Genomic DNA, 72,089 nt, shown 5'->3' with positions numbered 1-72,089 from the left:
TGATGTGGAAGGCTGAGATTTTTCTGTCATCTGATGTTGCACTACCTCCTCTTCCTCATCAAAGATCATCTTCGTCACTGCTCTTTCGTCTTCTTCAGAAATTTCCAAAGTAGGTACGTTAAACGACTTAAAAAGTTTAACATAGTCAAACAGCTCAGCAGGTCCATTGCTTGGTTTTGGCGGTTGGTAACTAGTAATGTCGGTGTTACAAACCACCTCCACCTTGCAAGTTGTCGTATTGAAGACCCGTCTGTTGGGAGTCCCAACAACATAACCGACTAGGATTCCCTCATCGGCTACTTCACCAAATTTCGAGTTAGTCTTCAAAATCGAACAAGGAGACCCAAAAGGTTCAAGACCGCACAAGTTGGGCTTCCTTCCGTGCATAAGCTCGTAACAAGTTTTTCCAAGTCTCTTAACGGTTAACACCCGATTCAGAACATAGCAGGCTGTAGCAACTGCTTCAGCCCAGAACATCACAGGAAGCTTTGAGTCTGCCAGCATAGTTCTGGCTCCTTCAATCAACGTTCGGTTCTTCCTTTCAGCTACTCCGTTCTGTTGTGGAGTATACGGAGCGCTGTATTGATGCTCAATACCCTTCTGAAGACAAAAGATTTCCATCTCAAAGTTCTTGAACTCTGTCCCATTGTCGCTTCTGATGAATTTGACTGATTTACTCATGACGTTCTCGACTTTTGTAATTAGATTCTTCACCATCTGAGTCGTCTCGTCTTTCGTTTTCAGAAAATATACCCACGAGTATCGTGAGTAGTCATCAGTTATCACCAAGCAGTAAGAAGTACCACCTAGACTTTGTACATTCACCGGACCAAAGAGATCCATATGAAGTAGTTCTAGAGTACCAGCAATTGAGTTGATCGTCTTGGTGAGATGGCTTTTCTTGTGTTGTTTTCCCTTCTTGCATTCTATGCATTTATCTTCAAAGTTAAAACTCTTTAAGGGAACGCCCATCACAAGCCCATTTTTGACAATGAAGTTCATCTTACGAAGATGAATATGTCCCATTCTCCTGTGCCATAATTCTGATTCTGATTCGCTTGCCTTTGTCATTAAACAGGATTCTCCGGTGGCCATTTCAGTAGACCTCATATCCATCACGTATGTATTCGTTTCACGTGGAGCTTTCATTACTATCCATTCTTCTGGTATATGAAAACCAGGCTTCAATACAATCGCTTCATTCTTAGTGAAATGGACAGTGTATTCTTTATCACAGATCTGCGACACACTCAGCAGATTGTGCTTTAATTCCTCCACAAAATTTACGTTTTCAAGTGTCATTCTCCCATTCGACACAGTTCCTCTACCGGTAATCCTTCCTCCGCTTTCACCAGCAAAACTAACTCTAGCTCCCTGAACAGGTTTTAAGTCTTGCAACAAGTGTTTGTTGCCTGTCATGTGCCTGGAACAGCCGCTATCTACAATCCAAAGATTGTTTGCAGCCCTGTTCAACTGTTCCTGCACAATAAAACAAAGAGTTAGAATCTTGGGACCCAAGACCAATTGGTCTTGGATCGATACGTCCCGTACCCTGGCTTTCTTAAGTTAGCATCAGGATAATTTCTGTAAGTCCTGTTAGGGAATCTCCCTGCAGATTGTGTGTAATGCCTTCCAAACCTTTGAGAATTGAAGGTGCTATATCTTGAGGTTTGGTTGTAAAACTGAGGTTGGTTTTTGTGAAAACTTGAATTCGTTACATTTTGGCATTTTTTAAAGTTTTCATTTTTAGCAGTAACAAAATGACGCTTATACTCAGTTTTATTTGGCTTCATACCTCTTAATCTCGGCTCCAGAGGGCAATCTGCAACTAAATGCCTTAATTTGTTACATCTAAAGCAACACCGACTCTCCAATTTCTGGTCAAATGTTGGTTTGGATGTAGAGGTAGTGTTACCAGCCGTTCGTCTCACATACGGTGGGACGTACGGATTGAGTGGAGAACTCTTTTTAGAAACTTTATTTTTATCTCCATCGGTGGGTAACCCTACCTTCTCTTTTGTCTGATCAGATTCGGACAACTTATCCGAATCCGATGAGACTGGACTCAAAACAGAAATATTCACATTAGAAACTTTCGAACTTGTTTCTCCACAGCTAACACTTGGTTTTACACTAGTAATCTTGATTGGAGTTGTCTGAGGAACTTCGAAATCGACAGATTTCTGAACACTCGGATTATAAGTATAGTTGTGGTTAAAGGGTGGTGGAACTTCATTATATCCGATTCCTCCCCTCTTTGCAGAGGTACCTGGATCACTCACGAGGTGATCAAGGATGGCCGAGGAATTCCTGAACTGCTCAAGTTTGCGGTTCAGTTCCACCACCTTTACCTGGTGGTCAGCAATCTGTTTATCTCGATCAGCAATCACTTTAGTTTTTTCCTCCAAAACTTCATAACTAAGATCAATTATTTCAATTTTCTCAGCAAGTTTAATTTTTAAGCTTTGAACGTCTTTTTCACATGCTTTTATTTTAATTTTATAACTCGTTTCTCTTGCTTTCGTAAAATGGTGATCTTCTTTAATAGTTTTAAAGTCAGCATCTAAATGGACATACTGATCAGTTATTGTTTTAAGTTGCTCAGACAAATTCTCACAACTAGTACAAATAGTTTTAGGACTTACCTCGGAGCGATTATCTTTGTCATTTGCCATGAAAGCGGTTTCTTCTTCATTTGCTTTCTCAATTTCTTCAACCTTCTTACATTCTTCAGCTTCAGACTCAGCCATGTTTGCTTGCTCACCAGAACCACTTGAGCGTTGATTCCAGTTGTACTCTCCTGCCTCTCTGGTCAACATGGCATTTATCTCTCTGTTAACTCCTGAGTGTTGTGTAGGTCGACCTTGTCCTCGTTCAACCCTCTCATTTCTGCATTCCTTGGCAAAGTGCCCGTACTGTTGACAATTATAGCACCTTACTTTGGACTTGTCGAACCCGGGCCGACCACCAACAAACTTTCTCCCCGTCTTATTCATGAAACGCTTGACTCTCCTCACTATCATGGCCATTTGCCATTGCAAATCCATCTCCTCCAGATCATCAGCATCGATCTGGTCATAATCCTCATCCAGAACAGCAGGGTCCACAATCTTCCCCTGGATGTAGTTTTCATAGGAAGCAATAAATGATGCATAGACTGCAAACTGCTCTTCAGCAGATTTTACACTCATAGGCATCTTGGAATAACTATTGCTAGATGCATTTGCAGAAAAACTACTTGTGGATGCTTGAGGCTTTGAAGTACTAGATCCTCCAGCAACGAAACATACATCACCATTCGTGTTTACAGAAACTTTTCCTTCATGAGACGAGTCAGAGCCTGACTCCCCTTTAGAGTAATAAGCAGCAGATTCAGGCCTTGAACTTGAGCCTGAGTTGACCTTTGCACCATACATACCAGGGTCTTGTATCTGATCTGTAGGTGTTTCCTTTCGAACCATATTAAGCTCATAAGTTCTGAGCTTGTTTACTGCTGTTTCTAGATCATAGGTTGGAAAGTCTCTGTCTTCCCTCATAAGAACGGTGTACATTTCCCACTTCGGTGGAAGAGCATCGAGAAGTTTTTCAACGATCTCTTCTTCTCGGTAAGCAATCGAATAATTGCTAAGCTCTGTCATTAGATGATAGTATCTGGTGATAATATCATCCAGCGATTCGTTCTTCAAAAATTTGAAGACGGAGAACTGGGTCTTCAAAAGTTTTACCTTCGATGCACGGATACCCACATTCCCCTCGAATCTATTTTCAAGAGCATCCCAAAGCTCTCTTGCAGAAGTGTACTTTCGGAATGTATGGAGAACCTCTTGAGGAAGTGCCATTGTTATCGCAGCATGGGCCTTGCTTTCGGCCTCGTACATTTTCTTTTCTTCCTCCTCCATTTTGCTGTACTTCTTAACCACATCGCGACCTTCGTATTGCGCAGTTGGAGGGATATATCCATCCTGGATGCATACCCACATTTTGGCATCCTGGTATTTGATGTATTGGATGAATCTGTCCTTCCATGCCACGAAGTCAGTTCCCTTCATCAGCCTCGGGGCCTTAGTGGCAGACCCCGCTTCTACTTCCATCTTGACCAAGTCGGAGATATTGATCGACGACATCCTTGCAAAAACCTGAAAAACCTGGAAAAACAAAAAAAATATTAAAACAGCTCAGTTGGCGAAGTTAAGAATAACTTCGCTTGAAGGTTAACTTCGCTGAAAGAGAACTTCGCTGAGATCTTAAATTCGCTTGATTTGGGCGAAGTTAAGAATAACTTCGCTTAGCTCTGGCGAACTTATGAGTTGAGCGAACTTGGGTTTGAAGCGAAGTTGCGGATAACTTCGCTAAGGCGAACTTATGAAGTGAGCGAAGTTGTAGTTAACTTCGCTAATCCTTATATCTTCGCCAAAAACCCTAATTCCAGCGACGGCAACTTCGCCTGAAGAATGGTAACTTCGCCCGATGAACGGTAACTTCGCCCGATGAACAGGGAAGTTTGTTCAGATCTGTTTTCGTCAATCCAGCAGCTCCCGATCAATGCAAAGGCTTGAAAATGACTGTCAAGCACTAGCAAAACTCAATCCCAACAAAAACACGTCCCGCGAATAGGTCAAACGAGACGTTTTCTACACCCGCGTGAAATCCCGAACCTCACAATCGAGCCGATTGGCTCTGATACCAATTGTAGGTTCCTGGACGGATCGTACACGGGATGTCTCTAACAACGCAGGTGCGGAATCCCTGCGTAGGTAGATACGAGTGTAGAGTATGTAGAGATCGAACACACAAGCAATAAACCAACCACGTTATATTGATAACAAAACACGTGACCCGAGGTCACCGTTACAGACTATGACACGTAACTCGGTTACTGAAAACTGAAACGAAAACCCTAAACGAACAACCTCAAACTGTTTCGTCTGAAACAGTATATAAACACGACAACTTCGCCACAGGCGAAGTTGTCAATAACTTCGCTGATTCAACAAGTTCGCCATAGCGAACTTGTTGACAACTTCGCGCATTACAAAACAAACATAAACAAAACATAATTACATTACAGACTCGATTACAAATGCTAGACTATGAACTACTGACATACATGTACCAACACGTATACGACATCATATAGCTAATATATGTGAAGATAAAGTATCGTGTGCATACTCTGACATGCATGCTTCGTGAATCATGAGCATTTCCTGATACACTTGCTTTTTATCAAAAGTAGATCCGAAAAGTGTTTCTATGGCACTTCAAGATTCTTCATGGGTAGATACAATGCATGAAGAATTACAACAGTTTGTACGACTAGGTGTGTGGGATCTCATTGATAAACCAGATCGGGTTAAAAAAGCCTATCCCGACAAAATGGGTTTTTAATTATAAAATGATGATCGTGGGGTTATTTTTCAAAATAAGGCACGGTTGATTATGCAAGGATTCAATCAGCAAGAAGGCATGGATTACACAGAGTATATGCTACTGTTGCGAGACTTGAGGCTATACGTATTTTTCTAGCCTACGCAGCCTTTAAGAATTTCAAAGTATTCCAAATGGACGTTAAGAGTGCGTTTCTTAATAGGGGAAGTTCATGAGGAGGTGTATGTGAAGCAGCCTCCTGGTTTTAAAAATCCTGACTATCCAAAGTGTTTTTATCATTTAAACAAGACTTCATATGGTCTTCACCAAGCCCCGAGGGCTTGGTAAATCACACTTCCTAAAAATCGGACACTTCGGATTAACATGGATCATCCTTAGGACAACATCATTGGTGACCTTGATGTAGGCGTTCGTACGAGACATCAAGTTGCTAATGCATGTGATGATAATGTATTATGTGTGTATACTGATATGCATTCTTCAGGAGTCATTAGTATCGCTTGGTATATTTGCTTCTTATCTCAAGTTGAACTGACAACTGTTTGTATGGCACTTGAAGACTCTTCGTGGGTTGAGGCAATGCAAGAGGAATTGCAACAATTTGTACGAATGGGTGTTTCGGATCTCATCGATAAGTTTGAACGGGTTCGGAAACCTATCCCGACGAAGTGGGTATTTAAATGTAAGAATGGTAAATGTGGGTTCATTGTGAGAAACAAAGTGCGTTTAGTCGTGCAAGGGTTTCGATAGCAAGGAGGCATAAATTACACCAAAGTGTATGCTCATGTTGCAAGACTGGAGGATACACGTATATTTCTTGCCTTTGTCGCCTTCAAGAATCTTAAAGTATATCAGATGGGCGTTAAGAGTGTGTTTCTTAATGGGGAACTTCATGAAGAGGTGTTCGTGAAGCAGCCTCCTAGTTTTGAAGATCTAGACTATCCAGATCATGTTTATTGATTAAAAAAAGGCTCTTTATGGTCTACACCAAGCCCTGAGAGCTTGGTACAACACGGTTGCTGACCATCTTATGGATAGTGGCTTCAAACGAGGAACTGTGGATTGTACCCTTTTTCACAAGACTATCGGAGAAGATCTGCTCATTGTCCATATTTATGTCGATGACATTATATTTGGCTCAACAAATGACAAGTTATGTAAGGACTTCGAGAAGTCGATGCAGACCAAGTTCGAGATGAACTCAATGGGTGAATTGAGTTTCTTTCCGCGGTTGCAGGTTCAATAGTCTGAAGACGGAATTTTCATTCATCAGACGAAATATGTGAACGATGTCTTGAGCCGATTCAAGATAATTCCTAGAAAAGTCCCTTCTACTCCTCTTTCCATGGGTCACAATTTGTAACCGAACAAATTAGAAGACACCATTGATCAGACCCTTTACCGAGCTATGATTGGTTCTTTAATGTACTTAACAGCATCGCGCCCTGATATTATATTTGATGTTTTTCTGTGTGCCAGGTATCAAGCGAGTCCCTGAGTGACTCATCTGGCGGTTGTGAAGCGTATTTTTCATTATTCTAGAGGGGTAATCCTGACATCGGGTTTTGGTATCCCAAGGATGATAGTTTCGATCTTACCGCTTTCTCATATTCTGACTATGGAGGATGCACGATCAACTTCAAGTCAACGACGGCTGGTTATCAGTTTATAGGAAATCGGTTTGTTTCCTCGCAATGTAAGAAGCAGACAATGGTCTCTACTTCAACCGTTGAAGATGAATAAGTGGCAACCTTGAGTTGCTGTTCACAGGTTTTATGGATCCAACAACACGTGCAGAATCACAGTTTGAAGTTTCTTACCACTCTAACTTTTATTGATAACTCTTCTGCTGTATGTATCACCAAGAACCCCGTGCACCACTCTAAAACTAAACACATTGAAATTTGTTATCATTTTATCCGTGATTTCTATGAAAAGAAATTAATTGATATTGAAAAAGTTCACACAGATCATCAAAAGGCAGACTGTTTTACCAAAGCTTTTGATAAAATGAGATTCAAATGTTTCCTTCGTTTAAATGGTTTAAAATTATTTGCTGATATCCTAAAGCTCGGGTAATCAAGTTTTATGTTTTTGTACAATTTTTTTTGTCAAGTTTTTCTTTCTTTAATATTTTGGTGTTTAGGGGGAGAAAAATGGGAAAACACAAAAATATTGTGATTTTTTTGTTTGTATAGATAAAATCCAGAAACATTCAGAAATTTTCAAATTTCAAAAACATAAAAAAATGTGCTCCTCAAAAATGAGTTTTGAAACAAAAAAAGAAAATGATAGTACATTGATCATTTATATTCTATTCTTCAGTATAAAATAGGCATAAAAGGCTGTGTGCTTAATTGTATTGGTGCATTGGTAGGTCTTAAACAAACGAGTAAGGTAGAGTATGTGATAAAAACATAATGTTGCCTATTTGAAAGATGTTTTAGTCTCTTACAAAGTCTTAGTAATGAAAGGGGAAATGTAATGTCTGTCATACTCAAGCCTTATGTTTCAGTTAAATCACCAGAATCAAAATCTTGAAATGTTTTAAGCTTCTTGTTGTAATTGGATCATCAACGGTGTATGGTCTTATGGGCTTAAATCCTGTACTGATGATATGCTTCAAATTTATGGACACCAAGAATTTTTATGTGGTTTAGCATCTGGGTATTCACAAATATGAATATTAAATTGTTATGTGAGCAAACAAATTATAAGTCATTAAACTTGATCACTGCTGACCTTTGTACAAATTCATTACTGACTTGATCAACCACGCTGTTAGTCATACATTGTTTCTCCCTTGCGCGCTTCTTAATACCAATAAGAAATGGACCCCAGGGATACAATGTCTGCAACCCATATATATGGAATCATGCATACTCATTCATGGTAAAGGAAATTTGAGGTATTGCTTGATAGCGAGGATTTATCTTGTTGTGAAGGTCGGTGTTAGTAAAAGGTAATAAAATTAAAAACGCGTTGATCTACTGGTTCTCAGGTTTAAGTCAAGTTGAGGTGACATGGTAAAAATCAAATTGAGCCCGAGATTAGAGTCTGATAGTTTCTAATATCTTGTGCCCTAATTGAACTTGGAACATATTACAAAAATTCCTGAAACATTTGTTATAAGATTTAAGTGGATAAAAATACCAATGACTAACTTAACACATGTCATAATAAAGCCGAAAGATATATCTGTTATGGACGAATTTCTTGATTAATAAGATTTCCTGCTTAACTACAAAAATATGAACTACTTTCATAGTTATTCATTTTATTTTTGCTTTAGTTTTTGTTTTTTTTTTTTAATTTGAAAATATTCAAAATTCAAAAAGATTTTATTTCTGGTTTATTTTCGATTACCGAGCTTAGAGGATAAATGATTTGAAAAGAAAACTTTGTTAACATAAGCGTTTTAACGTAATTTTTACCTTTTGGGTAAATATTTAATCTAGTTTAAGGTAAATTTATAAAAATGTTAGTTTTGACAATTAATTTATTGGTTTTGAAATGGAAAAAAATCCATTTTTAAGGTAATTTCACCATTTGTTACATTGTTGTAATAAATGAGTACTCATTCGTTAATGTAAACAACTAATGATTCACCATTCGTTAAACTATGACAACAAATCAAATAATTTATTACATTCGTTACATAAGCACATTTGCTTCCGCTATTTGATAACGAATGGGTATTGATTCGTTAAAACAAGTTAATGAATAAGAAGTATTCGTTATGGTTTAAAGGATGTATTTATTCGTTGACTATGTTAACGAATAAGCATACAAATGAACTGGCATTCGTGCATTTAAACATAACGAATGCGTCTATTCGTTGCCTAGGAATCTGTACCAAGTGTACGTCATATATAAACCCAAGGGTAAAAGAATGGATGTCTATTCATTCATACTATTTACCTAGAAAAATGAGAAAACATAGAGAGACTCTTGCCAAAATTTTCAAAATCAAACCTTGTTAAATCGATCTTTGAGTGATTTCTTTGTGTTCTGTAGGCAATGACGATAATGATGTGATGATTATCAGTTTTTGTCGTAAGGGTTTAATTAGATGAAATTTTGAACAGATATAAAATTGACTAATTAACCATTGAATCATCTCAATTTAACCAAATCATGCGTTAGGGTTTATTATCGATATCGTTCCAAATATAACGATACAAATTTTAATGTATAAATTTTATGTTTGAACTGAATTGTAAATTTAAATTGCATTTTTAACTATCTGTGGTCTTTTTAACTTTTCCGTTGACCAATAATAGTCAAACTGATAATTCGTTTACTCACATTCGTTGTTTTTGACGAATGGGATGTTCATTCGTGATATTAATAATAAATGCGAATTCATTTGGTATGTAATGTAATGAATGAATATCATTCCTTAAATTTTTTTAACGATTGAGAGTGATTCTTAATGAATGTAGTCATTCGTTTAACCTGAAATAACGAATGCGACCATTCGCTATTTTTCGTTAACAAATGAGTAACGAATAAGGGAATGATAGATTTTGATCAGAATGTAAATTTATCAATTATTGGTAAAATTTTTAAGCGTTTTTGAAGTATAAAATGAATATTAATTGTTCGGTTTTACGGAAATGGCCGAGGAATTGAATATTGATGCTCCTCCTGCTCAGGAAGAACTTCAGCCTGTTGATCAACAAGTTGAAGAAGAGGTTTAGATAGTTGAGCTACCTTATGTAAAGAAGCACAATATCTGCGCGTTCTTGGTTGAAGATTTCTTTGGGAGGCCGATGTTTGGGAGCATGATCCAGTTTCCCAAATGATCGAGAATATTCTACGCCATCTCTGCTAACACTCCGATATACTTTAGGATTATCCGTCCTTTTTGGAATACTGCTAAGTATAATGCAGAAGAGAGCAGATTGAGGCAGAGATTCGGGCAAGAAGATTATTATCTATGTTGATGTGAAACGCAAGGTCCTACAATTACCTGATATTGTGGACGGCTGTTGTGAATTTGATAAGGGGATTATCAAAGGGTTATTTGGGCGTTTAAAGTAAAAGGTTTATCTTGAGAAGTCTACGTACAATAAGTCTTATTTATGCGAGCATTATAACTACCTACTACACGTACTTATACATTTTCTTCACAAACATGAAGGAGGTTTTGACGAATGTCATATCATGCTATAATCAGTATTCGTGGCCTTTGTACTAAACAAGCCTTTTAACTTCTCTGAATTTGTCTTTTATCATCTCAAGGAGAATTGCACCACACGCCATGTGAAGAACAAGTTCCTCATGTATCCGGGGTTCTTGCAACTATTTATTAACCACTTGGAACCTAACTTGATGAAGGATCCAAAGCTGATGGATGATATGATGAGACGATTGAGCAGTTATCGTAGTCAGACTGCTAATAATTGGCCTAAATTCAAGAGGCTTTTTTTCATGTTGCTCGATAAGATTATATATGTCCACCCGTTGATCGTTGTATCCATGACGAATCAGATTTTGAACGTGAAGATGGAGAAAGTGGGAACGATGGTGATGATGGTGGGAATGATAGGAATGATGAACAAGGTTGTGATGTAGCTCATGAAGCTGCCGAGCGTAAACGTAATGGCAAGGCTATTGCAACGGATAAGCCTGCTAACCGTCAAACCCGTAGAGGTTCTCACGTGGAGATGGTGATTTCATACCACGAAAGATTGTTAATGTATCGTCTCAACAAACACCGTTGGTTACTACTCCTACAAGTTCCCCGGTTGTTCATTATCAATGACAGTCTCGTATGATCCTTGGTTCGCATCAATTCCTCAAAGTGTTTTATCTGCAATGCCGACTCCTCAAAAAATAGTTTCTCGTACTAGTCTTACTCAACTACCCATGTAGTGACCGGACTTCTCATTTATGTCATTGAATCGTCTGGCAGGTCCTATGTAGCTAAGTCCTCCTTTTTTTACAACATGCCAGTTCAACAACAAATGTTCAAGTTGTTGTACTTGATACACTTGGAAGAAAAACAGATGGTTGTTGATTGTCTGATTCAAGAGAAGATACGTGCTGATCAAAGAAAGATGGTGAGTCGTATCTCGTATGTTCAACGTGAAAATTGAGAGTTACGTACGTTGGTTACTGCTCAGGGGGAGAAGTTAAAGAAACAAGATGAGATTATTTTTCTGTTAATGTGAAAGGACGATATGTTAATGTAGTTGAAGGGAAATGATGATGACAAAGACCCTGAGGGAGGTGCAAGTGGTGGCGAGCAACAACCAAATTTTGGTACATTTGGGGGTAGTGTTTGTGGTGAAGGGTCGGATAAGCAATTAGTAATGTATACAGATACTACTAATGTGTAGCCGATAGAATCTGTTAAGGAAAACATGATCCAAATCATGGATTATGAGAAGGGGATAATGATGAGCATGGTGAATGCGGATGAAATCAAAGAAGGTGAGTTTGTTGATTGTCATTATCGAAAGAACTAATCACCTTGCTTTTGGGTTTAAACGAGGAAAAAGTAGATGTGTTGGAAAAAGAGAACGATGTGGAGGTCGCGGATGACAAGGATGTACGGTTTGATATGAGTATTCCAACTGGGAATACGTCGTTTGATTATGAAAAGGTGGAGGTAGAAGACGCCTGATCTGTACACTCGTACAATTACAGATTAAGGGATTTAATTCTTTACCACCAAACATTTTCTAGCTGCCGAAGAACGTTTGGTGAAGAAAAAAAAGAAGACTACATACATTCATACATACATACATACATACATACATACATACATACATACATACATACATACTCATAAACGCTCGGCCACTTGGGGAGAGCTCTTCTCCGGGTGAAAAATCTCAATGAAAAGAAATAAAATGAAACACATGATCTAATCATATATTTTTAGTGGGCTTGTGCCTTGGTCTTCACTCCATCCGCCTCTTGGATAAGATCAAGAAAATAATATAAAACTCATTTAATCCACTTGAAACTCTCTTCAACTACTCGATAAAACTCTTGGCTTGTTCAAATAATCCTAAGTGAAGACTGAAGTGATTTGAGCAAGAAATTTCTTGTTCGTAGAAGCACACCCGAGAAATGTTTGATGAGCTTGTGAAGATGAACCTTGATTGATAGGAATATTTTCACATTCAAAATATTCTAAAAGTGTTGGTCTGCTCGAAGTAAAATCCCGAGCACACTCGAAGATTAAAAGGTCAAAGGATCCATGCTCTTCATGAAGAAGTCTGCTCAAAGACCTTTTACACCTGTATTTTTTTTCTGATTTAGCTAATCATTAGCGTTTCTAAAAGGAATATCAAATAGCCTAAATTAAAATGCCATGTCACTTTTATGACACACCATTGACCTAACCTTGACCTCTGTGCACTTTATTATATTCAGAGCCGACATTCCTTCAAACCCAAACATTTCCTTATATATCATTAACTATCAATTAATTCAGTGGATATTTTGTGTTTATTGATCTTCTGTCATTTACTACTTTTGTATCTTACTAACTATAGTTGATTCCGCCAGCTATAGTTAGTAACTTCATAATTACTATTTTGTGTGTTTGTTCTTGTTTGATAGTGTCTCGGATCACTAATGACCAATTGGTATCAGAGCTGGTTCAGATCACTAAAGACTAATTGATTTATCGAAAGAGTGTTCCAGCACTAGATATGTACAATTCATGCTGAAATTGCCAGAGATTGAAGATGATGACATCAGCTGACCACTGTACCATTGGTTGGTGACGTCATACACGCTTTTTTGCTTATTTTGTTTCAGATTTGCAATTGTTGAAGGTTGAAAAATATTATAATCGTAGATCTTCTTTATTTTAATTATCATCTTATCTAGATCTTGTTGTGACTCCATTTTATAGCTCTATTTGGCTCAGATCTGACTGATTTTTGTCAGATTTACAGATTTTTAAATTTTTCTTTGTTTATTTGAATTTCCACCCATTTTAGAATTTAGTTTCTGTTTTAAAACAAAAAATTAAAAACTACAAAAATATTGTTAAGTTTTTCTTAAGAGTTTTGAAAACTTAATCAAAATGGATTTGGATCAAGAAGTGTCTACTAACATGATCTCAAGGTTGTTAGGACAAGCTAATTACATCAAATAGAAGGTGATGTTCCATGCTGTCATGAGCTTTAATGATCTAGATGTTTGGCAATCTATTAAAGAAGGTCCATATATACCTGACAACAATCCAACAACAAATCAAGCAACAAAAAGACAAATGAGAAAAAGGGAGGAAAAGGCCATGTCCATGTTAAAATTGGGGATGTCATGTGAAATTCTTATTAGTTTTTAACATTATACTTCATCTAACAGAATGTAAGATGCTGTGATTGATGTGTTTGAAGGAATGTGGAATTGAAGGAAATCTAGAAGGACAGCCTGAAATAACAAATTGACAGGTTCAATTTTAAAATGGTGAAATATTTAGCTTTATGCTTCAGAGGTTTGTGGAAATGAGATAAGGACCACAGATTTGCAAATCACTAACAATTATCTCAAAAAGAAGCTGCTTACATCTATGTCTAGTAAATGGTATACAACTGCAAAGTTTATCAAGGAGAAAGAAAATATTCCTACAATGAAGTTAGATGCTATCAAAGCTTTTATCAAGCTGTAGAGATTGAAATGACTGGCAACAACATTATCAACGAACACTAATCTAGTTTTCTTGTGGCAAATGCTCTAATTTCTCCTATAGGAAGTGCGGACATTAGATCTCAATAGCGAATTCCCATTATTGAAGAGCCACCTGATTTTGTTGAATCACCCAAAATTTATGTTTTTGTGTCTACAACTTATCCAAGTTCAAGTCAACCAAGGTTTAACGTGAACATGATAGAAGATGTAGAAGCTGCCTCTATGGAAAGTGGTCAAGCACCATCATGCTCAAGCCCTGCACCACAAAGCAATGAGTATCAAGCCGTGTTCTCTATGTTTACTTAGTCGTATAATGCCTTTGTATCCAAGAACTTAACTCACACTAGTGTTATTCAAGAGGATCTTGAGCAAATTAATTCTGATGATCTATATGATATGGATATAAAGTGGCAGGCTGCAATATTGGCTTTGAGAACTAAGAGATTTTAAAACAGGACTAGAAGATCAACCTTTGCAGGTCTAAATGACAGGGTTGGATTTGACAAATCAAAACCAATTTGCTACAACTGTATTGATAATTTTGCAAGAGAGTTTAATCTTCTGTAAGTCCCATGGATTGATCTTTCAGTATGATATCAAGTGTAAACGTAGTTAGGAGGCAACTAACTACATGCTGATTCAGCAACAAAGACAAAATAAGAGTGATAAACACAATGACTTTAAAGCACATGTATATTACGCCGGGTACTTAAGTCCCAAGAGCCGAATACAATACATGATTGAAGAATATGAGATGTCTAACCCTAAGCAATAATAAACATATTTATATATTGGGTATACAAGCCATCCCAAGCCCAATCCTAAAAGCCTGGTTATCACAACAAAACCTTAAACCTAATAAATAAGCATAAACCAATTACTCCCTCCGTCACATTAAAGTGCCCATATTTCCATTTTTATTTGTCTCATTAAAAATTTCCACTTTCAGAGTTTATTGGCCAGTTTCCAAGTTTACCCTTAAACACACACAACTAGCATTAATAAACAATATTGTTGGACCCAATTTCTAAGGGCATTATTGTCATTTGGTAAGAAAAAACAGTAATCACTCAATCTACCTTAAACTTTGTTTCTTTCAAACCATGATACTACTAATGGGACGGAGGGAGTATATTCCAACAATCTCCCCTTGGTTTATTGCTTACTATTATCAAGGCTTGTCAACGAGATGTGCATCAGCTTCTCTCAATGCTCCTTCCCAAAGCTTAGAGCGTATCATTGAGGCAACCATTCCTGTAAATTATTTTGTAGCAGGCTTATATAACGGATCAACTTATGTTTGAAAGGTGGCAAGCTTCTTGATATCTTTCTCTCCAAATTTTAGTAAGTCTCTAGGACCCACGGTTTTGTATTGTCCCTTGTCGAGTCTGATCACAACCGAAGCCGTTTCACCATCATATGCCCAAAATTTCATGTCATCCAAAGCACCTTATGGAAACCTTTCATTAATGGGAATAGATTTCAATTTGTCAGTAGGCCACCTCATTAATTTTCTCATTGTTTTGTTTGTAAGTAGATCAATAACACCTTTAGCTTTCTTGACATATGATTCTACAGTAGGCACATCAGGAAATCACTTTGAAGCTTGTATATCCAAGAAGTTAAGAACTTCCAGGCCTTAGTTTCACCACATGGATTATAAAACTGAGATCTATATAACTCAGTCAGATCAACTTTAGTCCATGATCTAAAATCCCCTTGTTTCTCATAGTACTCCATGTTCCCGCTTTTCCTTTTTATCCACCACATCACCCTTTTCACCATCATACCCCAGGAAAAATCCTCGATCTATCGCCATACTTATCAACCCTAATACAAAATATTCTGGATGATCAGAAGATGTGACATCCTGTTTTGAATTCTTCATGATCAGTAACTTCTTTTGTAGGTCAATTTGTTGTTTAGCGGACTTTCATTCCCGGGCAAGATATTCTTGAAAACAAGGAGTTTCTTAACATCAACCGCATTACCTACTTGTGTAGCCCCAGATTCATGAACATTCTTGAAATAATCACCAAACCGTTTGTCAAGCTTCAGATTCATGTCATAATAGATAATTATCAGTCCCCCCAAATTGGGTTGTAATTCCATGATCTTGCCATCTTTCTATGCATTACTTTCTTTTAGCTGATTAACACGCACTTCTTTAACCACTAAATCTTTCTCCAACTCAAACACTCTTCGTTGTAAAGCTTGAATATCAACAGGTGTAGAACCAATATCAATTCCTTTATTCTTGTCCTAAAGAAACTGACCTAATTTTTCAGATGTGCCTACACCAACACCAAGTTGACCTAATTTTTCAGATGTGCCTACACCAACACCATGTTGAGAAGACGAACTTAAAGGCTCAACATGTGGTTTAGTAGCCATTTGAGGTAATTTCATCAACTCCTGGGGCTTTCAGTAGACTGGGCCACAATCACCGGCTCATCTGTGGCTTGAGTAACAATCGGTTCTCTAAGCATAACACCAGGTCTTGGAGCTCTCGTTCTTCTTTTATTTGGAATTAGACCAGTGTTAACTTCGTGATCACTCTCAGATGGATGTTCTTGTATAACATGAACTGTTTGAGGAGGCTTCAAAGCAGTTCATGTTGGGTTTTAGCAAGATTATCAAAGTCCAAATAAACCAATTTATAAGGAAAACGCAACGGAAATTTATAAGATGAACAAAAAATATATAGTTCGTGATTATGTTATTGATTGTGAAAGATGGGGACTAAGCACTTGGATTATAAAATGCAAGTTAACCACCCAATGATCAATTAATTTATCCGACCCCAAATCCGTCCCGATTAATCTCAACTGCCTATGACACCAAGAACTAATGGTTCAAAAAATGAAATCACCAAAAGTAACAATTTACCGATCAACACATAAACACCATAGCAATGAAATCATAAATATTAAACTACTACCTTCGAAATAACATAAACATTCATATAACATTCAAAACGAAACCTTACAATCCGTAGGAAAACATAAGAAAACTTAGCCACACATAACTTGGTTCGTCATCACTTCTATTTTAGTATTTATATGAATCAATAATCAATATCCAATGATTAAACAACCCAATATGTTGTTTTGGAACCTCAAAATCGCCCTCAAGCCGTCTCTAATTGAAAAGTATTGAAAAGACAGCCTAAATGTCGTCCAAAAACGACTTTTAAAGTTTAGTACGGCATATGCGTCTGGCCCACCGTAAGCTACAGTGGCCACTGTAGCTTATGGTGGCCTATAATTTGGCTACGCTGGGCAAAAACTGCCTTACGGTGAAGTTTGTTCTTCAGATGCCACCGTAGCATACGGTGGCTACAGTAAGCTACGGTGGAGTTCTTGTTGACTCATTTATTTCCTCTTTAAGCATGCATCTTCCGTCACTCTACCCCCCCCCCCCCTTTTGGCAAGCTTCATTCCAACGCAGAATTTCCACTTCGTTTAAGCCTCTTGTACTTGAAATAACAATTCACTGTAGTCATCTAACTCCACCAATAAACCGGTTAACTATATGATTTTTAATGTTGTTTTAGCATTTAAGGGATGCCTAATGGACCACCCGTCACATTCCCACACTTACCCATTGCTTGCCCTCAAGCAACACATTCATTCTTTTAAAAGCAATAACTTCATTCCATCAAAGCCTGTCTCGGTTAAGGTTCCAAATCATACCCTATTCGCATGTGTTTCATATTTGCACTAGTAACACATTCGTATTCATCAAACATAGAAATTCAACCAAACTTAACATGCTTCCTATTTTTCTTTCACGCAAAACACACCTCATGAAATCTCCACTCAATAACTTCTTCAAAGATAGCATGATGTGCTAGTCCACCCAAATGAAAGCACACAAATCCACTATAATAACCTTGTACAAATATCGAACTTCCACCTAATGAATGCTTAGACACTCGTGAAAATCAAGAGGATTTACCATGGGTTGTAACGAGGCCAAGTGTAGGGTACAGAATGGGAATATTTAAAGTGGCGCAAGCGATCCGATCTGGCTTATTACAAACAGAACTAAATAAACATACAAAACAAAATAAACAATTATATACACCACTAACTTTTCTCCTTTTTTCTTCTCTTTTTTTTATTCGTCGCTCCATACTTTTGACAATGGATCTCAGATTGTTGCTACTATATTTTTATTTTTTTTAGCATAATAAGAAATACTTCATAGCAATTTACCAAACCATAATACAAATACAAGAATAACCTACTAAGCCGATCTTCTTGCAAAGGAAACCAAATGTGAACAATCCACGGGGCATCGATCGATATACAATAAGTCCAATAATGGTTTCTAAGGGAACCAACCCCTGCCTCTCTCGTGAACCACCTCAGATGTATAATGCATGATGCCCAACCCCCAAACCCACAGTCATACTAATCCAGACGAGGCTGCATTTAAATGCCTCTATCATCTTTGCACTCATTTCGAGCTAAGGTCTCGGAACGCATTCATTGCACAAGTTCTAACAGGAAGAGTCATATTGCTGTACTTCAATAATGCCAACTATGATAAACAGTGGTATAAGTTCCAACTATTTATATAAGAAATTTGGTTGTTGGCATGGTACGTGAGATAAGTAACCAAGAATATGTTACCCTTGGCTAAAAATTCTAACACAATTATTTTTTTGTCAAAAAAACTAGTCAACACCCACAAAGGAAACATGGTCATGATAAGGGACCTTTATCTCGGTGCAATAGTAAAGCACATCTTTTAGCCCAAAAAACAAAAAAAAGTCAATAAATTTCAGCTCATCCCCACACTTGGGATACATTGTCCCAAATGTATGGTTTTGGAACATGCTTTTTATTTTTATTATTTATTTATTTATTAAAACTTTTTAAATTAAGGTTCACACTACCATCGGACCACAACCCCCTAAAACAATATAACACATAACTCCACCCAAACCATCAAACATGAAAAAAATATTAACAAATATACAAATAGAACACGGAATCACCTGATCAATAGTAGCACGGCTGAGGCAGGCCGAATATGGATGCCATAATATCCGAAAACTCACCAAACGGAAAAGCTCCTTGCTCACCACTATCTTCTACACCTCCTTTTTGTTGCACGACATCATGACGTTCACATTGATTGGGATCCACCCACATGGAATGATGCAATGGAGGCGTGGGGTAGGACACACTACCATCATAAGGTGGCAAGGTAGTTCCGCGTGCCAAGAATCATGCATCCTCTGATGTCGATCATTAATGAAACGGTTATTCATATCTTGATCAAAAGCATAATCACTAGTGTGATTCCATTGTTCCTGTTGTTCATAGCTCTGCTTCAATGCTCTCTCCATGCTAGCCCCCATATATGTTTGTCGATAATAAAATTGTTTGGGAAGATTCAGACCAATCAGCAAACGTAGGTGGTCGATTTTGTTCCACCATCTATTGCATCGTTTCATGATGGGCCCATTTTAATTCGTAAGGCCCTTGTGCATTATCGAATGCACTTCCCAAATAATCCGATTGAAGGTCCGCTCTTCTTTCATGTTACTTGAACCCGCTTGTCACGTATCCATGGCTGTCACATACGAGTTATCTTGATAATCCTCATCACCACTCTCACCCTCTTCTACATTCTCAGGTTCATCATCCTCACCCTCTTTAAACGGTCTAGCATCCACCTTTTATTATCACTTTTAAGTTTGTGATACCTTTTCGACGTTTTATATTCGCATCCAACCCTCAAAGGTGTCACATAAAACAGCTTGAATCTCTTGTACTAACCCTTATCACCTTCATTAATCACCCCGTACATCTGCAATAACGCGGTAATTAGTCTACAATGCAGTATTAATTTTCTATCCACACTATTCCTACTTATCCATATATTATGCATCACCAAAAACTGATATGGAATTAGTGGTGATCCATGTAACAATGCGTATAGGATGGATACATCAGGATATCTCACTTCAATCTTTTAACCCCGTCGCGGAATGAAATTATGCATACTTATCACTAACATCAACTTTGCCTCAATCTTCAAATTCTTCTGGTAAAGCTTCCCAATATGATCCCCGCAAGAACAAATAATCCAAAATAGTGTTCCACATCGAGTGCTTTTCGGGCTCAAGATACAAATCAGTCAAACTCGGGAACATATATTGGTTGGCGGGCTTGCTATCAAACTTCGTAATTCTTCGCAATGTAACAAAGGACTTTCCTACATCGATGCCATTTATCGTGCCAATTAGTTTCATCTTCGATGCAGTCTTACATGGAAGACGTCTTAGAGTAGCAACCCATTCTTGTATCTCCACATCAAACAAATTATTCACGTCCTGATCATCACATTTTAACACGGCATCCCAAACCAATGCTCTAAACTTGTCGGTAACCCTAAACAGACCAAAATCCGTATCCTAAACTTATTTTTCACATATAAACATCTTTCCGCTGGGCTAAAGCATTCATTTAATCTTGAAACAGATCCGCCTGCCATTTCCCCATTTTGTCTGCCAAAGACCCAGATGTCCAAACTTGTTTCTCACCTTTTATGCTCCCCTTGTTCTTCTTCTACATCCGGCTGTAACAATAATCCTCTCCTACAATGGTGTCCACTATAGGCTTATGCTTTGAATTTTTAATAAAATTTTTTAAACTTTTGAAAACACACTCAAAAATTACCCAATCCCCATGAAAGATACGAGTTGTCCCCAATACCGTAGAAATATTCAAAAAGAATTTCCCCACAGTTAAGTCTAACACACTCCAAGACGAGAATTGTAATTTATGAAAAAAACAATTTAAACTAAACAATCCTAAACTAAACTATACAACAAATCTAGGCCTCTTATTTTTTTCGGCATTCGGTGGGCTTAAGAAGTAGCTCACCCTATCAACATCAAGCATGTTGATGTCCTTTCCTTCCATGTACGGCTTGAGTCGATGACCATTCACCACTTTCTTAGTTTGGTCTTGAGCATCTTCTATCTCCACATCACCAAACCGAACCACTCATGTAATGACATATGGACCCATCCATTTACTTTTAAGCTTATACAGAAGTGACTTCAACCTTGAATTATACAACCACACCTTTCTACCCACTTCAAAAGTTCTTTTCCTCAACTTTGCATCGTGAACCTTTTTAAGTTTGTCTTTATATGCGGAAGCACATTCGTATGCTTCGTCCCGGATTTCTTTCATTCAATTGAAACTTCCTTAACATGCCCGCTTCTTTGTATTCCGCATTAATAGTCTTCATTTCCCATAGCGCCCAATGCGCCAACTCCATTAGTAGGTGACACCCCTTCCCATACACTAACTAGTAAGGAGTTGTACTAATGGGAGTTTTGTAGGCGGTTCGGTATGCCAACAACAGATCATATAATTTAAACGACCAATCCTTTCTACCGACCTGTACCATCTTCATAAAAAATTTCTTTGATTTGCTGGTTGGACACTTCGACTTGTCTACTTGTTTGCAGATGATATGGAGTAGTAATGCGGTGATTCACGTTTTAAGAGCTTCCCAAAGTTGAAAATTTTGAAATGTGAACCACCATCATTAATAATAACACGCGCAATACCAAAAACGAGAAAATATGTATGATTGGACGAATTTGCACACCACCGAATTATCGTTAGTCCTCGTGGCTATCGCTTGGACCCAATTTGACATTTAATCCACAACAAAAAAAAATATACAATAACCCATTTGAATTTGGAAACATGGCCATAAAGTCAATGCCTCACATAACAAAAATCTCTATCACAAAAATAGGTTGCAACGGCACATCCCTCTTCGAAATACTACCCATTGTTTGACAATTTCGACAATGACGGGCATAATCACACACTTCCTTGAAAATGGTGGGCTAATAAAACCCACATTGGAGAACCTGGTAACCCGATTTCTGACCACTAAAATGACCTCCACACACCGATGCATGTGCATGAGTTAAAACCTCCAAAACCTCGGGGTCGGGAATACATGTTCGAATCACTTGATCCAACCCAATATTAAAAAGATCCGGTTCATCCCAAATATACTGTTTCAATTGAGCCATAAATCGTTGCCTTCTTTTCTTTACCCAATGGCTTGGAATGGAACCCGTGGCTAAGTAATTAACAACATAAGCATACCATGATGCGGTAGATATGGCTAGCAATTGCTCATCGGGAAACCTTTCATTTATTTTTGTTGGGTCATAAATGCCCTCTAACGGAGTCCAGGATAAGTAATCTGCCTTTACATTTTCACACCCTTTTTTATCTCGAACTTCCAAATTGAATTCTTGCAAAAGCAACATCCACCGAATCAAACGCGTCTTCGCATTATAATTCTCCATTAACTACCAAACCACGCTATGATCCAAATATACAATCACTTTACTCCCACAAATATACGATTGAAATTTATCCAGAGCATACACCATCGCAAGTAATTCCTTTTCGGTGGTGGTGTAATTAAGTTGTGCTTTAGATAACATCTTGCTTGCATAGTAAATTACCACTAGCTTCTTATCAAACTGCTCCTATGGTGCTATCACTGGCATCTCACATAATTTGAAAGGCTTTTTCCAATCCGGTGGTTACAAAATGGGAGCTTTCAGCAACTGTTCTTTCAAAACATTAAAGGCTTGCAAACAAGCATTAGTAAAATCAAAAAGGGCATATTTTTACAACAACTTCCTCATTCGTACACCTATTCATTATGTTATTCATTTACCTATTCGTCATGCCATTCGTCTGCTTATTCGTTAAATTACGTGTAATTTGTTACGTGGTCATTCGTGTGAATATGAACCTATTCGCTACAAGAAACCCACCATTCGCTATAATCATTCGTTATAGTTTTGAATCCATTCATTACACCATTCGTTACCATAACCAGAACCCCATTCGTCAAAATTATTATCCATTTGTTACTGAAGTTACAAGTTTAACCCTTAATTTTATAATTTGGATATTTTCTACCCTAAATTTTTAAAAGATGATCATTTGAACCCATATTTCTGGAAATGGCTAACTACTATGCATTAGTGTCTCAAAATATGATGATGCAACATATGCTCCACCTGGACGCAGAAATAAGTTCACATTCAAAATGTCCTAGGCTTATAAAATTTTGCGATTTTGCTAAATGGGAACCAAGATTTAGTGCTCATCTAGGATTCGTGCATCCTAAATGCTTTAGAAGTCTTTATAATACTTATTCCCCTCCTATGCTTGATGATGCAAGTACAAATTATGAAGAAAAGCCTTATAATTCATATACTCAAGAAGAGAAAAAGGCTTTAGATATTGAAACCAAAGAATATTCAACTTTGACCATGGCCTTACCGGATAATATTTTTCAACTAGTTATGTGAAAAATATTAGAAACACATTAGAAAGTAAAAGGTCATGTTAAAGTTTCATTTAGAAAATTTTGCTTGTTGTAAGGAGAAACTGTTGAAGAAATGCTTACAAGATTTAATCATCTTATCGCTGAGATGACAAAGCAAAAAGATGGAACCATCTCACTTAGATCAAATTGATACCATCAAGAATTCACTGCCAAATTCATATTCTACTTTCCTATTCGTATTGAAAGAGAATTAATTTTTTTCAAAAATGAAGATTTATTGGCTTTGGAGTTCATGCAGAAAATAGAAGATAGGGAATATGATATGAGATTTCAAAACTCTTCAAAGGATAACCAAGATCCTACATTATATGGTGGATCGTTACCACTAAGTAGCAGCACAATTACGATCAATGTTTTCTTCTCTCAAACCTCTCAAGATGTAACACCCCGTAACCGCAGCGGAAACGTACACGGGATGCAACAGACACATCTGATATCAACAGCATTGCTTATAAAGAAAATACCACTACATTAATTGATAACATATTACATTGTTGCGAGTTTCATTACTGTCTAGGTGTTACACACATATTTTACCGATAAGACATTAATAAATTCATTACAAAACATAGAGCAGCAAGCTTCCAACAAGTAGCACAGATAGTTAAGCACACATCAATCAATCCAACTTGGGCATACGTAGAAAACATGTAAAGAAAACGGGTCAACTACGAATAGTTGGTGAGTTTCACTAATTTAAATAAACACTGACAAATCATTTTAATAATCACTTATTAGCAATATAATCATGCTGGGAACTATGTTACCCCAGAACATTTCCATTAACTTTCTGGGAACTATGTTACCCCAGAACAATAATAACCCCTGGGAACTATGTTACCCCAGAACAATAAATACCCCTGGGAACTATGTTACCCCAGAACAATAATAACCCCTGGGAACTATGTTACCCCAGAACAATAATAACCCCTGGGAACTATGTTACCCCAGGACAATAAATACCTCTGGGAACTATGTTACCCAGAACAATAAAAACCCCTGGGAACTATGTTACCCCAAAACAATAACTACCCCTGGGAACTATGTTACCCCAGAACAATAATAACCCCTGATAAACAATTTATATATTCTGTGCATCAAACCATATATATAAAAATATACAAGTATTTCCATACGATCGGTATGTACTTAAATACTTTAAATAAGACATGTTTTCCGCCCCGGGAAAATATAATTAAAACAATTCATTAAAAGGGGCTCGTGAAAACTCACCTTTTTGTGAGTCGGTGAGTAATATAAGGAACAGCTACGTGCCTGGATCTGTAATTTAATATCTAGTCGTTACTATATAATTCCCATAACTTAAATACGTATCAATCGGTACATCTGGGAACATTGTTAACCCAGTACTGTACTCGATTCGGGGACAATGTTAACCCCGTGACACTTCTAAGGACTCAGATTGTGACATTGCTTAGAGTTTGACAGTCAATTTAGTTAAAGTGATGAAATTATAGCTCGGTTTGACACCCCGTTTGGCCGTGGGGCCCGTTTCCGTCATTTCGGTGCCGGAAACGGTAAAATCGGGTAAAATTACCCAAATCATCCGAATTATTTTCGGATGATTTATTTTTACTTAATTTACTTAGATTTATGAAATAGTCCATTTTTAGAGTTTTCATGTACCAGTCAGCTCGCTTATGCGAACTTTGCCGGTTTACACGTTTTAAGCTTTAAAAACTCGTTTTTATGTTCTTTTTAGCACAAATAATTACCCGATTAGTCTCGGGTCTTGAAATTTTGCACAAAACTTAATTTGACAGTAAGGAATTTTGTAAAAATTTTCCAGATTTATTTTCTTATATTTACATTTATTTATCTATTTTTAAATCTTATTAAAACACTAAATATATCAAAAATACCAAAACACTTTAGAAAAATCCCAAATTTTTCTGGAATGATCCTAGTCTTCCTCATAACTTTCTGGAATTTTTCCAGATTTTAAAACTTATTTTTCAAGCCATTTTCACCCAAAACCGAGCTAGAAAGCCCTAGAACTCGTTTCACCGAAAAGCCTACTTAGACTTTTCCAACTGAGCTCAAATTTTGTGGGTGACTTTTATATGTTAAAAAAAGCTTATCCTAAATTTTCCGGAATTTTTCATCATGTTTTGCTATTTTTCACTATTTTTGGCCAAAACCGAGCATTAAATTCACCAAATATTCATCTTTTATCCAAAAATTATCAAAAATTCACAGATCTCTTATTTTCATGTGTAGATCATTTTTGTGAAATTTCGTGACCCAACTCTAAGCACACAACAATCTGTCCATAATTCATATACACACGAAAACCGAACTATTTTGTGTTTTCTAGCTTTAGATCGCAAGGATCTCGGTTTCTAGCCTTTGCTAGCCGCTAGATACAACACTTACAAGCACATCAACACCACACCAAGCAAGTTATACCCACAATCAAGCCATTTCTTTCCTAGTGTCGGTTAAAACATCAAAACAACGATTTTGACCGTAAAAATCCGTTCTCGACTCTTTTTACTCATTTCTTGGACCAAGATCCCTTGTATAACATGTATACATCTCTTGATCATGAAAGAGTCGGTTTCATCTCGGGTTTTCACCCGTCTTTCACATGAAAACTCATTTTCACAAGATTTTAACCGTAAAATTTCATTCTAAGCTCTTTTAACTAATTACTTGGATCAAAATCCTTTGTATAACTTGTATACATCCTTTGATCACATGAGAATCGGTTTCATCTCGGGTTTTCACCCATTTTTCACATGAAACCTCCTTTTCTCCATATTATAGAATCAAAACCAAGAATCAACCATTAGAATCAAGTTTTTACCTTAGGATTTTGCTTAAAAGCTTGGGTTTTGGATGGAGGATGAAGAGTTAGAGAGGATTTTGGGAGAATTTTTGATGGAAAAAGAAAAAAATGAAATGTGTGTGTGCATAAACAAGGCCGATCGGCCTACATTATGTGTGGGGTGGGGCCCACACATCCATTCTAGGCCACACATTCAGATTTTCGTAATCTGGATAATGTTTTGGATAATCTGGTTCAGTTCGTTTCTCGTTTAAACTCGTAATTCGGCTTGAAACGAAATTAAAATGGTCGTTTTTCGGGTTAAAGTAAAATTTACTTAAAACTGATTTAAAAACTTTAAAAACTTAACTCATGACATTAAAACATCATATTATTAATAATTACGCATCTTTTTCGGCTTGATTGATCGTCTCTTGCTTGGTTTGGTGTTAAAGGTTTCGTTTAGCGTACCGACGTACCATTAAATCGAAATCCTTTTTCTGTGCTATAATTTACTTATCCCGAAGCATTAATACTTCATAAATATCACTAAACATTATATACTTCGTCTATAATGTAATTCCCGATTCGTTCGGGTTTCAATAATCGTTCATTGTTTAATTGTAATTCCAATACGATTCACTATATAATCGAGTATGATTCGTACTATGAATCATATATACTCGTATATACGTACTATAACTCATATAATCAATATTTAAATGACACGTAAATAGTATATACCGGCTAGGGTATACCTGAATTTGCCGGAATCGTTACATTCTCCCCCCGTTATAAAAATTTCGTCCTCGAAATTTTATGCGTCAACTACTTCCTTTTGAGGAAATAGGTGGGGGTATTTCTTCCGAAATTCATCATTTCGTTCCCAAGTAAATTCTGGGCCTCGTTGCGAATTCCATCTAACTTTGACCAACGAGATCTTATTGTGTCTAAGTTGCTTGATCTTACCGTCCACTATTTCGATGGGCTCCTCTACGAAGTTGAGCCTATCACTTATTTGAACACCCTCTAAGGGTAACACCGATGTCTCATCCGCCAGACATCTTTTCAAATTCGACACATGAAACACGTTATGAACTGCACTTAGTTCCTCAGGCAGTTCTAGTCGGTAAGCTACCGGACCGATCTTTGCAGTAATAATGAATGGTCCAATATATCTAGGGGCCAACTTCCCCGCCTTTCCAAACCTGACCACTCCTTTCCAGGGTGATACTTTCAAGTATACCTTTTCACCCTTCTCAAATGACAACGGTTTTCGACGGGTATCGGCATAACTCTTCTGCCGGTCCCGCGCGGCTTTCAAGTTGTTCTTAATTTCAAGAATCTTGCTGGTCGTCTCCTGGACCAAATCCGATCTAATGACCTGCGAGTCACCCACTTCAGACCAGCAAAGTGGTGATCGGCACTTCCGCCCATACAATGCTTCATAAGGTGCTGCCTTTATACTGCTATGGTAACTGTTATTATAGGAAAATTCAACGAGTGGGAGATGTTGATCCCAATTTCCCTTAAAGTCCAGTACGCAGGCACGAAGCAAATCCTCCAAAGTTTGAATGGTCCTCTCAGACTGACCATCGGTCTGAGGGTGGTAAGCCGTGCTTAGGTCAATACGTGTTCCCAATGCTTCTTGAACAGCTTGCCAAAGTTTGGAGGTGAAATGGCTATCCCTATCGGAGATGATCGAGATGGGGATGCCATGACGAGACACTATTTCATTTATATAAATTTGCGCGAGTCTCTCGGTGTTATAAGTATTCCTAATCGGAATAAAATGTGCCGATTTGGTTAATCGATCCACGATTACCCAAATTGCATCATGACCTCGGGGCGTCTTGGGGAGATGCGTCACAAAATCCATTGTGATCTGTTCCCACTTCCACTCCGGAATTTCCGGTTGTTGTAACATTCCCGAAGGTTTCTGGTGCTCCGCCTTAACCCTCGCACACGTCATACACTTGCCGACGTATGTGGCTATATCCTTTTTCATACCCGGCCACCAGTAAAATTCTTTCACATCCTGGTACATTTTATCAGATCCCGGATGTATGGAATATTTCGACTTATGCGCTTCGTCCATGATTAATTCACGAAGGTCATGGAGGGTCGGGATCCAAATCCGATTTTTGAAATAGAGAATTTCGTCCACACGCTGTTCGAAATTCTTCTCATTCCCGTAAAGTCCTTCTTTATCCAATTGGCCCTCTTTCAACGCCTCGCGTTGAGCGACTCGAATCAAATCCGAAAGATTTGACTGGACTATCATCCCCAACGCCCGCACTCGCAATGGTTTAACCCGATCCTTCCTACTCAAGGCATCGGCTACGACGTTAGCCTTGCCGGGGTGATATCGAATGTCACAGTCATAGTCACTCAGCAACTCGACCCATCTTCGTTGCCTCATATTCAGTTCTTTCTGATCGAATATGTGTTGCAAACTTTTATGATCAGTGAATATGGTGCACTTTGTACCGTAGAGATAGTGTCTCCAGATTTTAAGTGCAAAGATGACTGCTCCCAGTTCCAAGTCATGAGTAGTGTAGTTTTTCTCATGAACTTTCAACTGTCGAGACGCATAGGCTATGACCTTTTTATTTTGCATCAACACGCATCCTAACCCTTTACGGGATGCGTCACAATATACAACAAATCCATCGTCTCCGTCGGGGAGACTTAAGATTGGCGCTTGGCACAATCTTTGTTTTAGCGTTTGAAACGCCGTTTCCTGCTCTTCACCCCATTCATATTTCCGATCCTTTTGAGTCAGGAGGGTTAAAGGTTGGGCGATGCTGGAAAAGTTCTCTATAAATCGACGATAGTATCCAGCTAAGCCTAAGAATTGGCGGATTTCCTTCGGAGATTTAGGCGCTTGCCAATCCTTAATTGCTTCAACTTTACTCGGATCAACGTGTATTCCTTGGTGGTTTATAACGTGACCGAGGAATTGCACCTCTTCTAACCAGAAGTTACACTTGGAGAATTTTGCATATAACTTCTCCTGATCCAGGAGCTCTAAAACTAACTTTAAGTGTTGCTCGTGCTCCTCTTTACTCTTCGAGTATATCAAAATATCGTCAATAAATACAATGACGAACTTGTCGAGATAGGGTTTACAGACTCGGTTCATGAGATCCATGAACACCGCTGGCGCATTTGTTAGCCCAAAAGGCATAACTAAAAATTCGTAGTGGCCGTAGCGAGTCCGAAACGCGGTTTTTGGGATATCCTCCTCTTGAATTCTAACTTGGTGGTATCCCGATCTAAGATCAATTTTTGAGAAATAGCTCGCACCTTGTAGTTGGTCGAACAAATCATCGATTCGGGGAAGAGGATATCTATTTTTGATGGTTAATTTGTTCAATTCCCTGTAGTCAATGCACATTCGAAGGCTTCCGTCCTTCTTTTTCACAAATAGTACAGGTGCACCCCACGGGGAATAACTGGGACGTATAAACCCCTTATCCAACAATTCCTGCAACTGGTTGGATAATTCTTGCATCTCGGACGGTGCAAGTCTGTAAGGGGCCTTAGCAACAGGGCCAGCTTGTGGTAACAGATCGATTCTGAATTCGACCTGTCGGGTTGGCGGTAATCCAGGAAGTTCCTCTGGAAAAACTTGTGGAAATTCGCGTACCACGGGAATATCGTCCACCCGTTTTTCCTCAGAATCAGCGGCCGTCAGGCTCGCTAGATACGCCACACATCCCTGACGTATATATTTCAACACCTTGAGATGGGATATAAATGGTATCATGGTGCCGGATTTTTCTCCCTGCACTAATACCTCCTCGTCATCCGACACCCGGATCTTGACGGTTTTCTTTTCACAGTTTATTTCTACCCTATTACGTGCCAACCAATCCATTCCCACTATCACGTCAAAACTACCCAATTCTACCGGTAACAAGTCAATCAGGAAGGATTGTTCGCTCAGAATAAAAGGGCAATTCCGAACAATCCGATTAACTATCATGGTTTTACCGTTAGCGACCTCTACGGTGTAGGGTTCTATGGTTTCACCAATAGGAAGGTTTGCTATCGAAAGGAATCTAACGGAGACAAAACTTCTATCGGCACCTGTATCAAATAATACAGAAGCGTAATGATCAGAGACGAGGAAGGTACCTGTCACTACGCTGGGGTCCTGGCGCGCCTCGTTCGCTCCCATCACAAATGCTCGGCCTCGCGCCGGATTGGACGACGATGGCTGACCCGCGAGTTGTCTCCCGTTTCCTCCCTGATTCAGTTTCGGGCAGTTCCTTTTGAAGTGATCCGTGCTGCCGCATTCGTAGCAAGCACGGCTAGTGGTCACCATCTGGTTTCCTTGCGGGTTCTACTGTCGGGCTGGTTGAGTTCTAAATGGTTGCGCCCGAATAGGTTGTGGTTGTCGGTTCAGGTTGTTCAGATTTGTCTTACAATTTGGTGCGTAGTGTCCAACCCTGCCACACCGGTGGCACACCACCTCCTTGCACACGCCACTATGGTGGTAACCACATTTCCCGCACCTAGGAAACGTTCCCTTCTGCGGTTCTTGCCTTCCACCCGAACTAGTCATGGCGTAGTTCTGGGCAGTGGGTCTAGCACGTTTACCTTGCTGTTTCTCTCGGACTCTATTGTCATACATACCTCGCTTTCCCCCAGCCGATTCTCCTGTCGCCTTTATCGATCCGCTCCTTAAGAAATCATACGTGACAATACCAGCCTGTATCACTGCACCCTCATACGTCTGGTGTCCTCCCGCGTTAACTATACTCCTCACTACTGGAGTAAGTCCCCAAATATAACGTTCCACCCTCTTTGACTCTGGGGTGACCAACCACGGCACTAATCGTGACAGTTCATTAAACCGGTTGGTATATCCCAAGTGGTCCGCCCCATGCATCTCTAGGTTCCACAACTCATGTTCCAGTTTCTGCAATTCATTCTTTGGACAGAAATGTTTCAAAACAAGATCCTTAAGCTCTGCCCAGGTCATGCGGTTTGTCGCCGCCTGACCTCGAGTCTGTACTATGGTGTTCCACCATGTCAAAGCATGGTCTGTGAACGTACAGGTGGCGTACTTAACGACACAATCCTCGGGACAGTTGCTGATATTCACCACTGATTCGATTTTCTCTATCCATTTCACTAACCCATTTGGTCCTTCCGACCCGTTAAACTCTAAAGGCTTGCATAACATAAAGTCTTTGATTGAACAACCCCTGGATGGTCCAGTGCGGTTGGTCTCTACGGTAGGTATAGGGCCATTACTGTCTGTAGCGACCACCGTAGGCGGTGCGTCATTACTCGGATGTAACGCCCTGGAATTTGACTGGTAGACAAAAATCAAGGAATCATCGGAAACTATACACTTTGGGGTTCTGGACGATAAGTTCGGAACCCATATCATTGGAGAAATCTGCTTTTATCATTTGAAATGTTTATTTTATAAAACGACATTTACGCCTGGAAAATATTAATTTTTATGCTTTTGAAAAATAAAATGTTCTTATTTAAAAAAAAAAAAAAAAAAAAAAAAAAAGATTTTAAATAATTATTCGGAAAATGGTTTATAAAAGTTTTGCTGAAAAAGTTTTAGTTTGTTTAAAAACTTATGAACTCGACTAGTCTTGACCCGTCGGTAGCCTAAACCCGAACCCGAGTCACCCGAGTATTTAAGCGGAAAATCAAGTATTCTTACACCATCTCTTTCATTTCCACCAACACTTCCCACCCAAACACTCCCACTTCTAGAGAGAGAGTAGTGAGAGAAAGTCATCCAATCTAAGATTCGAGTCCACCAATCTGTTTATCGTTGTTGTCGGTAAGATCTTCTTGAAAATCATACGTTTTTACAACCAAAACCCGCCCCGAATCGAGCAAAAACTCCGACTTTTGTGTCAAGTGTGTTCTTGGTCAAAAACCGTCATTTTTGGTGTCAAAATGCAAGCTTTTGTGTTTAAAAGTACTAGGAATCGATACCCCTTTCAATCCCGAGCATTTCCATGTCAAAAACTTCGATTTTGGGTCAAAAATCTGGAAAATCTGGAAAACCCGTGGGTATCTCCGTCGCCCAGCTTTCAGTCGATCGAATCAGTTCATTCGATCGAACCAGTCGATCGAATCAGTTCATTCGATCGAATGTGTCGATCGAACCAGTCCAGTCGACCGAATAGGAAAGCAACCGAATGGTCTCCAACTCATTCGACCGAATGAGCTTCGTATTCGATCGAACGTCTGTCTATTCGATCGAATGTGTTTCTATTCGATCGAATGTGTGTCTATTCGATCGAATGTGTTCCTATTCGATCGAATGTGTGTCTATTCGATCGAATGTGTTCCTATTCGATCGAATCAGGTCAGAACCAAGCTGTTTCGTCTTTAAAACCTAGTTTTTGCTCGAGATCGTGTAAGGCTTACACTCTTAGACTTAAACTGCGTTGTTAACTTATTATGTCCTTGTCTAGACTTAGAGGATCGACGTTTGACAGCACCCGACCGCCCTAGCAACCACACCTAGTCAACAAGGTGAGTTCATAGCCCCCATTTTTCTTTTAAAGCCTTTCAAATCATTGGGGGTGAAAACATGGTAAATGTACACGTTTTGACAAAACACATTTATTCAAACATTACTTATCATAAACACTTGACAAATCTTTTGCAAACAATGAACATTGGGAAAACAAGTAATCATGGCAGGTTACGCGTACCTTAACTTTCTCGGAAGTTGTGTATGCATAATCAAATATTCAGGAGTAAATATGGGAATCACTCAGCGTTTAGGGAACATTGGACGTTTGGAAATCAAAGTCATGTACCCGTTATACTTTATCATGAAAACACATTATTCATTGGTCAGTCTTGTGATCGTGTGAACAGTGGCAATATAGGTCACAATAGTGCATAGGTTTGATCTCCAAGTGGTCGATTGGTAGACAGGCCGTCACTAGATGTGGGATTCTAAAGTGATCGATTTAGAATACACGTGACCTATGGGGTTCTTAAGTGTTCGATTAAGAATCCGAAGGATCTCTTAAGTGTTCGATTAAGGATCCGAAGGATCTCCTAAGTGATCGATTAGGAATCCAAGAGATACTAAAGTACGCTTTAGAATTCTCTCATGGTACCCAAAGTGATCGATTTGGGTTACCATCAAGGAAATCAAGTAGCATAGTGTGGTCTTGTGTGGGGTCGATGTCAGGTCTTGTGTGATCATTATGCATCATTATCATTTTTCATCATGGCATGGTTACATATGATTCTTGGGTATCTTATACATATATCCTTGATACCGTTCCTCCTGCATGCATGGAAACAATAATTGGAATCTTTATACGAAACTCTTGCAGATTCAGTTGAGATGATAAGCATACCAAGCATAGTAGGATAAGTTGTAGGAGTGGTGGGTTAGCCGATGGTACACCCTATATATAAACCCCTACAACTTAGCCTAGTATGCTTGTGTAGGGCTTATCACTACAGTATTAGTTAACCTATGAATTCACTCATCTACTTTTTGTAGTTGACGTTTTATTACATGTTTTCAGGAAATGAAGCAGGAAGTAGCTAATAGCTGATAGAGGCCTTAGAGAGATGAAGGCTAGGCTAGGAGTTGTTTGGAAACTTGATATTTTGTATTAAAACAATTTGTTTCATGTTACCTGGATGATGTAATATTTGACAGTTTGGTTATGTTTATGCATTTAGACTTTTATACTATTGTGCTCAATCAATCACGACCTAGTCGCCACGCCTCGGTTTTCCGCCATTACGACCGGGGTGTGACAGATTGGTATCAGAGCCAATGGTTATAGGGAATTAGGAAACCGACCTAGACTATAACCTAGGACCCTTAACTCTAGATAATTCATGCATCACTATCACACGCCCACGCTTATGTGCTTGCTATGTGCTTATGTGCTGCATCTTTAATTGTGTCTATCGTAGCGATGTATTCTTTGGCTATTCCTTATCCTGTTATTCTTATTCCCGGTATCATTCTTGCGCGTTCTTTTTCTTTTTCTGAATGCCTCCTCGTCGCTCGTCCGTTAATGCTGACCCTGCTGACCTCGCTGCCATCATAGCGCAGCAAATTGCAGCAGTTCTTCCGGGTCTGGTTAACAACCTAAGGCAAGAAGGAACCTCGGGCGCGCCACAAGCCCCAGAACCGAATCCTACTCTTCAGGCCGACAGGCTCTATAAGGCTTTTACTAACACTGGGCCTACGAGCTTTAATGGATCCGAGGGAGCTGCTGGTCTTCTCCAGTGGTTCGAGAAAGTCGAAGCTTCATTCAACATGTGCTCTTGCCCGGATGAACTCAGGGTCAAATTCGCGGCGAGTATGTTCCACAAACGGGCTCTCACGTGGTGGAATATCGAGATTAGAACCAGGGGGCGAGACGCGGTCTTAGCCTTGCCCTGGGCCGAGTTTGTTGAGCTAGTCACGCAGGAGTTCGTTCCGAGAACCGAACTCCAGAAATTGGAGGCTGAGTTTAGGGCGCACACGATGAAGGGCGCCGATCACATGAAGTACACGGAGAGATTTCATGAACTCTCCCTATTGGTGCCCCACATGGTTACCCCAGCTTCTCGCGCTGTCGAGCAATACATCAGCGGTCTTCCGGACTCTATGAGGGGCATTGCGGTTGCAGTTGACCCCACTACACTTAAGGCAGTGATCGATCTCACTGCCCGTTTGACCAGGGAACAGCTCAGGTCCGGTGTTTTGCATCAGGATAAGGGCAAATCTTCCGATGGGAAAGCGAAAAAGGGGAACAATAGGAAGCGGAAAGCGACCTACTTAACTGCGATCACTGGTGCTACGCCTATCAACTCCATGGCCCCCGTTTCAGCCGCAACAGTCCAGGGAAGACCGAGAAAGGAATATACTGGGCCGCATCCCAAGTGCAACTTATGTTCTTATCATCACCCAACAAGTGAGTTGTGCCGCAAGTGCACAAATTGTGGACGATTCGGACACCTGGTGGAGCGCTGCAGGAGTCCTGGCAACCAATTGGCTGTGGGGAATGCTAACCCTCAGCCTAACCCTGCTCGAGGCTGCTTCGAGTGTGGCGCGATGGACCATTACAGAAATCGATGCCCTCGCGTCACCAACGTTCCTCCGGCTCGCGGGAGGGCCTTCACCATTGGAGCTGCCGAAGCACGCCAAAACCCCGATGTTATTACTGGTACGTTTACTCTTAACAACAATTGGGTGTCTGTCCTATTTGATACAGGAGCTGATAGGAGTTTTGTCTCTTGCGAATTGGTTCCTTTGCTGAAATTAAAAATTTCCGAGTTGGAACCTGCCTTGGTTGTTGAACTTGCTAGTGGAGAGTCCACACAAGTGAGGTCTGTCATTCGATATTGCACCCTTACTCTTGTCACCACATCGTTCAGTATTGACCTTATACCTTTTCGTCTTGGAAGCTTCGATCTAGTTGTGGGAATGGACTGGCTGTCTAGCAATCGCGCGGAAGTAATCTGCGCCGAGAAACTTATTCGTATCCCTCTGTCTTCTGGTGAAATTCTAACCATTCAAGGGGATAGGTCGGGTGGATGCCTAAGAATCGTTTCTTGCTTAAAAGCCAGTCGGTACCTTCAAAAGAAGTATCCCGCATTTCTAGCCCGTGTTACTCTCAAGGAATCCAAAGTCAGGAGACTGCAGGACTTCCCTGTCGTGCGTGAATTTTCTGATGTTTTTCCCGATGAGCTGCCTGGACTTCCTCCTAGCAGGCAGGTGGAATTTCGTATCGATCTTATTCCTGGTGCTCTCCCTGTTGCTAAGTCTCCTTATCGTCTAGCTCCGCTGGAACTTCAAGAATTATCGAATCAGCTTCAAGAACTTCTTGGCAAGGGATTCATTCGCCCTAGCTCGTCTCCATGGGGAGCCCCAGTACTCTTCGTCAAAAAGAAGGATGGGACTTTCCGTATGTGCATTGACTATCGGGAGCTTAATAAACTGACCATCAAAAACCGGTACCCGTTACCGAGAATTGATGATCTCTTTGATCAGCTTCAGGGTGCTACGTTTTTCTCTAAGATCGATCTGCGTTCTGGTTACCATCAATTGCGTGTTCTGGAAGAGGATATCCCGAAAACTGCGTTCCGAACTCGTTACGGTCATTACGAGTTCATGGTTATGCCTTTTGGAATGACCAATGCCCCCGCCATTTTCATGGATCTGATGAATCGCGTTTGCCGTCCATATCTCGACCAGTTTGTCATTGTTTTCATAGACGATATTCTCATTTATTCTCGTTCGAGGACCGATCATGAGCTTCATCTCAGGCTTATTTTGGAGCTTCTCAGGAAGGAACAACTATATGCCAAGTTCTCCAAGTGCGAATTTTGGCTAAAGGAAGTTCAATTCTTGGGACATGTTATCAATGTCGACGGCATACACGTCGACCCTGCCAAGGTAGAAGCCATCAGAAATTGGGTAGCGCCTAAAACACCTACCGAAATCCGTTCATTTCTTGGATTGGCTGGTTACTACCGCCGATTTATCTCAAACTTCTCCAGGATTGCCTTGCCTTTGACCACTCTGACTCAGAAGGGAGAACCCTTCGTGTGGGGACGAGATCAAGAGGAAGCTTTCCAAACTCTGAAGAATAAACTTTGCCGTGCACCGATTCTATCGCTTCCGGAAGGTGACGATGACTTTACCGTTTATTGCGATGCTTCAAATCAAGGCCTCGGTTGCGTTTTAATACAACGAGGGAAGGTCATCGCTTACGCTTCTCGACAACTCAAGGTGCACGAAAAGAACTACGCCACGCATGACCTCGAGTTGGGTGCTGTGGTGTTTGCCTTAAAAATCTGGAGACACTACCTGTACGGCACGAAGTGTGTCATCTATACCGACCACAAGAGCTTGCAGCACATCCTCCATCAGAAAGAGTTGAACATGAGGCAGCGACGCTGGGTCGAACTTCTCAGCGATTACGATTGTGAAATCCGCTACCACCCGGGAAAGGCTAATGTGGTGGCTGACGCATTGAGTCGTAAAGAAAGGACCCAGCTGCACTCTATTAGAATTCAATCCAATCTTCCCTCCTTAATTCGCGAAGCTCAGAATCAGGCGCTTGTGAATGGAGATCTCAAGGGCGTTTTGTCGTGTGGAGCCGAACAGAAATTCGAAACCAAGTTGGACGGCATCCTCTATTTTCTTGATCGAGCATGGATCCCAAACTCTGAGCCTCTTCGAACGCTTATTCTAAGTGAAGCCCACAAGTCCAGATACTCGATTCATCCCGGCAGCAGCAAAATGTATCAAGATCTTAAACCTCATTATTGGTGGCCCGGGATGAAGAAAGACATCGCTTTATACGTGATGAGATGTTTGACTTGTTCGCGAGTCAAGACAGAGCATCGAAGGCCGTCTGGGCTGCTTCAGCAACCTATTATTCCTCAGTGGAAGTGGGAAGAGTTAGCTATGGATTTCATCACCAAGCTACCGCGGACGCCTAGCGGTCATGACTCAATTTGGGTTATTGTGGACATTCTAACTAAATCCGCTCACTTTATCCCGGTTCGTGAGGACTACACTACGGAAAAGTTGGCGCGGATATACATTCGTGAGATCGTTTCCCGTCATGGTGTGCCTAAGGGCATTACGTCTGATCGCGACAGCAGTTTTTCTTCCAGGTTCTGGAAATCTTTGCAAAAGGCCTTTGGGACAAGTGTGAAGCTTAGCTCTTCCTATCATCCAGAAACTGATGGGCAGAGCGAGAGGACCATACAAACCCTAGAGGACATGTTGAGAGCTTGTATCCTTGAATTCGGTAATAGTTGGGAAGCTCATCTGCCGCTGGCAGAATTTTCTTACAACAATAGTTACCACTCTTCTATTAAATGCGCGCCGTTTGAAGCTCTTTACGGTCGCAAGTGTCGCTCACCCTTGTGTTGGTCCGAGACCGGGGATTCACAGATCATCGGCCCGGAACTAATACAGGAAACAACCGATCAAATCGCTATCATTCAACAGCGACTCAAAGACGCCCGTTGTCGGCATAAGTACTACGCAGACAAACGACGCAAGCCACTCGAGTTTCAAGTTGGTGACCGTGTTCTGCTGAAAGTTTCCCCCTGGAAGGGCGTAGTCCGTTTCGGGAAGAAGGGAAAGTTCGCTCCTAGGTATGTTGGACCATTCAAAATCCTTGAAAGGATCGGACCAGTTGCCTATCGTCTTGAGCTGCCGCCGGAACTCGGTAGAGTTCACAATGTTTTTCATGTTTCGCAGTTAAAGAAGTGTCTTGTTGACGAGGCCCTTCTCATTCCCGTCGACGAGGTTCGAATTAACGACAATCTGCTTTTTGTTGAAGAACCCGTCGAAATCTTGGATCGCGAGGTCAAGAAGACCAAGCGTAGCCGCATACCGCTTGTGAATGTTCGATGGAATAACAAACGCGGACCCGAGTTTACATGGGAACGCGAAGATCAAATGAAGGAGAAATACCCTCATCTGTTCTCTTAGTCTCTATTCTTGTAATCTATTGTCTAGAAGTCAATATAACATTTGCAGCATGTATCAAATAATTGTGTTATTCAATGAATATCGTGTTGCCTTATTATGCTTATAAGTATTCTTTTATTTGCATCCACAAATTTGGCTACTCAGGGCTCATGCTGGGAGCACAAGTCATATCTACTCAATCATATGAATTTTGGGGAAATTTATACATTATTTAAGCCAAAAATTTGTCATTCATTCTTGCATTCATGGAGCATGGTTGTGTGTATGTGTGTGGTGTCGTGTCAAATTTTCTAGCCGCACACAATAGAGCTTATACATTGATACAAGGTGAGCTCGTAATTATAGTCCGGAATATAATTACATCAAGGTCACAGGTGTATACGTGTATAAGCAATATGCTATTGTGTAACTAGAAGTCGTGAACTCAAGGTTCGTGTAGAGAAATATTCGACAAAGGTTGAAGAAGTGGTGGGTTAGCCGCTGGTACACCCTATATATAAACCTCTTCGGCACGAGTTGAATATGTCTGAAGCGAAACCTGGAATTAGGGACTTATAGTTAGCGTGGCAGCTGTGAGACATTGAATTCAAGAATTACCGAGGGTAATATTCGCGGAAGATTGAAGGAGTGGTGGGTTAGCCGCTGGTACACCCTATATATAAACCCCTTCAATCCGAAATGAATATGTCTGATGTAAAGCTTGAGGATGATGCCTCGTAGTGGAAAATAGTGTGTCGTCCTGTGTGTCATTGATCTAATAGGAGTCGAAGGAAACACCCAAGTAAGGTTGAAGGAGTGGTGGGTTAGCCGCTGGTACACCCTATATATAAGCCCCTTCGGCTTGATTTGGGTGGTGCCTGAGACGAATATTAGAAGTGGTGGCGCATAGTGGTCATCATGGGATCATGTAATCTTAATCATCGATGCATCAAGTATACTAAAAAGCTAAATTTCGGGACGAAATTCCCCTAAGTTGGGGAGGATGTAACGCCCTGGAATTTGACTGGTAGACAAAAATCAAGGAATCATCGGAAACTATACACTTTGGGGTTCTGGACGATAAGTTCGGAACCCATATCATTGGAGAAATCTGCTTTTATCATTTGAAATGTTTATTTTATAAAACGACATTTACGCCTGGAAAATATTAATTTTTATGCTTTTGAAAAATAAAATGTTCTTATTTAAAAAAAAAAAAAAAAAAAAAAAAAAAGATTTTAAATAATTATTCGGAAAATGGTTTATAAAAGTTTTGCTGAAAAAGTTTTAGTTTGTTTAAAAACTTATGAACTCGACTAGTCTTGACCCGTCGGTAGCCTAAACCCGAACCCGAGTCACCCGAGTATTTAAGCGGAAAATCAAGTATTCTTACACCATCTCTTTCATTTCCACCAACACTTCCCACCCAAACACTCCCACTTCTAGAGAGAGAGTAGTGAGAGAAAGTCATCCAATCTAAGATTCGAGTCCACCAATCTGTTTATCGTTGTTGTCGGTAAGATCTTCTTGAAAATCATACGTTTTTACAACCAAAACCCGCCCCGAATCGAGCAAAAACTCCGACTTTTGTGTCAAGTGTGTTCTTGGTCAAAAACCGTCATTTTTGGTGTCAAAATGCAAGCTTTTGTGTTTAAAAGTACTAGGAATCGATACCCCTTTCAATCCCGAGCATTTCCATGTCAAAAACTTCGATTTTGGGTCAAAAATCTGGAAAATCTGGAAAACCCGTGGGTATCTCCGTCGCCCAGCTTTCAGTCGATCGAATCAGTTCATTCGATCGAACCAGTCGATCGAATCAGTTCATTCGATCGAATGTGTCGATCGAACCAGTCCAGTCGACCGAATAGGAAAGCAACCGAATGGTCTCCAACTCATTCGACCGAATGAGCTTCGTATTCGATCGAACGTCTGTCTATTCGATCGAATGTGTTTCTATTCGATCGAATGTGTGTCTATTCGATCGAATGTGTTCCTATTCGATCGAATCAGGTCAGAACCAAGCTGTTTCGTCTTTAAAACCTAGTTTTTGCTCGAGATCGTGTAAGGCTTACACTCTTAGACTTAAACTGCGTTGTTAACTTATTATGTCCTTGTCTAGACTTAGAGGATCGACGTTTGACAGCACCCGACCGCCCTAGCAACCACACCTAGTCAACAAGGTGAGTTCATAGCCCCCATTTTTCTTTTAAAGCCTTTCAAATCATTGGGGGTGAAAACATGGTAAATGTACACGTTTTGACAAAACACATTTATTCAAACATTACTTATCATAAACACTTGACAAATCTTTTGCAAACAATGAACATTGGGAAAACAAGTAATCATGGCAGGTTACGCGTACCTTAACTTTCTCGGAAGTTGTGTATGCATAATCAAATATTCAGGAGTAAATATGGGAATCACTCATCGTTTAGGGAACATTGGACGTTTGGAAATCAAAGTCATGTACCCGTTATACTTTATCATGAAAACACATTATTCATTGGTCAGTCTTGTGATCGTGTGAACAGTGGCAATATAGGTCACAATAGTGCATAGGTTTGATCTCCAAGTGGTCGATTGGTAGACAGGCCGTCACTAGATGTGGGATTCTAAAGTGATCGATTTAGAATACACGTGACCTATGGGGTTCTTAAGTGTTCGATTAAGAATCCGAAGGATCTCTTAAGTGTTCGATTAAGGATCCGAAGGATCTCCTAAGTGATCGATTAGGAATCCAAGAGATACTAAAGTACGCTTTAGAATTCTCTCATGGTACCCAAAGTGATCGATTTGGGTTACCATCAAGGAAATCAAGTAGCATAGTGTGGTCTTGTGTGGGGTCGATGTCAGGTCTTGTGTGATCATTATGCATCATTATCATTTTTCATCATGGCATGGTTACATATGATTCTTGGGTATCTTATACATATATCCTTGATACCGTTCCTCCTGCATGCATGGAAACAATAATTGGAATCTTTATACGAAACTCTTGCAGATTCAGTTGAGATGATAAGCATACCAAGCATAGTAGGATAAGTTGTAGGAGTGGTGGGTTAGCCGATGGTACACCCTATATATAAACCCCTACAACTTAGCCTAGTATGCTTGTGTAGGGCTTATCACTACAGTATTAGTTAACCTATGAATTCACTCATCTACTTTTTGTAGTTGACGTTTTATTACATGTTTTCAGGAAATGAAGCAGGAAGTAGCTAATAGCTGATAGAGGCCTTAGAGAGATGAAGGCTAGGCTAGGAGTTGTTTGGAAACTTGATATTTTGTATTAAAACAATTTGTTTCATGTTACCTGGATGATGTAATATTTGACAGTTTGGTTATGTTTATGCATTTAGACTTTTATACTATTGTGCTCAATCAATCACGACCTAGTCGCCACGCCTCGGTTTTCCGCCATTACGACCGGGGTGTGACATCGGAATCGTGTTATCAGTAGGTGGATGATTAGCATTATGTTCCCCGCCATCATTTATGGGCGTTTGATTGCTCGGAGGGGTTGGATTGGTTGAGTTATTAATACTGGCGGCGATGCGCGATACTATATCCGGTATCGCCGCCTCCAACTGCTGAGCAATCAAACGGCTCACATCTACTTCCGATATTTTCGTGGATCGTTTCGGTGCCATTCTACACAATCATCAAAGAAATATATATAATCAATACCATCTCAAAACATAAAGCACAATACATATTTCATTCATTAGTAAACATTGATTCATATTACACAACATCAGTTTACATACTTTCAGTCAACATTACATAACTAGTTTTATTACAAGGGCCCTATGTCGGTATCATCTCGACATAACCCGTAAAGGGGTCAGTGCTTGAATGATACCCAAAAGTATCTATAGTGATATGCCCTACAAGAGACCCACCCTAGGGGCCAGTGGTCGTATCATAACTAACCAAGATTCACTCCGTGTTAGTATCACCACTAACTACTTACACAGAGTATCAAAAAGAAAATGGTCCCTGACTAACCCCAACCAAACATAACTACTAAACAAGGTGGTATGCCCACCACATCATCACTGCCACCATCGCCACCACTGCTGCCACCACCCCCCGGAGCCATGCCTCCAACCGCTGAACCATCATTAGGGAGTACGAGCTCTCCCTGGTCAACCGGTCGATTGCATACTGGCAATCCAGTATGCGGTCACCAAGGTACACTCGTCTCTGTACCCCCACGGTCAGGGCGGCTGAGTGCTCATTTACTTGCTCTGTGAGCACTCGTAGCCAGGCTACCGCCTCCCGCTCCTGTCTGGGAAGGCCCCAGACAGGTAGAGCCATCGGCTCGGGCTGGGATGAGGACTCTCCCCGACGAGTAGCAGGTCGGGGTGGGGGAGAGGTCGGTGGGACACGCGGAATGCTGATCCGCGCCGTAAGGCGGGGACCAAATCCCGGAGGGACAGAGGTGGCCTGCGGTGCGAGGGGAGTAGGGGATCTGACGATCCGGGCCGGGGAGGACTGACTCGAGCTCCTGTGACTCGCCTCGCTAGGCTCGGAGTCGGATGACACATGTAAGCTCCCGGAGTTTCCGGGGCTAACCTCCTCCGGATCCTCCTCTACAGATAAGCTATGCGGGCTTGACATTTTTACCTGCACACAAGTTAACAAGCATATAGTCCTTTCCATAGTGTAATTCATAATTAAATTAACACATACTTATTTATACAATTTTACCACATAATAATATTATCATATATTTACACATATGTTGCCAATTTTACCTATTTAAGTCCCCCGTGACTTCCCCTGAATTCCCTCGTGCAGACAAGTCTGTTATTATGTTCCGGACCATAATAACCCACTTGTCCAACCAAGTTCATCCCGATCTCGTCACAATATATTATTAGTTGATATTCAGATCCTATAATACTTGAGCTACTGGTTATATTTTAGGTATCTTTTTCAGACATCCTAATTCTTTATAACCAATGGCTCTGATACCAAGTTCTGTAACACCCCGTAACCGCAGCGGAAACGTACACGGGATGCAACAGACACATCTGATATCAACAGCATTGCTTATAAAGAAAATACCACTACATTAATTGATAACATATTACATTGTTGCGAGTTTCATTACTGTCTAGGTGTTACACACATATTTTACCGATAAGACATTAATAAATTCATTACAAAACATAGAGCAGCAAGCTTCCAACAGGTAGCACAGATAGTTAAGCACACATCAATCAATCCAACTTGGGCATACCTAGAAAACATGTAAAGAAAACGGGTCAACTACGAATAGTTGGTGAGTTTCACTAATTTAAATAAACACTGACAAATCATTTTAATAATCACTTATTAGCAATATAATCATGCTGGGAACTATGTTACCCCAGAACATTTCCATTAACTTTCTGGGAACTATGTTACCCCAGAACAATAATAACCCCTGGGAACTATGTTACCCCAGAACAATAAATACCCCTGGGAACTATGTTACCCCAGAACAATAATAACCCCTGGGAACTATGTTACCCCAGAACAATAATAACCCCTGGGAACTATGTTACCCCAGAACAATAAATACCTCTGGGAACTATGTTACCCCAGAACAATAAAAACCCCTGGGAACTATGTTACCCCAGAACAATAACTACCCCTGGGAACTATGTTACCCCAGAACAATAATAACCCCTGATAAACAATTTATATATTCTGTGCATCAAACCATATATATAAAAATATACAAGTATTTCCATACGATCGGTATGTACTTAAATACTTTAAATAAGACATGTTTTCCGCCCCGGGAAAATATAATTAAAACAATTCATTAAAAGGGGCTCGTGAAAACTCACCTTTTTGTGAGTCGGTGAGTAATATAAGGAACAGCTACGTGCCTGGATCTGTAATATAATATCTAGTCGTTACTATATAATTCCCATAACTTAAATACGTATCAATCGGTACATCTGGGAACATTGTTAACCCAGTACTGTACTCGATTCGGGGACAATGTTAACCCCGTGACACTTCTAAGGACTCAGATTGTGACATTGCTTAGAGTTTGACAATCAATTTAGTTAAAGTGATGAAATTATAGCTCGGTTTGACACCCCGTTTGGCCGTGGGGCCCGTTTCCGTCATTTCGGTGCCGGAAACCGTAAAATCGGGTAAAATTACCCAAATCATCCGAATTATTTTCGGATGATTTATTTTTACTTAATTTACTTAGATTTATGAAAAAGTCCATTTTTAGAGTTTTCATGTACCAGTCAGCTCGCTTATGCGAACTTTGCCGGTTTACACGTTTTAAGCTTTAAAAACTCGTTTTTATGTTCTTTTTAGCACAAATAATTACCCGATTAGTCTCGGGTCTTGAAATTTTGCACAAAACTTAATTTGACAGTAAGGAATTTTGTAAAAATTTTCCAGATTTATTTTCTTATATTTACATTTATTTATCTATTTTTAAATCTTATTAAAACACTAAATATATCAAAAATACCAAAACACTTTAGAAAAATCCCAAATTTTTCTGGAATGATCCTTGTCATCCTCATAACTTTCTGGAATTTTTCCAGATTTATTTTCCTATATTTACATTTATTTATCTATTTTTAAATCTTATTAAAACACTAAATATATCAAAAATACCAAAACACTTTAGAAAAATCCCAAATTTTTCTGGAATGATCCTTGTCATCCTCATAACTTTCTGGAATTTTTCCAGATTTTAAAACTTATTTTTCAAGCCATTTTCACCCAAAACCGAGCTAGAAAGCCCTAGAACTCGTTTCACCGAAAAGCCTACTTAGACTTTTCCAACTGAGCTCAAATTTTGTGGGTGACTTTTATATGTCATAAAAAGCTTATCTTAAAGTTTCCGGAATTTTTCATCATGTTTTGCTATTTTTCACTATTTTTGGCCAAAACCGAGCATTAAATTCACCAAATATTCATCTTTTATCCAAAAATTACCAAAAATTCACAGATCTCTTATTTTCATGTGTAGATCATTTTTGTGAAATTTCGTGACCCAACTCTAAGCACACAACAATCTGTCCATAATTCATATACACACGAAAACCGAACTATTTTGTGTTTTCTAGCTTTAGATCGCAAGGATCTCGGTTTCTAGCCTTTGCTAGCCGCTAGATACAACACTTACAAGCACATCAACACCACACCAAGCAAGTTATACCCACAATCAAGCCATTTCTTTCCTAGTGTCGGTTAAAACATCAAAACAACGATTTTGACCGTAAAAATCCGTTCTCGACTCTTTTTACTCATTTCTTGGACCAAGATCCCTTGTATAACATGTATACATCTCTTGATCATGCAAGAGTCGGTTTCATCTCGGGTTTTCACCCGTCTTTCACATGAAAACTCATTTTCACAAGATTTTAACCGTAAAATTTCATTCTAAGCTCTTTTAACTAATTACTTGGATCAAAATCCTTTGTATAACTTGTATACATCCTTTGATCACATGAGAATCGGTTTCATCTCGGGTTTTCACCCATTTTTCACATGAAACCTCCTTTTCTCCATATTATAGAATCAAAACCAAGAATCAACCATTAGAATCAAGTTTTTACCTTAGGATTTTGCTTAAAAGCTTGGGTTTTGGATGGAGGATGAAGAGTTAGAGAGGATTTTGGGAGAATTTTTGATGGAAAAAGAAAAAAATGAAATGTGTGTGTGCATAAACAAGGCCGATCGGCCTACATTATGTGTGGGGTGGGGCCCACACATCCATTCTAGGCCACACATTCAGATTTTCGTAATCTGGATAATGTTTTGGATAATCTGGTTCAGTTCGTTTCTCGTTTAAACTCGTAATTCGGCTTGAAACGAAATTAAAATGGTCGTTTTTCGGGTTAAAGTAAAATTTACATAAAACTGATTTAAAAACTTTAAAAACTTAACTCATGACATTAAAACATCATATTATTAATAATTACGCATCTTTTTCGGCTTGATTGATCGTCTCTTGCTTGGTTTGGTGTTAAAGGTTTCGTTTAGCGTACCGACGTACCATTAAATCGAAATCCTTTTTCTGTGCTATAATTTACTTATCCCGAAGCATTAATACTTCATAAATATCACTAAACATTATATACTTCGTCTATAATGTAATTCCCGATTCGTTCGGGTTTCAATAATCGTTCATTGGTTAATTGTAATTCCAATACGATTCACTATATAATCGAGTATGATTCGTACTATGAATCATATATACTCGTATATACGTACTATAACTCATATAATCAATATTTAAATGACACGTAAATAGTATATACCGGCTAGGGTATACCTGAATTTGCCGGAATCGTTACACAAGAGATTCTACAATCATTTAATTAGCCAATGCCAAATGTTTGTGTCATCGCTTCTAGATCCAACAACAATACTGGTGGGTCAAGCTCTTCATTTTATGGTGCTAATAATACTTCATATCAACCACCAAATGTTAAAATGAAGGAAAATGAACAACACTTTGCTTTCCTTAGTGATTTTATGAGCTCTTACAAACAATTGGTGGATGCTAAAATAGCCACAAGTGAGCTAACTAACGAAGATATGACCAAATCAAACCAAATGATTTGGAGCTCATGGACTTAAAGTGGAACATGACCATGATTGTAATAAAGGTCAAGAGATTTATGCAGAAAACTTGAAAGGATTTGCCGACACTGAACAAAAGGATTGGATTTGATAAGTTAAAAGTGAAATGCTACAACTGTCAAGATTTTGGCCATTCCGCCAAAGAGTGTGATAATCCCATAAAGGAATACACAGGACCCCGTAACCAAGACAGAAGTTCGGGAAAAAAGTTTAACGAATCTAAAGAAAAGATTTCTGGGGTGATTCTTTCAAGCCTGTTGGTTCACAAGAATTGCTTACTGTTGATGGAATTGATTTGAACCAGAGATTGCTGGGAAATGGGAATCAAGCAAATCTTGTTTTTTTGAAATCTTTTAAGAATTTTCAAGACGCTAGAGGCGAAGGATTAGAGGCTGAATTTGACTCGAATTGATTGGAACCTAAAATGAATCAGAGGCTGAATTTGACTATGATGTATCAAGCCAGATGTAACCAAGTTCTTTTTCCTGCATGGCTAAAATTGACTAGGTTAGTCCTATTCTGCTTTGATTGTGTCAGAAACTTCATCAAGAGAATCATTTAATGTAACTGAAAATGTTTTGTGCTTATTGTGAGGAATTAACATCGAAGTTTGACTTAATTCATGCTCATAACGAAACATTACTGATAGGTAAAACTATAGACAATCCTTAGATGTTGAAAAGATATCATAAAATTAAAGGATTTTGAAATAGTAATCATGATCTGAAAGCAGAACTTTCAGGAAAACTTATTATCTTTGATAATCAGTTTCTAGAGATACTCAAATCTCGAACAAAAATATCTGGGCTCGAAAATGAAATTCTTGAGTTAAAGAATAAGTTGAGAAAATTTTGAAATTGATATTTTCTGCTCAGCAAACTAATTGAAGTTTCTGGTTTAGGCTTTGTTGAGGTGCCTTCACCATTTTCTACGCAATCCATTTTATATAAAAGAAGAAAAAGTTATTAATAAAAATTCTTCAAATGTTAAAACTTCTAAAATTAAATCAGTTATTAATGTGGAGAAACCAAAACACATTAGTCATGAAAAACCAACTTATCCTTCATCGACTCAAGGACCTCATATTCAGAGTAATAAAGTATTTGTTGAGACTGTAGAAGAGGTTGTGATCGATGATGTGTTTGAACCACAAAACATACACAAAGAAAAATATTCCACACTCTAATCACATTTTAAGTGAACCTCATGAATTTGAGGAGGCGTTGTATGATTCAAATACATCCAAATCAAATGGTAAAACCAAGAAATCAGAAAAAACCCACAATTTCTAATGAGGATCTAATGAAGTTTATTAATCCTTCGATAGGTAAGGTAAACATTGGACGTGTGTTTAAGTCAAAAGGTGTAAACAAATTGTTTGAGGATAAAGACATTCCTTTACACTTGATCAAGCCATAATTGATCTAGAGTGTCTTTCATTAGAAACCTCAAGTTTACATGATCTTGAACAAGCTTTTGCAAGATCCAAATTGTTAAACAAGCATGTAATTAAGCCAATTTTGAAACAAAAAATAAATCTGTTAAACCTGTAAAGGATGTTAGTTCTACTGGATTTGATACTTTACAAAGTTTCTCGACCTGTTCTAATTTGCAATTCTACAAGAAAAAAAAGGCTGTGTCTTTTGATGATTTGGATAATGTTAAGTTTCAAGTGAATCTTGTCAATCCATGGTTTCACAATCAACTGTTAAACCACAATGTGCGTTCGTGGATAGGGGAACTTGTTTCTTGTGTGGCGAACGTGGTCACGTTGTTATAAATTGTAAGGAAACTTAAGAATGTCAAGCATGTCACAAAGGAACAACCATTAAAGGTTCCTGTGGTAAGGAGATTCTGAATAGACAATCGTCTCAAGTTGACGAGACTAATATTATGTTTCATGATGTTAATCCACACAAGGTAGTTCATGTTAATGATAACTTTTTTAAATTAAAGAACAAACTATTTGTGCCTACACAACCAATTCCAAGAATTATGACAAAATTGCGATCAAAGATGCATATCTTAGACGAAAGTCGAAGAGACCCGTGACTTAATTATAAGTGCATAGATCACAGTTGGAGTCTAATGAGGTTAAAATTCAAAATGCAAATAAAGAGGTTCTCAAGACTGAGGCTTGGGCTGCCTTTTTGGTCTAATTATTTTCCTTGAATGTGCAAAGTCCATCCAAAACTATATCCGGAGACAAATGGATAATGGACAGTGGATGCTCTCATACATTACCGGCAACCTTAACCTTCTATCATATATCAAGAATATTCAAGGGGGTTATGTGGCTTTTGCTGGTAATCAAGGCGGTATGATAACCAAGGAAGGAGATGTCTCAAACGGTAGTATCACGTTTGAGTAAGAAAATTATTATGACAAGGTGGATCACAACTTGCAGAGCGTTTCTCATATTTGTGATAAAAGTACACCACCGTATTTACAGATAATGAGTGCATAATTTTCAAACTGGGTTATGCCATTCCTGAAGACATGGTTATCATGCGATCTCCTAGATCAAATGATATTTATGAACTTAACATGACTAGTAAATTATCGACTTCAACTTCTGTGAAAACGTGTTTTATCTCTAAAGAAACTGAGATAGACTCGATTCTGTGGCACATGCGTATGAGTCATATTCATGTAAGAAAGATGAACCATTTGATGGCTAATGATTTGGTGGTAGGAGTTCCACTAAAGCATTTCAAATTGACTGATCACTGTGTTGCTTGCAAGAAAGGCAAACAGAAGAAGAATTCACACCCAACAAAGTTATTTAATTCCATCGATACTCCAATGGAACGACTTCAGATGGATTTATTTGGTCCTATGGATCGTGCGAGTGTTTGTTGGAGACTGGTACTATTTAGTCATGACCAATGACTATTCGATATACTCGTGGATGTTATTTATAAGTTCGAAAGATTAGAAACTGGTTCTTGTGAAAAACTTAATTACTATGATAGAATCACTTTACAAACATAAAGTGAGACGCATTCAAAGTGTTAATCATATGGAGTTCAAAAACACTATATTGGATGTTTTTTGTATTCAAAGAGAATATAGTGTTCAATACGTACCACGACAAAATGGTGTTGTTGAACGGAAGAACCAAACATTGATTGAAGCCGCAATAACGATGCTAGCAGATTCGAAGATTCCTGTTCAATTCTAGAACGAAGCTGTGAACACTGCTTGTTACATGCTCAATCGTGTTCTGACGGTTAAGAAGCTAAAATAGACAAGTTAGAAGCTTCTCAATAACCATAAACAAAATTTAAAGTATCTCGAACCATTCGAGTGTCCTTGCACAATGTTGAAATTTCACACCCCCATCTAAGGCCTAGGAGCATGACCCAAAAGTTGGTATCATAGTTTTAAATAAATCAGAGTTGCGTTTAGTTTGCGGAAGACTCATAAACTTTAAGGATTGAAAATGTAACTTTTATATATACATTCAAAAGACGGGATTATAAAATATCCGTTTAAGTTATTACAAAATATTTATGTGTTTATGATTACAAGCCACCATATTAAGTTATTACAAAATAATCCGAGCCATCGGACATTAGTAACACTTCGACACTCCAAGTGCTAAACTTGTTCACCTGCAAAATGTAAGAAAATACGTCTGCAATGAATGCTGGTGAACACGCTGACGCAAAAATAACTCTTTTTTTTATTACCCCTCGAGACTACGCCTGCCTCGGCCCAACGTGGCTTAGGAATAACAACGTCAAATAACACTTTATAAACTAGAGCCTCTACACTAGGTCACCTCACAAACACCACAGCGTTCGACTTCATTAAGTACCCGTAAATATACACAACGGTCGTACTCCCTACAGGAGAGCGTCCTACGACCAAGGGTGGTGCGATCATGCCCATACATCGCATAGTACCACATATGTAAGGATCCAGACATATGTATACCACAGCCTGAGGGCTAGGTTTATACCCATAGTTATAACGGTTTTAGGAAACATAGTTCCTTGTAAACAATTTCATATAACAAGTTGACTCTTTTGAAAACAAGTTTAAAAGTTTGGGGGCGTATTCACCTTGTCAATTTAGGATCGGCTTCACTGACCGTCCAAGGGTCTTTCCCTTTCTTTATCTCGCACATATAGTACGAGTATAAATATTTGTTAGTCGGATACATGATCCGGCTTAAGACCATTAGTCTTATATCTCAATCCTCGATTGAACCTTTAGTTCAATTCTTATTTACTTGAAAACATCTTATTTAAAAGTAAATTATAAACCTTTAGTTTATATAAAAACCCGACGTTTCTTCTTCTCCAAGAAACGTAATTCTTTTCTTTTATTATTTATGAATACTCTTTATTCATTAAATAATATTTCATAACAAAGAATATACATATATACTTTGTTATCACAATATTCTATAATCATTTATTTATTCATTTCTTTGTTATGTTTTCTTTTTCTTTTATCGAGGCATCGAGTATAACCTCGACTTAAGGCTTAAGCCTTGAATATAATATTCATTATATTGAATTCGATATTACGCCTAACCTTAAGTGGCGTATAGAAACTCCAGAGAAATGAGCAGCACTCCGACGCCACTTTACATTTCTCGATCAACTTTGATATACCAACTTCAACACTCGTCGGCACGTCTTTTGGGACTTTTTGCCAATACAACAATGCCTTCTTGATGAATGAGGGTGGAAGGAGGCACAAATTTCAAGGAATCGTTGATACACAATTGAAGGTTCGGGACACGTTTTACGAGGAAACAAGGCATGTTTATCGAGGCAAATCGAGTATATGATTGTGGTATTGTAGAGAGATGTTAGAGAGAGAAAGGAGAGCAGGTTTTGGTGTGCCAAGAGTGAGATACCGACCTTGCTATTTATAGGCAAAATCTTGGTATCCCATCACGTACCGCGCCCGGGTCCATGGTCACCCATCGCGTACCGCGACGTAGCCCAGGTGAGTCACTGCGTAGGCTTGCCACGTGGCAGCCGTTGCGACACGTGGCGGCAGTGTTGCCACGTGGTGACACTCGGTAGCACATGGTGCCACCGTGTGCCACGTGGCTCACGTGTCACAACTTGTCAGACACCCCATCGCGTACCGCGATGGGAGTCTCTTCTGACTCATCGCGTAGCGCGATGGGTCAGTAAAACACAATTTTCATTTTTAACCCTCCAGTTTGGATTTTGGCAATTTTAGTTCCTAGACTTTGGAAAGTTGATACTTTGAACCAGAAATTTTCACGATGTTACATCCTCCCCACCTTGAAACAAATATCGACCTCGAGATTGCTTTACTCGAACAAGTGTGGGTATTTCCTTTTCATTTCTGATTCGAGTTCCCAAGTATAACTTTCACAATTTTCAAAGTTTTTCTTTTCAATTTCTTTGTTTTCAAATCTTCAATTTTAATTGGATGTTCTACGAATTTTAATTTTTCGTTTATTTCTACGTCTTTCAATGGCATAGCCAAAGATTGTCGGTCAAACACTTACGCAGATTCGAAACATGGAATACATCATGTATTCCTTGCATTTCCTTGGGCAGTCGCAATCGGTATGCAACAGTGCCGATTCGTTCAAGTACCTCAAAAGGTCCAACTAATCGAGGACTTAACTTTCCTTTCTTACCGAAGCGAACTACGCCTTTCCAAAGTGAGACTTTCAACAGAACCTTATCCATAGAGTACGACTCATTGATGGGTATAAAATGTGCGTATTTTGTCAAACGATCCACAATTACCCATATTGCATTATGTTGTCGAGTCGTCTTCGGGAGTTTGGTAATAAAATCCATAGTAATTAACTCCCACTTCCAAACGGGAAGTTCGGGTTGCTGAAGCAGTCCCGAAGTCTTTTGGTGTTCAGCCTTGACTTTTAAACAAGTCAAATATTTCGCAACATGCGAAGCGACATCCCTTTTCATTCTATTCCACCAATAGTTTGCTTTAAGATTGTGGTACATCTTATCGCTTCCGGGATGCATCATATATTTCGACTTACGAGCTTCATTCAAAATTTTCTCATGCAACCCTCCAACGATTGGTACCCAAATCCTATTACCAAGTCTAAGGATACCATTATCACCTTCGACTAACGAGTCAATGGTGTCATTGCGTTTTTCATCAGCGATTTGATTTTCATTGATTGCTTGAGGTTGCGCGGATTTGATTTGTTCAATGAGATCAATTTGAAGCTCTAGACGTAACGCTCGAACTCTTTTTTGCTTCTCATGTTCTTTACGACTTAAAGCATCGGCTACAACGTTAGCCTTGCCTTCATGATAAACAATCTCGCAATCATAGTCGTTGAGCGTTTCCATCCATCGCCGTTGGCGCATGTTGAGCTGTTTTTGATCAAAGATATATTTCAAGCTCTTATGATCAATGTACACGGTAAATCTTACTCCATAGAGATAGTGCCTCCATATCTTAAGTGCAAAGATTATGGCACCTAACTCTAGGTCGTGAGTCGTGTAGTTCTTCTCGTGTACTTTAAGTTGACCAGAGGCGTAGGCGATTACTTTCTTACGTTGCATAAGTACACATCCCAAACCCAAGTGAGATGCGTCACTAAATACTACAAAATCCTCAGTACCTTCTGGCAAAGCCAAGATAGGTGCTTGAGTGAGCTTTTGTTTAAGTATATCGAAAGCCTCTTGTTTCTTCGTTCCCCATTCATACTTGATGTTCTTACGAGTCAAAGAATTTAGAGGAACGGCAATTCGAGAAAAGTTCTCGATGAACCTACGGTAGTAGCCGGCCAAACCTAAGAAACTTCGGATCTCGGTTGGCGACTTCGGGATCTCCCACTTAGAGATAGCTTCAATATTAGCGGGGTCCACTTGAATACCATTGACGTTAATGATATAACCAAGAAATTGCACCTCGTGTAACCAAAATTCGCATTTCGAGAACTTGGCGTACAACTTCTTGGTTCTAAGGATCTCAAGCAAAGTTTGGAGATGAATTTCATTATCAGCCTTATACTTAGAGTAAATAAGTATATCGTCAATGAATACGATAACAAACTTATCCAAGTATGGCTTGCAAATAAGGTTCATCATATCCATGAACGCAACTGGGGCATTATTGAGTCCAAACGGCATGACCGTGAACTCATAATGTCCATACCTTGTTCGAAATGCGTTTTTCGGAATATCTTCGGTTTGAACCTTGAGTTGGTGATAGCCGGAACGAAGATCGATTTTAGAAAAATAGCTAGCACCTTGGAGTTGATCAAAGAGATCATCGATACGAGGGAGTGGATAAAGATTCTTGATTGTAACTTTGTTCAACGCACGATAATCGATACACATTCGCATAGAACCATCCTTCTTTTTGACGAATAGAATTGGCACTCCCCAAGGCGATGAACTCGGTCGGATGAAACCTTTCTCAAAAATCTCATCGAGTTGTTTCTTCAACTCCTTCATTTCAGTTGGCGCTAAGCAATACGGAGATTTGGCGATCGGAGCAGTACCAGGAATAAGATCGATCCTAAACTCTACTTCACGATCGGGAGGGATTCCAGGAAGTTCATCAGGAAAGACGTCAGAAAAGTCAGAAACGATAGGAACGTCTTTGATTTCTTTTGGCTTTGATTTAGACTCTTCAGTGACATAGGCTATGAATGCGAGGCATCCTTGATTCAAACATTTGTTAGCCCTAATCATAGATATGCTAACTTGGCCAGCGTCTTTGTCCCCTTCAATTCGAATCGTTCGTTTATCGGGGGCTTGAAGTTAAATAATTTTGCTATTGAAAATGATACGAGCATGGTTATCGGATAACCAATCCATACCAAGTACAATATCAAAACCAGCCAGGCTCATAGGTAACAAACAAATAGGCAGAATATAACCAGCTAAAAGAATATCTCCATTTTCAAGGGCTTCAGAGATCTTAACGATTTCGCCACTAGCAGTCTCGACGCTTAGAGTTTTATCTAATTTTGTTAAAGGTTAGTTTAATAGACTACAGAAATTATAATCTATAAAACTTAAATTCGCACCTGAATCAAATTAAACTCTAGCATAGGTGTCGCTGACTAGAAACGTACCGGTTATGGTTTCCGGCACATCAGCGGCCCTTTTTGTGTTGAGTACGAAGACTCGAGCGTTTCCCTTTATGTTCTGGCCACTTCCACATTCACCACCAGCAGCAGGCTTGTTCTTTGGGCACTCAAAACTCAGAGGGCCCATCTCCTTGCAATTAAAGAAACTCATCCTCTTCTTCCAACAATTAGCAGCATCATGTCCCGTACGATTACAGGACTCATAGACTTTAGGAGACGGGGCGAAATTGCATCGGCCCTTATGGTATCTCCTACAAGTTTTGCATGGCGTAGAGTTGCTTCGATTTACGCCCTTGCCTCTAAAGTTGGAACTTCCCCCAGTCCTTACTTGAGTAGTCGTTGGAGTCACCTTCTTGTCCTCTTCCTTGTTGCGGACCATGCCGCCCATCAAGTACCCAGCCAACTCCATAGCAGAGTCAGCGGTTTGAGGTAGTTGAAACCTTACCATGTCGTGGATTTCCCCGCGGCAGTCCCCATATGTATCGAGTGACTTTGTTGGACTCAGGGTTAACCAGCTGGGGAACTATGCGACAATATTCAAGGAATTTGGTATTGTATTCTCGAAGATTTGTCCCTACGACCTTATGGTTAAGGATCATAGTTTGGATTTGATCAGTTTCGTGCATCAGACAAAACTTCCCCATTACCATGGCCTTAAACTCTTACCACGTCAGGCCGTACATCACTTCTCTTCCTTTATTCATCAATAGCGCATTCCACCACTCGTGCACTTCACCTTGAACATTAGGGCAGAGTACTGAATTTTCTCCTCCTCGGAACACTTGCATGTGATAACAAGAGTTTCCATCTCCTCGAGCCACCTCACGGTTGTGATGGCTCCCTTGTCACCATGGAACTCCTTTGGTCCATAGTACTTAAAATCTTTGAACGTACACCCACTAACTTTCATCCTTTTAAACTTTTGCCTAATACCTTCGTCGACATTAGACCCATGATTGCTTTCTTCATCATGGAATGGTTTAGGAAGAGATTTAACAGATTTAGAGGGATGAATGGAAGGGTTAACAGTTCGGGAATGTCTAGATTGTCGAGTTTGAGATCTAAACGCGGATTCTTCCCTAACCGCATCTTTAATCATCTTTTGGATTCTATTCATGTATTTCTCAGGAATTTCTTCCTCTCGCTCGTTCTCAGGACCTTTCCCTTTATCTCTCATTTCTCTCTCATTACGAGCATTCTCGTTATTATTGCTTTGTTCAAACATTTTCTCTTAATATGTCTTTTAACTGAAATTTAGTAATTTCTCATATTAAACACACATTTTTTTTCATATATACATATCACAAAAGGATATGTATATTTCATATTGCACATAAGTATATATATCGTTCCAACGATATATATAACTGGTCCTATCATTACAAGAGAACGTTTCAACCGTTCTTTATTTAGTTTTACTTATATTACAGATAATAGACAGGACTATTTTACACACAGTCTTCATATGGCCACCATCTTCAGTTCTTCAAGAACTTCTTCACAACCTTCGATATCTTGTTGCATTTACGAAGGATTGTTTCTCCGAGTTTCTTCTTTTTCGTCTCCTCTTCGTCTACCTTCTTCCTCCAGTCATCGGTCTCGTGTAATGCGCGATCCAGGTGTTCTTCATATGACTGCGGGATTATGTTGGTGTATATATACTGCGGAGGTGGGTCACGGTAACCCAAAGTCACCATTTCGTAATGGTTCTGGATACGAAACATAATCCATGGTGGATGAAAGGTAGAGGTAGGTCTTGGCAGCTTGATTATGCTCACGGATCTCATCCGCTTGTTCTTGGATTGACGGAATCTCACCTTGAAATGGTGGGAAGCTTGATGAAACTTGATTCCTAAGTTTCTCAAGATGCTGGACATATGGATCCACAGAACCATAGCTTGCATTTTGGGAAGTGAGTGATCCTTCCATTGGGCTTGCCATTTCGTTGGAATTTTCAGGATGCTCTTCTTCCGGTTCTTCCTCATATTCTTCCTCGGGTTCCTCTTCTTCTTCAGGATCCTCTTCTTCGGATTCCTCCTCCTCTTCTGATTCCTTTTCTTCCGGTTCATCTTCCTCCATGGGTTGTGTGGTTTCATCGTTTATTGAGACCATCTGGAAAGTCTCAGTGGGCATCATTACCCTCATCTTGGGTCTACAAGACGATCCTTCATTATTGGTTGGTTGGGAGTTGACTTCATTGAGAGTGGAGCTTCCGGCATGCCACTACTGTTGTTCAGAGAGGTATTTCATCCATTCGGAGGATGGTTGAGAGTTCGGTAGGTATCCGGCTGTATAGCATTGTAGTGTCGTCGAGGGTTGGTAAGTGAAGATTTCTGTTGGATGGTATGCCAGTACTTCGGAAGGTTGATACATCGATAATGTCGGTGGGTAGTAGCTTAAATGTCTTGGTGGCTCCATTCCTTGTTTTGGTGGAGTATCGGGAACATCTATTGGGTAGTGTCGACTCCCGGGGTAGTACACTGGTTTGGACAATTCATGTTCGACATCTTCGTTGAAGTATGCTTCATAGTATCCGTCGCTCCTGTTGTCTTCAAGGTAGGGTTCGTCAATTCCGGCCTCTTTTGCCTTGCGTACAAATTCTTCGACATGAGCTTTGAACGACATCTATATCAGGGGTGGTTTAGAATGTAAAGTGGGAAAGAAAGGTTACCAGCCTATCTTATCCCTAAACACATAAACAATTATTTCCTAAACTTGGATCGAAGCTTGGGTATTGTTTTATGATACCCAACTCGCTAAGATCGATGGCTCTGATACCAACCTGTCACACCCCCATCTAAGGCCTAGGAGCGTGACCCAACAGTTGGTATCATAGTTGTAAATAAATCAGAGTTTAGTTTAGTTTGCAGAAGACTCATAAACTTTAAGGATCGAAAATGTAACTTTTATATATACATTCAAAACACAGGATTATAAAATACCCGTTTAAGTTATTACAAAATATTTATGTGTTTATGATTACAAACCACCATATTAAGTTATTACAAAAGAATCCGAGCCATCAGACATTAGTAACACTTCGACACTCCAAGTGCTAAACTTGTTCACCTACAAAATGTAAGAAAATACGTCAGCAACGAATGATGGTGAACACGTTGACACAAAAATAACTCTTTTACTTTATTACCCCTCGAGACTACGCCTGCCTCGGCCCAACGTGGCTTAGGAATAGCAAAGTCAAATAACACTTTATAAACTAGAGCCTCTACACTTGGTCACCTCACAAACACCGCAGCGTTCGACTTAATTAAGTACTCGTAAATATACACAACGGTCGTACTCCCTACAGGAGAGCGTCCTACGACCAAGGGTGGTGCGATCATGCCCATACATCGCATAGTACCACCTATGTAAGGATCCAGACATATGTATACCACATCCTGAGGGCAAGGTTTATACCCATAGGTATAACGATTTTAGGAACACATAGTTCCTTGTAAACAATTTCATATAACTAGTTGACTCTTTTGAAAACAAGTTTAAAAGTTTGGGGGCGTATTCACCTTGTCTCTTTAGGATCGGCTTCACTCACTGTCCAAGGGTCTTTCCCTTTCTTTATCTCGCACCTATAGTACGAATATAAATATTTGTTAGTCGGATACATGAACCGGCTTAAGACCATTAGTCTTATATCTCAATCCTCGATTGAACCTTTAGTTCAATTCTTATTTACTTGAAAACCTCTTATTTAAAAGTAAATTATAAACCTTTAGTTTATATAAAAACCCGATATTTCTTCTTCTCCAAGAAACGTAATTCTTTTCTTTTATTATTTATGAATACTCTTTATTCATTAAATAATATTTCATAACAAAGAATATACATATATACTTACACACATATATATGTTATCACAATATTCTATAATCATTTATTCATTCATTTCTTTGTTATGTTTTCTTTTTCTTTTATCGAGGCATCGAGTGTAACCTCGACTTATGGCTTAAGCCTTGAATATAATATTCAATTATATTGAATTCGATATTTCGCCTAACCTTAACTGACGTATAGAAACTCTAGAGAAATGAGCAGCACTTCGACGCCGCTTTACTTTTCTCGATCAACTTTGATATGCCAACTTCAACACTCGTCGGCATATCTTTTTGGGACTTTTTGCGATTAAAACAACGCCTTCTTGATGAATGAGAGTGGAAGGAGGCACATATTTCAAGGAATCGTTGATACACAATTGAAGGTTCGGGACACGTTTTACGAGGAAACAAGGCACGTTTATCAAGGCAAATCGAGTATATGATTGTGGTAATGTAGAGAGATGATAGAGAGAGAAAGGAGAGTAGGTTTTGGTGTGCCAAGAGTGAGATCCCGACCTTGCTATTTATAGGCAAAATCTGGTGTCCCATCGTGTACCGCGCCCGGGTCCCTGGGCACCCGTCGTGTACCGCGACGTAGCCCTGGTGAGTCACTGCGTAGGATTACCACGTGGCGACATGTGGCAGCCGTTGCGACACGTGGCGACACATGGCGGCAGTGTTGCCACGTGGTGACACGTGGTAGCACATGGAGCCACCGTGTGCCACGTGGCACACGTGTCACAACTTGTCAGACACCCCATCGCGTATCGCGATGGGAGTCTCTTCTGACTCATCGCGTAGCGCGATGGGTCAGGAAAACATAATTTTCATTTTTAACCCTCCAATTTGTATTTTGGTAATTTTAGTCCGTAGACTTTGGAAAGTTGATACTTTGAACTCGAAATTTTCACGATGTTACATGAAGTTTGATGCGGTTAAATTCAATAAGAAGGCTATTGAAGGTTACTTTATGGGTTATGCACGCCTAAAAAACGAGTCTTTAACTTTTCTTCGTGTTATGTAGAAGAATTGTACAATGTAGATTGTCAAAGCTACACTACACCACCTGCTGGCAAGGGTCTTGATTGGATGTTCAATTATGTGGGTTTATTTAATTGTTTTGCTCCCTCAATTGAAGTACTAAACGAAGACTTGTTGCGTGCTTATTTGGAAGAACAATTGGTTTCCACACCGAGAACTTCTAATTTTGATGCTACAGCTGACCATGATCATCCTGAAATATCTGATGATGTTTCCGTATCTTTGGATGGTGGTCATTTTGAAGATTCTTCTTCTACTCCATTTGTTGAGAATCCTGAAGTTATTGACATACCTACTGGGGAATCGTCTCATACTGTGGATGATATAAGAGGAATTGCAATTTAAGAGGAATTACAACAGTTTGTATGACTGAGTGGGTTGAGGTAATGATGCCTTCAAGAATCTTAAAGTATATCAGATGGACGTTAAGAGTGCGTTTCTTAACAAGGAACTTCATGAAGAGGTGTTCGTGAAGCAGCCTCCTAGTTTTAAAGATCCAGACTATCAAGATCATGTTTACTGATTAAACAAGGCTTTATGGTCAACACCAAGCTCCGAGAGCTTGGTACAACACGCTTGTTGACCATCTTACGGATAGTGGCTTCAAACGAGGAACTGTGGATTGTACCCTTTTTCACAAGACTGTTGGAGAAGATCTGCTCCTTGTCCATATTTATGTTGATGACATTATATTTGGCTTAAAAATGACAACTTATGTAAGGACTTCGAGAAGTTGATTCAGACCAAGTTCAAGATGAACTCAATGGGGGAATCGAGTTTCTTTCTAGGGTTGCAAGTTCAACAGTCTGAAGACAGAATTTTCATTCATTTGACGAAATATGTGAACGATTTCTTGAGCCAATTCAAGATAACTGTCGAAAAAGTATCTTCTACTCCTCTTCCTGTGGGTCACAATTTGTCACCGGACGAATTGGAAGACACCGTTGATCAGACCCTTTACCAAGCTATGATTGGTTCTTTAATGTACTTAACAACATCACGTCCTGATATAATAGTTGTTGTCTGTTTATGTTCCAGGTATCGAGCGAGTCCCCGAGTGACTCATCTTGCGGCGGTGAACCATATTTTTCACTATCTGAAGGTTAATACTAACATCGGGTTATGGTATCCCAAGGATAATAGTTTTGACTTCACTGATTTTTCCGATTCAGACTAAGGAGGATGCAAGATCAACTTCAAGTCTACGATGACGGGTTGTCAACTTTTAGAAAGCCGACTTGTTTCCTGGCAATGCAAGAATCAGATAACGGTCTCCACTTCAACCGCAGAAGTCGAATATGTGGTAGCCTTGAGTTGTTGTTCACAGTTTTTATGGATCCAACAACACTTGCAGGATTACGGTTTGAAGTTTCTTACTACTCCCATTTTTTCTGATAACTATGTTGGCATGTGTATCATGAACAACCATGTGAATCACTCAAAAGTGAAACATATTGATATTTATTACCACTTTTTCCGTGATTGCTATAAAAAGAAACTAATTGACATAGAGAAGGTGCGCACGGGGTATCAAAAGGCAGACCTTTTTACCAAAGCATTTGATAAAACAAGATTTAAATTTGTTGCTTGGTTTAAATGGTTTAAAATCTCTTGATGATATCTCTATGCTCGGATAATCATTTTTATTTTTGTTGTATAGTTTTGTTTTGTTTTTCTACCATTAATATTTTTCTTTAATATTTTTCTTTTAGGGGGAGAAATTGGAAAAATACAAAAATATTGTGCTTTCAGTATGTACAGATTAAAACCAAAAGCATTCAAATATTTCAAACAAAATACGTTAAAAATTGTGCTCCTCAAAATGAGTTTTGAAGAAAAAAGAGAATATGATAGTACATTGATCATTTTATTCTAAAATTCCAGTATAAAAATATTTTTAAAAGACTGATTGCTTAATTGCATTGGTGAAATGGTAGGTCTTAAACAAACAACTAGAGTAAAGTATGTGATATAAACATAAAAATTGACAAACTGAAAGAGGTGTTAGTCTCTTCCAAAAAACTTGGTAATGAAGGCAGAAATGTAATAGCATGTTATACTCAAGTCTTATGTATGTTGATCACCAAAAATAAAAAAATCTAAATAAACCGTCTAGTTAATGGTTAAGAATTTAATGGTGTATGGTCTTATGGCCTCAAATCTTGTCTTCATGGGATGCATAAAGTTTCTGGACCCTTGCTCGATGCTTGAATAAGTGTTAGGCTTGCTCGAAGTGCCAAGTTTGCTCGTATTCCATACTTAGCCATTTTCTTGAGGAGGTTGAGAAGATTCCAATCTTCCTTGATTAATCCTTTATCACAATAGATACTAAGACAAGCCTAATGATATACATTTTAGGTTGAATCATATAGTATTAAGCTTAATTGGCTTTTAAGCTATATGTTGACTTTTGATGCTCAATCATATTTTGATTTTGACTATATGGAATCAATTAACTAATTCACTTGTTCACAGTCGTTGGGTATAATAAATGGGAGTCTCATTCGTGTAAAATGAAGACGAATAAGCTTATTCATGTAGTTTGATAACAAATACGACCATTCGTGATATTATATGATGAATGAGTACTCATTCGTGTATTATATTTAACGAATGTGGTCATTCGTTATCTTTAACGAATTAGATCATTCTTTAATCTTATCGAATATGATGATTCGTTATTATTCTATATAACGAATGGACTCATTCGTTATTTTATACTTAACGAATGAAGAGCGAATGAGCCTTAAAAATTTAAACAGAATGTACATTTTCACTAAGTGTTGTGAAAATGGTGATTTGTAATGTATTGTGTACGTTTCCTATGCCCGGGTTATTCACAAAAATGTCAGATAAATAGATCGTTGATGCACCAGCTCAAGAGAAACCTGTAGCACAAGTTCAACAGGAACCCACAGTACAACATGCACCTGTCGCCGCAGAGATTCAGGTTGTTGATTTGGTGTACGACAAGAAGCACGACATTTGTGCGATCTTACTCGAAGATTTTATTGGATGGCACTTTGGTGATATGATTTCTTTCCTACGTCACTCGAGGATTCACTATGCCATATCCTGTACATTTTATTTTTATTCGTCCTTTCTGGGATAGTGCTAAATATGCAGATGTCGAGAAGCATGTCGAAGCAGAATTTAAGAACAAGAAGATAGTGACTGATGTGGATGTGATACGCAAGGTATTATGATTTCCTGATAACGTAGATGACCATTGTGAGTTCGACGGGAATCTGATCAGAGGTTTATTTCAAAGGTTGAACTATAAGGGCGAGTTGGATAGATCACAATATAACAAGGCAGATCTTTGTGTACAATGTAAGTACTTTTTACATGTACTTATTCACTGCCTTGGGGGAAGGAAGGGTGGATTCGATGACTACTGAATCATGTTACAATCTGCTTTTTTGCCTCTCATTCTCAACAAGCCATTCAACTTTTCGAGTTGATATTTTATCATTCTAAAGAGAACTGCACATTCACTTACCGCAAGAACAAGTTTCTGATGTATCCAAGATTTCTACAGTTAATTATTGATCACTTGGCTCCTAATTTGATACGTGGTCCGATGTTGGTGGATGATGTGACGTATCGTAATCAAACGCCAGAGAACAGGCCCATATACAAGAGGTTGATATGTCATGTGGCGAGACTTGATTATATATGTCCACCTAGTGATCGTTGGATTCACGACGATTCAGATTCCGAACGTGAAGGTGGACCAGGTGGGAACAATTATGGTGTAGATGGTGGTGATGGAGTAAATGGAGGAAATAGGGTTGAAGTAGCTCGTGCTAACGCTGCTTTACGTAAAATAAGGGCAATGCAACAATGATAAAAAAGCCTAAGAAGATGTGAACCCGTAGGGGTCGTGGAGTGGAGATTGGTCCATTTGTACCAAGGTCATATGTTCCTCAAAAAGCACCGGTGGTTTCTTATGTTTTAAGTACCCCAGATGCTACTTTGATGACAACGGCTTCGTCGGATCCGAGGTTTGCATCTATACCATAGTCGATGCTATCTCCGATGCCGCCACCTCTTGTTACGACTGTTGCCACAAGTCCTATGCCAAAGCCGATGGCTATGCAACCAGTGGACTTTTCATATATGGCTTTCAACCATCCTCAAGGCCTGATGCAACTTGCTCATCCATCATTCTTTACTATGTTGGTTCCTCAACAAATGAATATGTTGTTGAACTTGATACATCTTCAGGAGAATCAGATGGCCGCTGACCTCCGGTTTCAATAAAAAATGTGATTAGATCAACGAAAGATGGTTAGCCATACTGTCAGTGTGAGAATCATGAGCTACGTGCTATAGTTAATTCGTAGGAGGGAGAAGTTAAAAGAACAAGAAGACATCATCCTTCAGTTTACGTGCAAAGACGATACGCTGAAAAAGCTGAAAGGTAATGATGATGACCAAGACCCCGATGTAGAGACGAGTGGTGGTGAGCAACAACGTAAGATCGGTACGTCTGGCAGTTCTGCTGGAGTTGAGGTTGAAGGTGGTGAGCGGAAATTAGTGGTGTATCGTGATACTACTAATGTGCAACCTCTTGAGTCTATAAAGGCCAATACGGTTTTATTTATGCATAATGAGAGAGGAGTTGTGGTGAGCATTGTTAACGCCGACGAGATAAAGGAAGGTGAATTCATTGATCAATCTTTAACCAGAGATCAGATCGCATTACTGCTCGGTTTAGACGGTGATGAGTTAGATAAGTTGGAGTATGAGGAGGACGTTGAGGTAATTGATGATGATGAGGCCAGGTTTGATACGAGTATCTCATCTCGGGATAGGTCATTTAATTAGGATGATGTCTAAGTAGAAGACGTGACAGCTGAGGAGTATCTTGATCTGTACACGCGTACTAATACAAATCAAGGTATTCCATTCTTTACTACTGAACATGTGCAAGCAGCTGAAGAACATTTGAGTAAGAGGACAATACGCAGGGCAAAGCTTGTGCAACTGCTCACCAAATGACGACATTCATAGCTACGAAGACTGTCAAAGGTGATATTGTCTCTTTATAACTCTGATCTTAAGGTATGCATCATCAAGTAGGAACACAACATACCATATTATCAACATATTGCCAATGATCTTACTTTACCGAGGTGGGACACGTGTACATTGGAAAAATAGGCCATTTGTCAATTGTGGTAAAAGAGAGATTGCGGATTGGTTCCATTGGCACGTACTATTTGAGGTACGTCACAGTTTCAAATTATTTAAACCTCAGGTCCCTACGTGTAAGTATATCGACGAGATAGATCCAAGTAACGGTTGTAGAAAGCTTGTGTTAAAGGTAAAGCCGATGCAGCATTTAAAAGGAGTTCCTGTAAAGACTTTTCCTCAAAGTCTTTACAAAACATTCAATCGGTGGTATTATGACAACCGCACCAGTGAATCCGTCATCTTACTTGGTACGGGGTTGAAGACGAAGTTCATTTGGGTAATCGACCCGATGTGGTTAGTTGACTTATCAGAATTGGATAATGATGTATTATTCAACAATGAGCTCCGAAGGGCTGAAATGAAGGATTACGATCTTGCTATGCAATTTCAACGCGTGGTGCGTGTTTGCCATGCGTTTGGAGTTATATTTTTGTTCATTAGAAGACAAAAATATTCAAGTAATAGAAGACCTAGGGCACGAGATGAGGGGGAGTTTGTTAGTGCATGGTTTGCTCGTCTTGGTCGTTGTTTATTTATTGTAATTATTTAATATTAATGTAAAGGGCATTTTGGTAATTGTGTTTTCCATTCTTTGCGTATTATGGCCATTCGTTAAGGATGTTTAACAAATGTGTCTATCCGTTACTGTTAAGAGTCATTCATTATGGAATGTATAACGAATGAGCCCAGTCGTTAAAGTATTAGTCCCTTCGTTAAGGATGTATAACGAATGAGATACAACGAACGAGTCATTCGTTGTATGTTACATTAGTATTAGGGGAATGGAGACGAATGATCCCCATTCGTAATGAGATGTATAACAAATGGGTTCGTTATCTATATATGCATGTATCCATGATTCGTAAATTAACAAGTGTGATTATTGTTATTCAAGAGCCGTTACTCTGCCCGATTACTCTCTCACACTTCCCTTAACGTAATTTACTAATCGTATAGCCTTATCACCTGTATATATCAAGAACTAGATCTAAGAGTATGAATTGAAATCATCACTTATTGGTTTCTCAGGTCTTCGATCAGTTTGTTTGAAGCTCAGTACTTGCTATGAGTTGCGTTAGCAGAGTCTCCACTGTAGATCCACTACATGTTTGGATGGAATTTGTACCTTGGCTTTTGTATGGAGGTTTAGGTTGAGAAGATTGGTTTTAATTGAAGGGTCTTCTATCAAAGCCCAACGAGGCTTGACTGTTAGCTCCATCCAACCAGGGTTGTAATTGTTGCAAACCACATTCTTCGATGGTTATAGTTTGGCAGTATTTGACCTTGTGATCTCCCCCACACCTATCACATTTCACCTTTGCTTTGACTAGCTCAGACTGAAGTTGTTCAAATTTCTTCGTGAAAGACTCGAATTGTGAAGAGATGAAGGTGCTATTATCGACGTGGTGTATGCCTTTGTGTGATGGGTTGCTCGTTGTGGATAATAGGTAAAGATTTTCTTGGCATCTTTATCTAAGATCTCGAATGCCTCATTTGGAGATTTAGTTCTGAGATCTCCACAATCGACATGATTGATTGCTTGTTTGTTTTGGTTCGCACATCATCTAAGAAGGTTCTTGTATCTCTCGCATGCTACGTGTAGTGACCCGTCTTCATCTGTCCAGAATACGGTGATGCTGGCGCGATATTTGGCAGTTTTATCGGGTGAAAAGTATTTTAGAAAGAACTTCTCCATCATCTGTCCCCAGTCAGTGATAGTTCCAGATGGCAAGGATTCAAGCCATTCCAAGGCATTTCCTAAGAGCGAAAATGGAAGAGTTTAAGCCTAACTTGATCTTCTGATCACTGTTGAATTTTGAAAGTTCCACATTCGAAGGAATTGGGAAATATGAGATAAAGGGTCTTCATCAAGAAGTCCATGAAATTTGACATAATTTTTGATCATATGAATGATACTAGATTTTATTTCGATGTTTTGAAGTACTTCGGGTGGTGCAACGCTTTTTTCATAGCCGTCGAGTGTCGCATTGCCATATTGGCTCATGTTTAGCTCGTTATTTGTTCCACCATCATAGGCTCTTCTTGGTTCTCCTCAGTTGATGTACCTTCCTCTGGTTCGTCCTTAACTCCTTTGGTTGCTTTAAGTTTCTGAGTGTGTTTTCTTTAATGGAAGTGGCGTTCAGGTTTGGAAAGTGGTGAAATGAGGTCGGGAGTATATGTAGAGGACATACACTAACTAAGAAAGTAAAGATCTAAAAGTACCACTAGGAATTTAAATTAAGGTAATCAATTTATCAAAAAGAAAGATTAAAATTAAAAATTAAAAATGCAAAATAAAGAGGATAAAAAAAATACTTTTTTTGGTTGATAGATTATAATATATATACTAATAACAACGTTTAATAAATACTTGGATTGTTTGTAAAAATTCAGCGTGTGTCCCCGACAACGGCGCCAAAAACTTGATGCAATGTGGATGTAGTAGAGAAAGGTGTTAATTCTTTTTCAAAGATTTGTTCACACAGTTTTGAGTTTTTAATTTATAAAAATGATTATTATCTTAACTAAACCGCACACAAATAGGAAAGTGTACCGATCATATATGTAGTAAAGCGTAAGTAAGTACCAAGTATCGATCCACATACACGCATATAGAGTTTTACAAATTAATCATTTTTATTTTGGTTTTTAGTGAATAACTTCTAAAAGAAATAAAATAAAATATTTTTGGTATTTTATATTTTATGATGGAAAGATAATAAAAGATAAAAGGGTATCATACTGATTAAAACTTCTCTTGACTAGGTTTGATAGTTGATTATTAAACATGTGATCTTGAGCTTGCTATGGTGATTAAGTATGAGAATAACATATTTAGTCATGTTATTCCATGATAATTAATGAAAGAGGTAAATCTTGACCACTTTTACTAAAACATTGAATTGTAAACAAGTGGTTTTGTAACAATCCCTTGAATTACTAAGTGAATTGTCCTTGATATTTTAATAAAATAACCCTTATATTAGGCCTAAAATACCAATTTTGATTAGTTGAGTCTTAAAGGATTAACCTTGAATTACCAAATTGTGACAATCGTCAATTTCAGGTTAACTCCGTTAACTCAACTCCGTCAATTCAAACTTTAAGATCGTTGAATCTATAACGTACACTTCATTACATTTAAACTAGGGTTTAAATGACGCGTAACACTTACTACATGTGTAGTCTTTCGGGATTTGCACCGAAACGCAAACGAGTTGACGCAAACGATTGATAAATAAACGATAAACGTAAAAACAATAATTATGTGATTATTATGTGTTAGGATTATGTGCTATGTGATAAAACTATGGTCATGTTAACTTATTGGGCAAGTATGATGGAATGTTCTAGAAAAACAACACTTGGAAAGAAGAGGGACTAGAGTGTAACTTGTATTATTATAAATACATCACTAATAAACAAACCCTAACTTATTATTAACCTACAACCCTAAATCGGCTCTCTCTCCCTCTCTTGATCCACGGCTGCCGTCCACCTTCATCACACACACACACATCAATCAAGAGATTAATCCAAGAACTAGGTGCTAGGAAGGTATACTTGATCATCTCTTACCTCCTTGTTGTGTAATTTTGATGTTTAATGGGTTGTATGTAAACCCTAACTCAGCCGATTATATGTATGTATGTGATCAATATGATAGTTGTTAGTTGGATAATAGATTGATAACTAGATTGATGTTGTTGCATGATTGATTGTTGTTCTTGATTTGAATTAAAACACAAACCCTAATCTTGTATGTATGGTGTGATTTATATGCATGGATAGTAGTTATGGTGTCTAGAGGGTTATATGGATGCATGATAGTTCATAGATTGTTATGATGTTGAGTTTTGATGTGAACAGATTCTGGACAGAATATATATACGATGTTTAACTGACTGTAACGAAGTGTAAACGTGAAAATTGATTGAGATTGTGAGTACTGCAGTAAACTAGGTTGAGTCTAGTTTCTATAAAGTATAAATTCGTAATTTTTGGATAAGTGGAAGTATACTTTTATGATTTTACAAAAACGTGATGCAAAGCTGAGCTGTTAGACCTGCTGTTAGGTTATATTGTAAATTCTATATCTCATGAACTACGAGGCCAATTGGGTTGGTTCCACTTCTGGAAGTTGACTCACTGAGTTAGGAACCAAACCCAAGTGGTCTTGCATTTATTGGATTTTTCGTTTACCGGGAATTGCAAATAACATTCTGTTGTGCATGAATCTGACTGATATGAGTTTACTGTAGTGTTTTGATCATTATGAGAAATCTATATGGAATAAAAATAATATAAAATATGTTCTGGAAACCTAAGACATGTATGTTTCAGTGGTGATTTTTGGTGAATTAATTGAGATGATATGATCGGTGAAATAGTACAATCTTTCAAGTAGAAATTCTGTCACAATGAAACTAGCTGCTGAGTTGTATAGGAATGCATGAAATATGATAGTTTTTATATAATTGTGGTATTTTGACCAAAATACCCTTGCGGGGAATAATTGCTAGTTGATTGCCATGAATTGACCAAATTGCCCTTATGGGGAATAATAGTTAGTTAGTCTTTGTTTGTTGACCAAAATGCCCTTACGGGAATAATTGCTTGTAAGTATGTTATTAATACATGACACGAAAGTAATTGCTCACTCGTGTATCGTATCACAATTGTACTTGTTTAAATCACACACGGTTCACAAACGAAACACGAAACATGATACGTGCATAGGTATTATGTGCCGAGTCTAGAGACTCGTTAAACGTTCCGATACTTAGAAAATCTCTTTGTTATTTTAGAACGCTAGAGAGTTTTCTACGACGCGCATCACTCGGTGATCTAATTTGGAATATTCTTCGCAAACAGTGAGTTCACTTACCCCACCCTTAAACTGTTTTCAAACGTTTTTCACTTGGGGGAGATAACATACTCCGATAAACGCATTTTTGAGATAAACACATATTTAAGATTTTGTTATAAATTATATATATCACTTGTAGAGGCTAAGCGGCACGTAACCCTTGAAGTCCCACGCATCGAACCGGTTAATATTTGGAATAGCGAGTCACTGTTGAGTAGTACTACTGGGTTTGACAAACCCCACCCGACGCTAAGCTCAACTGGAGGTTGAGTGGGTGTAATTTTTGGCTAACACTTACCATGGTCTGGGTTGACCTGGTGACGGGCACTTGATAAACAGTCAGCTTCGGTCTCGAACCACTTAGTAATACTTGTTGTATAGATTAGCTACCTATCGATATATAATTTGACATAACATTATCTGGTAACACTTAAACGCTGTAACGTGGTTACACACTTAAACGCTGTAACGTGGTTACACACTTAAACGCTGTAACGTGGTTACACACTTAAACGCCGTAACGTGGTTACGCAAAACTTTTAAACGCCGTAACGTGGTTACGCAAAACACTTAACGAAAACGCTGAACTCAAACGCTAAACGATTTGTCTTATATAACTTGTGAACTCACCAACCTCGTGTTGACCCCTTTTAGTATGTTATTCTCAGGTAGCCGAGGCGGGCGCGCAGTTTAGGAGCATGCATTAATTGTTAAACATCTTACTCTGCAAACTTAATTTTAACATTTACATTTGGTTTTAAGTCGTCCTGCGTGACGCAACTTTTGAATTAAGGTTTTACGCTTCCGCACTTATTTTTCATTTAAACGTTTTCTTTGGTTTGGTTATAACTAATGATTCCGATCCTGCCAGTTCACACCCTCTGACGGTAAAACTCCGTTAGTGGATTTTGAGGGTGTGACAGATTGGTATCAGAGCCATTGGTTATAGCGAACTAGAAACTGCATGCATACTAGACTATAACCGCGACGACCCATTAGTTATAATAATACGCACTGCATAGGTTTGTGTAGTCTTGTAATCTTATCTCTTACCTCTTTCGCTCATACGCGCGCGCATACACGGCTTACCTGTAGGGATGTCGACGCCACCCTCATCATCATCCGATTCGATGACGCATGCTCACGGGAAGGAACCGCAGTTACCTACTGCCTCGCCACCCCGCGTAGTCCCGGAACTCGAAGCTCCTGCACCGAAGAGGTACCGCCTATCCGGAGGCTTGTATGACAACGACGTTAGCTGGGAATGGTACCCCAACATGATCAGACGTATGGTCTACCGTGAACAAGTTTCCCCATTGCCACACCCGAACCACCCTGCTTATCCCAACACCCTACCACCCATAACCGAACCTGTAGAGAGAGTTCTCGCAGCCGTTGTTTCATGTTTGGAGCGTGATGTGGGTTACATGCGCTACACGAGAGAGAACGTTTCCAGATTGTTAAAAGACGAAACCGAGACTAAGGAGGAGATTGCCCGCATGGCGGCGGCAATGAAGGATATGCAAGGGGCTAGTGATCAACAAACGAAGGTTATGATGAAGATGCAAGCCGAAATGATAGACTTGAAAGAGCAACTCCAAGAAGCAAGGACCCGAACCGAAATAGCGTTAGAGCGTTGCGATATCCTACAAATGCAGATTGCTCAGAACGCAGCCGACCCTGAGGCAGAGCCTGAGGCCGAGCCTGGGGCAGAGCCT

This window comes from Bidens hawaiensis, unplaced genomic scaffold (assembly GCF_021521415.1).
Source record: "Bidens hawaiensis isolate Kalapana, Puna unplaced genomic scaffold, B.hawaiensis_p1.1 tig00000566_1, whole genome shotgun sequence".
Classification (NCBI taxonomy): Eukaryota; Viridiplantae; Streptophyta; class Magnoliopsida; order Asterales; family Asteraceae; genus Bidens; species Bidens hawaiensis.
The sequence above is the reverse complement of the archived record's forward strand: the minus strand, read 5'-3'. Positions refer to the sequence as shown.